The following is a 71,686-nucleotide window of genomic DNA, read 5'->3' on the forward strand; positions in this document are numbered from 1 at the left end:
GGTGCTGAACGTGCGGGGAGGGGGTACGCCTCTCTAATCCAGTTTTACACTTTCCCACGTTTTTGACAAATCTGTTCCTTTCAATTCCCAAATGCTAACTGACGGGAGCCTTTGGACCTCGGTTTTTGGATGGGGTCAGCGGCCTGCAGAGCGAAGCAGGGGATGGGAGCGAGGGTTTGAAAAATAAGTGGGCAGGTATAAAAAATATGGGGGAAGAAATCGTACAAAGTAGTGGAGCTTTATGAAATGGGCCTGTGGTGCAGCACAGGGGGAAGGTCACTGACTTTTATCTTTCAACAGTGGCCCTTAGTCTTTCATTTACTTTCTTTGATGTTGGGAGTCCTGCTCGTGATTCCCAGAGAGGGGAACATCATGTTGAGAAGCAGATGATAGGTTAGAGTGTTCTCTATTGCTTACTGAGAGATAGTGGACTACTCGGGTTTTATGCTTGATGTCTTGTTGAACTTCAGTTAGTTCCACACGTGGAACTGGGGAATAATCTGGTAATACGTTAATTAAGGAACACGCTGAACTGTTTTTAGCTTGAATGCACTGGCCCGAAAATGTATGCAGGAATGAGAACTTCGTTAAAGCTGGATTTCCTGCAAACTTATCACACTTTTTCTCCCTTTCTTCAGTCTCCGTCAGCCTCAGGGGCTGTTTCTATTACTGTCTCATGGTTGGGCAGAGACAAATGCCAGAGAAAAGTTAAAAGATTATTTAATATCATCCCCTTAAAGCAGCCTTTTTTTTCTCTACCCCGCTCTATCTCCCAGCAGTCATCTTAGCCCCTCGGGATTGTTCAGACTACAATGTGTTGGAGGTGAGGAAGAACGGTGTGCATCGGGTGACCCCTGATCCACGCAACGGCACATTTGATGTCTTCTGTGACATGGAGTCTTTTGGAGGTGGATGGACCGTGATACAGCAACGGCTCGATGGGTCTGTCAGCTTCAACCGCACCTGGGCCGAGTATAAGAAAGGCTTCGGGAACCCAAGGTAATGCACTTGTGTATCATTCCTAGGCTCATCTCAAAAGGTATCTTAAGATGGGGGGGGAAACATTTGCTAGAAACTTAAGTCTGTAAATTCTAAGATGTTGCTTTGAGGCTTGAAAAGACAACCAGTTATAGTCAACTGGTAATTTTAGGTCTTATTTTTTATGAAATATTGAGAAGGTGGTTGTAAGAATTTGACAAACTTTATTGGGAAAAGCTAAAGCTTAATTTCATGCTATTTGTATGCACGATAGGATGCTCAAATACCACAGTAGGTAGGAGATGGTGGAGTTCAAATATGACCACAAAAATATTATATTGCAGGGTAATTGATGTTGTGCTGAACTGGAAAACTTTAAGTTTGAGAAAATGTGATGGTCATGTTTTGTCATGTTCTAAGTCTCCCAAAAGTATGGAAGTGAAATACAAAAATCACCTGATTTCCCCTTTGACAAAAAAAAAGAAACCCATGGCATACCACAAACCCCCAAAACAACTTTAAAGTAAAGAAAATCCAACAACTAAAAGCCAAAACTTCACAGCATGCTGCCACCCACTCCCCCACCACTGTGGACCAGAAACTGGTCTTTTATCAACTTCTCAGCCTCACCTAACTGGAACATACCATCTGCTCAGGACGCCATGGGGGTGCACAAGACAGAGACAAATATTTTAAACGATACACAAAGAATTAATTTAAGATTAGAGACATGCATAATACATATGAAGGACCCATGCACCATCACCAGTGCACCGACTTTAACATAATGTAATTTGTTACAAAATAGTTTAACCCTTCCTCCCACAACTTGAGAGTGTCCAGTCACTCAGAGCTGTGAGGACCTAACTGCACACACCTGATCCCTCTATCACTGATTGTTCACCATCTTTTCTCACAAGCTGTGATTGTTGACCGCCTGTTTTCACTATCACTGATTATCACATGTAAAACAACTAAATACATACATTACTACCTTAGAGTTTTTAACAAATAATAAACTTGTTGAATAAAATTCATGATTTAAGTGAAAAAAAATGAACAAAACAATGTTGAAAAACCTTAAGAGAAAATGGAAGGAAGCAACTTAATCACATTGACTATATTTCTTTTTACTGCAGTGCCTCTACGAAAACTGGATTTAAATGTCAGCAAATGTTCTCCTATTCTCCTCTCTACTCCTGTGGGAATTAACCAATTGTTACCTCTTGATAACCATACACTTCAGATCTAGTATAACCTCCAACTGAAAGAATTATGTTTCCTTGCATCCTTCATTTTCTGACACACCACCCCCCCCTTGCATCTCCTCCTTTTCCTCCCCTCCCCTCGGGGATAAATTAATTCAGATGGAGTAACTGTAACCACTTTCTCATCAAGTATACAAGCATGTGAGCTTGTTAGTAGTCTCTCATTTGACTTTGTCCTATCCCGTCCTTCCTCTCCCATTCCCTCTGCTGTAGAACTGAGTTCTGGCTGGGCAATGATCATATCCACTTGATGACAAAAGCCAAAGACATGGTCCTACGCATCGAGCTGGAGGACTTTGAGGGTGTTCGGGAGTACGCAAAGTACGACCAGTTCTATGTGGCCAATGAATTCCTTCGCTACCGGCTGTCTATCAGTGGATACAGGTACAATATAAGATTGTGTGTGTGTGAACGCGTGTGTGATCAAATTTTCAGAAGTAGCACTACATTTTTTATATATATATATATCCATGTGTCATTGTAGTGGGACAGCAGGGAACGCCATAAGTTTCAACAAACACTTCAACCATGACCAGAAGTTTTTCTCCACGCCCGACCGCGACAACGACATGTATCCCTCCGGAAACTGCGGCGCCTACTACAGCTCAGGCTGGTGGTTCGACGCCTGCATGTCCGCCAACCTCAACGGGAAGTACTACCACAAGAGGTACAAGGGAGTCAGGAACGGGATCTTCTGGGGAACTTGGCACAACATGTCGACAGAGTACTACCCTACTAACTACAGGCAGGCCTTCAAAACTGTCAAGATGATGATGCGGCCCAAGAACTATTCTCCTTAAGAGGACAGGTAAATATTGATACAGTCAGACGAACAGATAGATGGACGAATACAAATAAAGACAGTGAGAAAATGGATGAACAAGTAGACCCAGAAATTCCTACACATGAGCATAGTCATGCATTTGCACACATTTACACATGCATACGTGTACACCGAAAAAAAGACTTTAAGCCCTATAGACAGTTTGAATGCAGAAACAACAAAAACAATTGTGAAAAAATGTAACTTTGCTATTACTTTCTCCCCACTGCAGTGAGTGTGGCCTTCAAAATGATGGATTCAAATGATTATACTAAAGGACAATGGACTATGAATGATGATGGACTAATAAAAAAAACTAAAAAAAACACATGCAGTGTTAAGGCCAGCCTCCTGCAGGGGCCATAATATTATACGGAGGGTTACCATGAGCGATTTTTTTACTGTTTCTCTGTCATTTCTCCACTTTCTGTCCTGCTGCCACCTGCTATAAACCCAGCTGGGACACAGTACAGCACACAGTAGGAGTAAAAACTAATGAGCTATCATTTTCTACGCTCTAAATGGTTTCATAATTAACAGCGGCCACTCAAGTGAGGGATATGAGAGCTGATGGTACAGTTTTGACTGGCTCTGAAATTCATGTAAACGACTTCATGCTCATGGGTCAGAGTCAAACCGTTCAGAAAATAACTACAGGAAGTGATATACTACACACTTTGGGCAGCAGTGCCCGAGTAATAACTTCTGTGTCGTTTGTTTAATTACACTGGGACACTTTGCTAATGCACTGTCATCCTCTACAATATAAAACATCCCAGAATGAATATGCAGCCTAAAATACATTTCTATTGGATCATTCCTGAGTACATTCTGCATTATTGATGCTCTAGTAAAGTCTTCTTGACAGCAGCCGCGGAGCAGGACACTGCTGCAAGAAAAACTGCTCCAATTGTATTTCCACCATTAAATCTGGGTGCACTGAACTACTGCACATCTCTGGATGTCATAAACCAGTTTTCACATGTAGAAAAAAAATAATAATAATCATCCCTGAATCACCACTTGTACGATACTGCCACCTAGCGTTAGAAAACTGTATAGCATCATGTAATCCATTCTATACACACTGTGAATGAGAAGGATGGGGAAAGAAATGTTTCACTTTAAGGACGTGTACAGTATTTATTTTATTTTGTGAGGTATGATAGCTTTTATATAATAAATCGGTCATAAGGTTCAAGGTCTAACTTGTTGATATTTGAGCAATGATAAAGACGGTGCATTATTGTGACCATTCATAGTAATGATGTGTGTATTTGGAGCTTCGTGTGTGTACAATATTGATCTTTTCTATCATTCATATTCAACTGTCATGCCAAAAGATATTCACTTTTTATATCAAAGAATTAATAAAGTTCTAACTACATGGCTGTGTACATTGCAGTGTTTGATACATTGAAATCATATTGATGCCCCGTTCATCTTTATACAACGACTTAATGAATGTATACAAAAATGTATACACATTTAGCATGATTATTTATGAGAAGAAATTCCAGACTCTGAAGGCTATTTGACACCTGTAAAAATTGAGGTGCGAAGTGCTGCATAATAGATGGGTTAATGAGGTGCTGACTCAATAAAATGACTCAATAAAAGAATGAGTTCATGTCAACTTAACAGAAGATGAATTTCCAAACTGTTTTGGCCCGTGACTTTTATTGTCTGTTTACTGTATGTGACGATCAAGTTAATAAAGAAGTATTGTGCTCATCCACATGATGATTTCAAGTTCCAAGTATTCACTTTTGTTTAAACATTAAGCTTTAAGGTTAACATTGTAAGGCACACAAATCCATGTTCAGTACCAAGTGATATTCTACGCATCAATTTACCTGGAAAATAAAATGATTGGGGATTTTTTTTGTTAGCTAGAGTAAAAACTACCACTGCAACTGGCAAACGTGGTGTCCATTTCTATTAAACCGTCATTTATCAACATGTATGAGTCTTACTTCATCCAGGCACTGGAGGGCCGGGCTAGCAGTAACTTCAGTACTAGCAGAGGGCTGCTCCTCTGGGAGTGCTGCATCAGGTGCAAGGGCCACTAGAGGGTTGTCCTCCATTCCCCTTTCCTCCTCCTGTTGTTCTTCCACCTCCACTTCTCCTCTAGTGTGATTCCTGCTATCCTGCTGCTCATCATATAGACTCACTAATGCAAAATGTGGAGAAAGATACCGTCAGATACAGACAGATAGAACCAATCTTCTATCTATGAACACATAGAGGACAAGATGATTGGAGAACGAAGGTGATTAAGTGGAAAAAGAGCAATACAATTGTGGAAGGTTACTAAACAAACATCAGCAATAGTAATGCAGCTGTAATTTCCTCAGAGGCGAGTAAGCTCCTCAAAGAAATCAGTAGAAAGGTCACAAGGTAATTTGGTGCAAATGGTGCTGCCACTCAAATGCCTGGAAATACAAGGACACACTGGTGCATTAGAGTATAGGTACATTTAAAGTCCCTTTTGGGGATTGCAGTCTTTTTTCCCAAAATGCTACATAAGAAATAATCATAATGATGTGACCATAAGGTACAGGCAGAATAAACAGGGGTATCACTTAAATAAGTAAATATGATCAAATTTGGGCTTTTATTCTGAAGGATTCGACTTGGATACCTGTTTAAATTAAATTCAGGACCCCTTTTCTGTTTTTGTGATTATTAACAAACCAATTTAATATTAATAATAATAATAATAATAATAATAATAATAATAATAATAATAATAATAAGATAAGATAAAATAAGATAATCCTAAAATAGATAATCCTAATTTACAGGATTACAGCAGCATAGAGGATAGTGCAAAACAAGAGACATAGTAAAAGAAAAACAAGATAAAATAAAATGAAATAAAAAACAAGTATTATAAATAAGCAATAAAAACAGTAAAAAAATCCACAATAACTGAAATATTATATGTACAGACAGAAAAACTATTACAGCTATAAATTGCACAGTGTATTTTGTATTTCATTGCACATGTGTCACGTGGTAATAATAATAATAATAATAATAATAATAATAATAATAATAATATTAATAAATAAATAAAAATTGCTGGCGTCTATTTGTAGGTAGTTAAACTTGAATTAAAAAGCACGTTGGCTTAGGCCTAATTAACGCAAAGCAATGCCATTCTTAGACAATAACCACGTTTGAAATGTGTGCGACGACTTAGGTCTGTGTTTGTGTCGGCGTTCGTCTGCTAAACAAAATAAATAAAGATTTGTGCAAAAAGTCTTACTTTCGAGGATCTCGTCTCCTGGAGAAAAAAACAACTCAATCACAGACTTCTCTCTGGCTGAACGGCTTGTTGTGGTTACCTTAGCAACAACGTACCTCCCTTATAAATAATAATCCCTTTAGACAATTATTTTCACTTATTTATAAATAAGCAATATTTAGCTTTTATTACTTAAACGTTCTAGTTTGTAATATAGAAATATGTAAAAGTTTAAAACAACTCAAAAAAAAAAAAGTTATGCACTTGCAGTGACTGTCCAGCAGATGGCGTGAAATGGTAATTAACTGTGGTCCTACTGCAAATCATCAACATGTGTCCTGCATTGGGGCAACAGAGAGCAGCATCAAAGGTCAGCTGACTGTGAACACTCTGAATGGAAGCACTGAAATGACACTGGACTCATCTGACCTGGATCCAAGGTGAAAGGGTTGGTGATGATGTAATACTGCTGTTCTCCTGTTAGATTCTTTCCCACAGTGCACGCTGGGAGCTGGCACGACCCATTACTCACTCCCTGCAACAGCTGCAGGGATGTGTTATCACAGCAACATATGTGTGCGCATCCCAAAAATGTGTGTGTACTGTGCATGCGATATTTATGAAAGAGATTGAAATCCCTTTAGGTTTTTCCAGTCAACATTAATGAGTAAAAGCGGACATGGACAAACTCTAATGAAGGCTGGGTGCCGCCAAGCAATAAGCACCTTCTCCTTAGTATTATTGTCAGCCTTGAATCTCGGTTGTTGATGAAATATGGTAGACTGTTTTAGAATGTGTTTCCTGATAGTATGTTCCTGATACACCTTGGGTTTCCCACCCTCCTCGTACATTTAAGAATTACTTTAAAAACACTTTTATTAAACCAGTTAAATATGTAGACCTATTATTACCATCCCTTGTGAAAGCCGAACTAATCACACAGGCCTTTGGGTTGAATATTTTTTGCAGTGGTTTCCAAAATAAACATTGAATCCTCTCCAAAAGTCTGGATACACTAACTTCTAAATCCTGGCAGACTCTTGTTTACCTTGTGTTGAAAATGTGCCCCTTTCTGTGCCACTAGTATTACCACTTTTGGCTAAATAAAGCATAAAACCCATTTTTATAGCTATTTTGTGTGAGAACAATTTAGATTTGCAAAGGTTTGTGGGATAATAGAAGGACCCTGGAAGTTTAAAAGTTTTTGCGTCACGTTACTGTTTGTTGCTAAGTCAGTCTATGATTGTACGTAAACTGTACCATTCTAGTCCTTACATATATCTATTTTCGGATGTTGATTTACCTTTTTCACCTCAGTCAAACTGATTAAATCTGCTGACTGTATGTTTTATAAAACTTTGTTTCACCATGTCAACAAAAAATGCTAACTTGAGATTCATCAGTTTGCAGTAACTGCTCTGAAGTTTAATGATCTACAGCAGATGTTGATGAAGCATGTTGAATCATTACAGTCATTCACCAGGGGCAGCTAGCAGGGTTGAAGACTTGGATAATACAGCATGTTGAACAGATGGGTAGGTGGCTGTGTGTGTGTGTGCATGTAGTGGCATGACTTTAGGGAGCTCAATTCAGGTCTGTTCGGTATTCATGCCCCCCTTATGATGAATTGTAATAACTAAGGTGATTCTTATCCTTCTCATCTAGCTCCACCTTTACATCAAATATCCAATTTTTCCAATCCTGGGATTTATAAGAAAATACCTGCAAAACTAAGGACATTACCTTCAGCCTCAGCTGTACTTTGTGTTTCGTGCAACATGCTACAAGCCCGACAAAGATGGTAAACATTAAAGCTCCTAAACATCAGCACAAACCAGGCTTTTGGAAAAGTTTACTACTGTACTGTAGTCATCACAAATGCAAATGGGGTGATTGGGGATAATTTGGCAATCCCCCCACCGCCTCCAGGACCCTCACTTTCATGTGTGGTTGGTTGCTGGAACTCTCCACCCACACCACCACCAGCCCACACACACCAGACAATGTGCGGTGTTCTTTTTCCATGCACAAAATCTGCTGCTACAACGTCTCTTGTCAAAGACTTTGTCCTTCAGACAAGACGTCTGGAGAGGTTTTATAAACAGATGTTTAAAGTCTCTTAAAAGCTTTAAGCCAGCTTTTTAATTGAATCCCGGTTTTGTGCACTTCTAGAATACTGTATGTCTTTGAGATAAGCTTTCCCTTATTATTCGAAGGTACAATAGAAAAAAAGAGATGATATGGTATGAGATGTTATGATTACCGTTAAGTCATTTCACCAGAGGGATGGAAACATGAAACTTAAAACCACTCCTCATTGTTGGATCAAACTGCAAGCTGCTGAGTTAACATTCTGTGTCCATATTTTGCACCATCAAGTCTGTATTTAGTGCACTACCTAAAACATAAATTACTGAGAAATTGAGAAGTGCTTTTGGCAAACCGTGAGTGTGATGTCATTCTTCAGACCTCTGTGGAGACTCCAGCACATTGTTCCTCAGTGTGTTATTAGGCAGGCCAGAGGCATCAGAGCCCTCCAGCTTGGACTCCTCTGACTCAACACTGTCCATGGTTCTCCTAAACCAAAGAAAATAATCAAAAGGTACACGACAGCTGTGTCTGTGTTTTCAGTATCCTTTTGTTCAATAATTATCAACTAAAGCCATATATGAGAGCCAGCAACATCTGATCCCATTTTCTAAAGAATAGCTTGACTCATTTGGAACAAATCCTGATCTTTGAAGAGTGTTTAAATCTTCCATTACTTCAAGCTTGAACACAATGAATAATGTGATTACAATGAATGGGTAGACTGTGTTGTATTGCAATGTATCAGATTTGAAGGTAGTAAATAATTCTTTACTTTTGTTTTGCATATTCTAAAGATAACACAGCATGTTGGACCATTTTGCATCATATCATGTCACCTTTCGCCATATCATGTTGGACTTGAGTATTAACTCATTGTTTATCCTCATATCAAACAGATACACAATAATCATTTGCACTATATAATACCTGATTATGTGAAACAATATACTGTGCATGATATACTGGATCCTAAAAGTGATTTGTTTGTTAACTACATTTGTTTGTTTTGATCGGAGGGTATTCCCGTCAGCACTACTGGAGCAACACCTGGTCTGGATATGTTGTGTGTGTGTGTGCATGTGTGATGGTGAACATTTGTGTATGCGGGGGCAAATTCTTTAACCCTTTGATTGTTGAGATTTGCCAGAGCAAGCCTCTTGGATTGAGTCATGTTTTCATACTTTTCCTTGTTCGGGGAAGTCAGGAAGAAAATATGTTAATTTTAGGGCATTTTATGGCCATTTTTGATGGTATTCCTGGCAGTCCCAAAAGAAGGAGAAGGTTTAATGGAAAATGAAGGTCATGAAGTACACATTCCTGATGTAGTTTTGATACTGATAAAAGTTGTATTGAAACAAAATGTTCTTGCTGTCACTGCTCACAGACTGATCTCCATGTTATCAGTTTTAGTTGGTATATTTGCCCCAATATGAGAACCGAACCATTTAAAAGGCCTCTTCTCCTCCTTCTACCAAAATGGTCTTTCTTTTTGTTTCACAGAGCTGGACTCTATTCCTCACAAGGCCTGATACACTTCTAATGGAAGTATACATGCCGTGCTGCTCATGTAACAAGTAACTAATCATCTGGGGTTTAGTCCATACATGTGCAAGGCTGATGCCCAATAAAATGAAACAAATTGCCAACTGCTGCAAATATACTTCAACTATATAAGCTGAGAGGAAGTGGAGGCTCACTTCTGTTTTTTGAGCTACAAATAGTTTTTATTAAGCACTTTCAGCCTAAGAGCCACTTACTGATACACGTCACAGAAATAGATTGTTCTTATTATCTGCAGATTGTTTTTTATGATAAGTATTATTGTGTTTTGGGTCCCACTGTGTCTCCAAAATCAGTGCTTTTGCTTCAAACAAATTTGAGTTTATCCTGACTTTTGACACTTGAAACAAGGACTTTATATAGTCAGAGAACATAATTACCAATTCCTGGAGACAAGCTATGGAAAACAACCTGTAAAAGATAATTGTAAAATAATTTGGGAAGTCTAGCTCCATTCTCGATAAAAATCTGAATTAATTTGACCTAATGCTTTTCACCTTTAATGCCCAGTCAAATTATAGTTTCCTGGAACTGACTGAATCCCTGTCTTTGTTCACATGGATGGATTTGGATTGTGACCAGTCCAACAAAGTAGAGCCATGAGTGGCAAAGAAAGAGACTACTGTCGCAAACACTACAACAAGAGAGAAACATACTTTTAATAGATTAAATTACTGTCAGATAAGCCCCAGCTAGTATCTTTAAAGTCTGACAACTCATGGTAAAGCTTGTACTGGTAGTGCAGACGGTTAATTAATTCCAGGTATGTGACCCTCCAGGACCTTTGAGGTGGAATTAATCCAAGGACACCCTCCAAATGTCCAGGGGGATGAGAGTAAAATTACCACCACCTTCTTGTTTCCACTGAGCAAAGAGTAGAGTCCTGTATCTATTTTTACTGTGCTCCACAAACCTGTATGGATTTCATTGTCAAGGATTTGGGGCACAAATTGGAGTACCTGAAAAGGGTTACACAGGTCACACTGAAGGAAGTTTAAATGGTGAATGGAAATAAACATAGCGGGTCAGGTTGTCTTACTGCACCGCAGCAACACCAAATCAATCTGTCACAGGTGATGACTCACTTTGACTTGATTCTCACGGTGATGCACTCAAGTTACATAAACATCTTTTTGTTTGGTTTAGACTTAAAGTTGATCCAGGTGGCACTATGGCTATTTCTGCAGCTGTGCCAAGGCTGGTTTCCTTCTAAATCGTTATCTATACAAGGAGGATTTACTTCCTGGATGCAAGTTCTCCATTCCTTCAAACAAGCATCCCACCAGACTATTGCTGATCCAATCATGGGCGGATTATATACGAGACAAAGGGCCCCTTGGCACAGACATGCAAAATGTCCCATGACCTCTATAACATAGGAGCAATGCACACAGACGTTATAGTTGTATAACCTCTTTTTGTCGTTGTTATGTGTCTGTTCGTTGTCGTTATGCATCTTTTTATGGTTATGTCTCTTATTTGGTCGTTTTGTGTCTCTTCCTGGATGTTTTGCTAATTTTCGCAGATATTTTGTGTGTTTTTGCAGTTGTTTTATGTCTCTTTGTGGTCATTTTGTGTCTCATTGTGGTTGTGTTGCCCCTTTTTGCAGTTATCATGCGACTCTTTGTAGTCGTTTTATGTCACTTTTGGAGATATTGAGTTTCTTCGAATGATATTTTGCAGGTGAAGGCTAGGGGGGTTCTCTGACACTTAAAGCCCCGATTCTAGATGAACATAAAAACAACAATAGAAAGTTTTAAAGAACAAAAAAAATGTATGTGTCAGTGCAAAAGGGGCACTCTTTTCACTTATCTGTACAGTATAATATAAGACATAAAGGAAAACACAACAGATAGAACAAAAAGCTATTGTAAAAGTGAGACATGCATGCATGTTACATCAAGTCAGAGGAGATTTAATCACCTGTAGCCTAACTATCCTTGAGGGTATTCACCTCTTTTATGGCTAACTCTGGAATGTCTGAGAGGAGAAAGAAATAAAAGCTCTATGATGCATGTCTGTGTAATGTAGGTTGATTTCTCTGAGCGTTGGACATAGCCTGCTGAGAGGTATGGAAACAATTAAGTCCATCTGTTCACCAGATCTAGAGGATCTCATTTACATACATGCAGCATGTGTGTGTGTGTGTGTGTGTGTGTGTGTGTGTGTGTGTGTGTGTGTGTGTGTGTGTTTGTGTGTGCATGTTCCCAACAGATCCAGGGAGAACTCCTTCAGGGCCGCCTGGCTTCCTTCCCTTTCATCCCGACCACAGCCACTTCCTTGGAAACGCAGCCCTCAGATGGAACATCTAAGAATCAAATCATCTCCCACTTTCTCTGTTTCTTTCTATATTTTGGTTTGTTTCTACCAAATGCTCTGTCTTTTTCTGATGTTTTATCTTCCATTTCTCTCTTTTACTATTTCTTATGTGTTTTTGAACACATTCTGTTTTCTCATCATGAATCACTTGCCCTCTTTTTCACTTGCAAACACACACACATGCACACCACATCGCCAACTCGTCACCACTATTAAATAATAACAGACATTTCATATTCTTGGAGTAGCTATTAGGCTCATATCAAAACCCGTATTGGCTAAGGTTTCCCGAATGGAAAAACTACTGTTTAGTGTTATAGAAATATGTATTTGTGTCTTCAGCACAGTGGCCACACAGTCATGTAATACCTCTTATTAAATAAAATCATACGGTATACTATGAGGTTTTTCAGTAGAGCGGCATTAAATAGCCCTCAGACTTTTACTGGACCAATAACATCAAGGACTAATTTTAAAAAAAATTGAAAGCAGCAATAACAGAATTTTGGCAACTTGGGAAGAGCGGAAACAAACCTGTGAACATCACATTAACATATTATCTTCTTTAAGGTTGGTATAGCAATATTTTTTAGCAAACAGTTGCCTATGTACACATTTAGCAGACAAGCAACACCTTAGCATTCATTTTGAGCTGTGTTTTGGCCACTAGAAAAATATAATTTCAAAACTTGCTTTTATTGTTATTTTTTTAACTCAGATTTGGACTCCACCAGGCCTGTGAGACTGAGCCAAAAAAGTAAATTTGTGGGTCAGAAAACCCCCCAAAAACAATGAACTCAATGAGGCTAGAAAGCTGTGTCGATCTTTACTAAATGTACAAACCACAGAGACAGACTGTAATTTTCCATGGATTTTGGTGGCATCTTGAAGAAGGCACAGTTCATTTTTATTGCATGATATGCTATATCCACAACTGAGTTTTGTGTGTGTTTTTCCCCCCTCTGTGGTCAGAGACAGTTTCTATGTAGCACGGAGTGTTTTCTGTTTAGTCCTCAGGAAGAAGCCTACACCCCAAAACCAAAATTACAGAGTAGAGAGCTGAGGCGGTGGGGGAGGGAGACGGGCAGCTACAATGATGCAAACGTCTGACCTCCAAATGACAATTAAACTAATTTAAACATCTAAAGTTCATAAAATGAATCTGGCACTGTTAAAAACAGTCCCCATTTAGTCTTACATATTTCGGATCAGAGTTCAGGTCATGACTCACTCTGTCTCGCTGTCTGCTGGGTCTCAGTAAAACCATTACATCTTAGACCTCGAAACCCCCTCCCATAGCTACCCAGTCCTCATTTAGTTGCACACATTCTCAAATCCTCCCGACTCCACTTTTAATGGCCAGTTAGTGGTGTCTTTAAACCATGCCAAAGTGAAATTAAGTAAAAACAGGGAAACAATAACAGGGTGCAAAGGCCCTGCACTGGACCAGATGACTCAAACCGGTGAGTGTTAAGGCAGTGAAAATGAAAAATGGACCTTAACATTTAAAAAAAAAAGCCTGAAAAGCTGTTATTGACACATTAATTTCATGAGCAAGTTACATTACATTACATTACAGTCATTTAGCAGACGCTTTTATCCAAAGCGACTTACAGGAAGTGTAAGTCAGCAAGTTAACACATGTGCTCAGTTGGTGACTGAAGGAGAGTAAGTATGACCAGATGCCGCAGATCATGGTGAAGATATGCTGCTCCGGGGTCAGCTACAGGCTCTCTCAGTGACCTTTGAACCCTGATTTAGCTGTGTGAGACGTCCGCCAGTGTATGAGCGTCTTTGTGATGGGTGTGCAAATCACCATGCATGCATTCAGACACAAAATGCTAGCCTGTGTGGGTTCATAGATATTTAAATCCTCCTAGATAAAAAAGAAATAAATTTGGATCAGTATTCAATGGAACAGGCATTATGGCAGTCAATGTAATTATGCATTCAGCTGTAATTAGACCAAAAATAAATGCCACACTGCTTTCTCATTGATTTTATCCTAGTTTGTATCTTAGCCCTGCTGTCACAACGCTGTAAAATCAATATCAAAAATGTTAATTATATGTAACATGTAATCATTATTTGAGAGTAATTTTAGTCATACAAATAGAAAATTGCAGTATGCATCCACGAATAATATCCTTGTTTCACTGCTTTACTGTAGCAGATGTAATAGTTTATACTGCTAACTAGTGTTCTCTGTGGCCAGACTTCCAGAGGTTGTAAAGTTTTACTGTGTGCCTTTCTGTGTGCTCACAAACTCAATTGAAGATTTTAATTAAGATGAATACACTGCCTTAACCCGGGAACTCGTAGGACACGATTCTGTAATCTGTGTAAAAGTTGTTTAATTTGTAGTGCTGATCCTCTGTAAAAAGTTTTTATTGAGGTTTCTCCATTCATTTTGCTTTCATGTTCAAATAATGACCTTTATATAATGGGTATTGCTCTCAGATGTTTTGGGTTGCAACCTTAAGAAGCTGTGTACCTGTATAGAATTGCAGACATATGACTTACACATGTTATGATGTTTGTTTAAACACTGCTACACATTTGAACTAACCCTCGTTTTGAAACAGATCCTTTGCCCTCTTTTACTTTATTGAGGTTTGTTCATATATTCTTTTACTCAACGATGCTTGCAAAACAAGACCAAGTGGAGTTTCCATCACTTCGATCCTCTAGGTCTACCTGTCTCCCTCTGTTTCTCTTAGTACTGCTTTCCATCAACAAGCATGGAAACTTGTGTCTTGACATCATTGCAACCTTTGACCAATCAGCTGCTCTCCTGTGGTGTCATTGATGGACCACAAACATGGAGGCATGTACAGTAAGTTACTGTAAAAAAGGATCCCAAGAGCTCTTTCCTGTCTCACTGCTGTTTTGGCTTCCCACCAGGAGCTGAACACAGGGAGAAGTATTGTTACAGTGAATGAAGTCTAGTGGGAGTCAACCTGAGAAAACAGGAGGAATTGGAGACAAAATGCCCCCAAAAAGTTAACCTGTTGAATCTTGAAATGTAATGAATAAAAATCCTTTGGATGACCATAAGCCAATAAGTGGTGCAAATTTGAATAAACATTATGTCCAGTGACTTGGAGATGCCGAGTGGGTGTTTGAGCCATAACATAGAGAACAGAAAAAAAGAGGAATGTTCCTTTAAAGACAAAACAGTCAGGCGAGCTCTGTATACACACATATCATTTTCACACCGTAGCTTGTCTGTGCTGGAAAGCAGATGTTCCAATGAGAAGTTACCCTTCAGGGTAAATCATCTTAGACACACACGCAACATATTTCATTCAGACACACACACACACACACACACACACACACACACACACACACACACTCATGCACTGTACGGTTCATCATAAATCACAAAGACTTGGACCGGGATTTGAAAACAGCACAAAGAGGATGCTTTGTAGTCAATATGAATCAGGGAGTATTGTTTGCGTTACTGTGGAATTATTTAAAGATCAACAACTATCAAGGGCTTGTCAGTTATACATGACTGTGCGTATTTATGTAGGTGTTAGCAGGCATGTTCCTAAATGTCTGGAAGAAGACTTGGAGACAGAAAAAAACAGTTGATGTGAAAAAAAACTATGGCTTTTTTTCTGAGGTCTTGCCAGTAAAGGAAAGAGATTTAAGGAGCTTTTACAAACTAAACCCACACATTCACACATCAAACACAAAGCATCCAAGCTCTAAACCCTAAAAGGAAAGTATTTCTGAAAGAGACCGCTTTCTTTTTTGGGGGGTTCATTTTATGACTCAAATATTGGTGGATTGGGGGATGAACTTCATCAGTTCATCCCCCAGTCACAAATAGCAGTCGCAATCCCAGTGAGTACTGCTTTTTGTGAGCAACATTTTTCTACACTTTAGCCGTTGAAAACTTCCCTCAGGTCCACCATAACCAATGAGAGATTAAGCACTCTGGGTGTACTGAGTCTAAAAAGGCCAAGGCTCGATCAGGCTTCATCAGTTTGCCAAAAAGCACCAAAAAAAAGCAGAATGCAGTTGATGTAATGTGAAATCCTAGAAAGGAAAATACAGACTGGGATGCAGAGACCCTCTAGTGCAGTTGAGCTTGTTATATTATTAAGCCTTTTAAAGAAGTGTTGTAGCAAAAGAATGGGATGTAACTATTTATTGTACAACTTTTTATGATTTCATGTATTATTTTTATGTCAGTGCCAGCAGTTTTAGAGGCAGAGCAATTGTAATTATCCCTGTTAGAAAAAGGCAACACCTTGATTGTTTCTATGAAAAATTTGCTTTCTCATTCTACCAAAGAAGTAGTTCCCTATTGCTTAGCCTTATAGCCTTCTATTGGAAGTTCATTGAGCCTTATAAAGAAGTGTTGCAGCAAAGAAGGTGCTGTTACTTGAGCTGAAGCAGACAAATACCACTCATAGTATTTTATATGGTTTATTTGTGAGCCATTGCTTCATATACTAAACAAAAAAAAAGGTCAGTTATAAACTGTCTTGTCTCTTTTGTCCTGGGTTGAATGTGCCTGTTCAACCCGCTCTCACTCTCAACTCCTCAAATTACGACGGTTGGTCAGTGCCCGACGCATGGAGGGCACCTTTAGCAGCTGTATGCAATGCACAAGGCTTTCAACTAGTGGCTGCAGTTACCCATTAAAAATAAAGTTGTTTCTCAGTAGTATTTACTGCAGTGATGAATGATTTGTAGAGTGTAAAATACCAAATTGCCAAATTTAACATTGATATTGGATTATTACATTGAATAGAAAATATTTTCAATGATCACTCCCAATGGTTTCAAATAATTATTACAACGGTATCCATGCTTGACAACTAAAGTTGTGTAAAGGTATGATTTTAGGTAACTTAAACTATGTACAGGGGAAGTCATTATCAAAAGAAGAAAGCACAAGGTTGTGTGTATGTGTTTTTATGTACTACTATGCGACAGCTGCTATAAACAGCTGGCGACATTAATAAGTGGCCCACAGAGTGGCAAGGCATCAGAGCATTGTGACACACCACCTCTATTTAGCAGCTGAGGTTTATGTTGCTGTCGTCCTCTTAAATCACAGATTACAGCTCTAGAGAGAAAGTTAGAACCTCTATAAAAGACCCAATTAAAGCAACATGCAGTTAAACAGATGTTTCTTTAACATCTGTTTAGCTATTCTGCGGGTCTACACAGAAAGTGTTTCAGCTGTGCTTCTCAGTCGTCCGAAACACGCGTGACTTACACTAAAAACTGTGCCTGAATGTATCCTGTGTAGGCATGAAGGACTAAAGCAGCTGGTCCGCTAACATGCTACGCCTTCAGTATAGATCTATTGTGAGATTGAGGTCTATTTGTAGGTTAAAGCTTCAAGGTAGATTTGTTTTTGTGATAAAAGTTAAAAGTATGTGAGTCAATATGAGTTTTCACTGAAATAAGGTCTCCATTTGTTGCCTTGAGAATACAAAATACGCTAATAGATGGATACAATGACAACTATAGCTGAAATTGAAAGAATCCTACAAACTTCAAGTTAACACAACCCTTTTTCATGCTATATCATTTGTATGATGTTAAGACACTGATGCCTAATCTGATGTTGACCTTTGGCCTGCTTGTGTAAATCTTCATAACCTATTTGCAAACTTTTAAAAATGCAAGAGTCCCCAATGTATAATCATAAATTAATCATGTGGGTCATCAAACAACGCCCTCCCGTGCAAGCTGAAACTATTGGACTTGATTAAGTTTCTAACTGTAATAAGCTTTGAGGTTGCAACTGCACGATTTTTAATATAACATCTGCTCATCCACTACTTAATACATCTGACACAGCTGTGAAAACAGGCTCTTTGCTTTGAGGAAATTATGCTCAAATGAGCATGTTATCATTTCAATGCTGAATATAGTTCCATGGTCTTAGTGTTGCACTTAGCATGGGTATAGACAAAACCTAAATCCTAAAATACTGCTTATACCAAAATTAAGTAACCGTGGAAATAAGAATCATATAAATTGTTCTTTGCTTTTTCTCATCATCTTCCTGTATACAGATTCCTAGTCATGCTTTGTTTCAATAAACAGGCTTTACTAATTTGCAAATTATCAAATTTAGTTATTACTCTAAAATCTATAATGTTAATTATATCACAAATAAACTTGTTAAATAAAGCTTAGTTTGTCTGTGAGTGTGTGTGTGTGGATGTGTGCTACACATGCATTACAGGTCACTGAACTCTGGAAAATATATACCCTGATTTGTGATAATTTCAAGGAATCATTTTGGTTCCCCAGGGCAGTGACATGCCACAAAATATTAGCCAGATAAAGAGAGAGAGAGAGATCTGAGTTTGGTCTGTTATTAGCAGGCCAATGCTTGCGTTGTGTTTGTACGTGATCTGTGATTATGGAGACACCTGGTTGTTCTCATTTTATGTACTCTTTAATTTAAGTCCAGCAGCATGGATGAATCATAACCAACTTGTTGAGGCAACAGAGATGTATCAAAGCTTAGTGCAACCAGCATGGCTTTGAGAAGTGTTTCGGTTTGATTTGGAGTGAAAACAATGGAAAAGTACTGGTAATGGTGACAGTAGATAGCAAGGCCTCCAATTACATTACCTCCAACTGGCAGCTATTTTAAGGAGAACACAGCACGAGTTTCCACAACTTTTTGGCCAAAATATAATAACAGAATATGCCTTAACAGAAAGGCATGAACTAAAGAAATTAACAACTGGGAGAACTAAGTCTGCCATGCAAAACTAAAAGCATGATTGAGACCGAGCAGGGCTCTAAATAATAATAAAGAGGATATAACTTGATTTCAGCAACATACCTCAAATAGAATACTCCTCGACTTGCTTAACATAAGATTGTACAGCGGTTCAGCCAGAACAAACAATGGTTTCTGGATGCACTAGCATGAAAAACATACAATACAGGAACCAACTCATGAGTTTAAGTTCCCCAAAAGAAGCACATAGATTAAGGAACTAAAACAAAAAAAACAATAATGGACCCAGTATTGAACCCTGAGGAACACCATGCAACTACAGTATTTGTCAAACAAAACAGTTCTATACCAAAGAACTGGCCTGTGTATAATATAGGTTGTTGATAGCTTTCACCAATGCCCTTATAATGTGCCCATAAAGGAGGCTTACCATGAACAACCGGAAGCAGAGCAGCAGCAGTAGCTTCTGTCCTCCATCTGTGTCTGCAGGATGTGTTTGGGCACATAATTGAGTGTAGGTTAACTCGGTTTTGGCAGCGTTCAAAGCCCAACACACCCGTCTGTCAATCAATGGCAGTGGGTTTTGAGAAGTCATGTGATGTGGAAAGACCAATTAGCAGCTGTGGTATGCACTGGCAGAAGAACATGTTTGGACAGTGTTGGTCTTCACATTACAGTCACCTTGGTAACAACCACAAGTGCAAGAGGTCTCAATCCTCATCAATCAAACTTTTACACTGGAGTGATTATTTAGTCATGGCTTCAAAAAAGCAAGACAATAAGTCTTTTCATCCAGTATATTTTTTTACTGTTACAAAGATGATGAAATACTTTATCTGTTGGAGTGTGATAGGGTTTCTACTTTCAGTAGACAAACAAAAGTAATAGATGTCCTGAAGTTGAAGTTCCTTCTAGATATCTGAGTTCCTTACCCTGTCCTTGATGGTGAGCCCAGAAAAATTTCGAAATAAGCATATTTCAGCTGTCTGAATCAATATTTTTTTTAACCATTATAGAGCCCATGACCGTGAAGGAGTGTTTGGACATAAATCAAAATGATAAATCACAAGCCATGCTCTCAGCCCAACCCTGTCTCCTACAAAATTACATTCCCATACAACTAAATGGCACTCTGAAAAATGTTTAGACTTTGGACTCAATTGAAATCTATGTTTGATACGTAAAAAGCAAACGGGATCCGGGACAAAATATGTTTCCCTTGATACAAAAATTCACAAAACAGTTAGATTGCATGGGACTTGCTTCTCGTTCACTACAACAACCTAGTAAAATGTAAATCTGCCGGTCACCCAGTGAATTCCATTTAAACTGTGTGACTTTATTATTTTTACAATTTTTACAAGCAGCTGACAACTCCATGTGCCGGAGACTGGCCAATGTTGTTGTAAATGGGGTTAAATAATTATTGTTCATGGAAATCAGAAAACCTTTTTATGATCACCTCCATATCCTGCTACTGGTCACAGGGCGCCTGGAAAAACCAACAAGAGTCAGTTATTGCAGAAAGAAAAATCGAATCCCTCGCTAGCTTCCAACCACTAATACTGCCAGAAGTGTTTGATTGTTTTTAGGATTGAAAATTGCCTAAACAGGCTTTTAGAGGAGTTTTTCTCTCATCCAAACGCAACTGGTTAAGGTTAATTACTTTTCTAATCGGTCACAAGGTTTTTACTTCTTGATCTTCACTGTATTACAATTGATGCCGGCTGTGGCGTAGTGGAGAGCAAGGTAGTTCTCCAATCAGAGGATCGGTGGTTGGATACCCGGGTTCGGCAGTTGATGTGTCCTTGGGCAAGACGCTTAACCCCAAGTTGCTCCCGAAGGCTTGCCATCGGTGTGGACTGGATGTTGCATGAATGTTAGTTAGAGTCTGATGGTGGCACCTTGCATGGTAGACTGTCATCAGTGTGTGAATGGGTGAATGATATGTAATATACTACTGATTGTAAGTCGCTTTGGATAAAAGCGTCTGCTAAATGACTGTAATGTAATGATGTTTTGTCATTAAATTCAATTTAGCCTTTGGACAGGCCAAGCTCAAGATTTCCATTTCATGGCTGATTTCTGTTATGGAAAAGGCCATTACATCAGAAAAAAAGGTTGAAACACTGGACGCAGATATTTAGCACACTGGAGTATTTATTTTGTGTCTTGAGCTGGAGCAAGTTTAGGATCCTTAAGGTGATTGAAACTATTTCAAATTAAATGTTAGACAACTTAGAGCCAGAGAAACACATCTGTATGGATACTCTGTAGCCAGCAGCTCATTAGAGTTCAAGCAAATTTTGCTTAACTCCCTGGACATTAAATACCTTAGCAACACATACCTACAACCTGTAGGCGACAAATACATACATATACAGAAATTAAACACCGAATTGACTCAATATGGTTTGCAGGATAAAAAAAATTGAGGTATTGGAAAGTTTTTTTCAGATCTAATTTAAACCATTCCTGATTTTCTCCAAACAGGCGCCAATACCTAAAGAACACCTCATCCTTCAGCAGTGGAGCAAAGGGGGTAAAGATCTCTCAGTCAAAGCAATTATGCTTGAAAGAAACTGCCAAGATGTTAGTTTCACTCTTTCCAGGATGCTGTCGTGTGGGTTTACTCTTTATGCAGCAATGGAATAAAGTAATACAGGGTGAAAGGACATTAGGGTTCACACATTGTTTGAGACAAAGCTTCAGAAATTACCAGAATGTTGAAATTAATGGATGGAACAATGTAAACCTTTGATAGCTGTGCAAATCAGTAAACTGGCAAACATCAAGTTGGTGTATGATCCAAATGAACTAGTTCAGAGAGGAGAAGCTCAAATTTTCCACTTTCTTCACCACTTGTGGAATTAAATTTATGCATGAGCATGCAAGAGCCTTATAGGTAAAAAAAAAACATGTCTTCAATTTGCGAGTTATGTAAGGGACAGAGGGTCATAGAGACAAAGTAGCAACACGGAACGGGATGTACAAATGTGTTTTTGTTGGATTCATTCGTCTCATAATCGTTCATCATTTATGTTTACTTAGAAATGTTCCATTTTCTAAACTTTTTATTCACACAATGTATTTTCGGTTCTTTTGACACAACACACATAGAAAATCCAAAACATTATAAGTTAATACTATTTTAATATTCATATAAAAGAGCATTTGAATCATTGAATGCTTACACTCCTACTTATTAAAACTGAGAAGTTTTTTTCTGTATTCACATTAAACAACAACATTGACATTTATTTCCATATCTTTCAGCAGTTAAGGAATAGGGATCCGTGGCCATTTTTATTCATAAACATTGATTCATTAAAAAATCCACCTTTTATTGATGGGAAATATTATAAGACAAGGGAACAATAAATAGTATGTTCTTTCAGATGACACATTTGGAAAAACGTTATACATCTTCTGTTTTTTGACAGTGCAAACTGATCACCTTATCCTTGAAATGGTTGCACACCCTGTCCAGCTGCAATCTCCGTCTAGCTGGAGGCTCCAATAAAGTGAAAAGCTTCATCTTATTGGAAGCTCAACACAAAGTCACAGAAGCTGCCAAACTTTCTATGCAAATTAGTTTAACATGAATAGATCTCTATTTTCTTCCAGCCACTGAAAATGTGTTGCTTCCTTGGACTAATGTTTGCTTGGCCGGGGAAATTTCCGGTGCTGGATAACTTGTCTTGGTGACCTCGCTTTGCACTCCCCTCAGGGAGAACAGCTATGTAGCCTCAAAGCTAATGTGACTTTAATTTAGGAGTTTGTCTCGTCCGCTAACGGTTATACATGCATGTGTTTGACCAGTAGGCTGTTGTATCCAGTATGGAGGTCAATTTTGAAAAGCAGGATGAGTGTTATTGTGGTGAGATTATAGGTAATGTTCAGCAACAGTAAATAAGTTTGCAGAGCAGAGTTCCTAAACATTGAATCCTCTTCACCCAAAATACTCCCTAAAGTTGTAGCAAATAAAATTAGCTTGTTCTTGTTCAGCATCATTTTATCACTTTGGTTCTTCAGAGAGAAGAATGTTCCTCCACAAGGAGACAGATAAACGTATCCTCAGCCTTGTTGTCTTATCACAGTAGGGAGAAGAGCTATGCAGTATGCTGATACCATGGAAATGTGATACAGTCACTAAGGAAGAGAGAGCATGGTGATACAATTGTTTGCTTTTGGCAGTTTTAGCCAATAATACACCCATTATTTTCTGTCTGGTGCTGAGTTGCATCAGTCTGATGCAGGGGAGTGAGGGGTTTTATCACTATTTAGTTTGTGTGTACTCCTGCATAGAATATGTAAGAGATGTATTCTTTAATTTGCATAATAAAACAATGTTTGTGTGTTTGTAGATTTAAAGACCAATTTTACACACTCTTGAAAGTTCCCTGTATTTGTCTGGCAAAATAAAACTACAAATTCCAGTTTGTTGCAGAAAATGGACGGAGCACAGTCTGATGGAATTAATTTATCAGTCGTGGCACTCAGGCTCACAAATTATAAATATAACAGTCACCTTTCAACTTAGATTGTTAACCTAGATTAATGACAGTCATTACTTTAAACAGTCACAGTTAAGTATTTTTTTTGGTCATTACAGCACAAATGATATACAAGATACTCGATATGTTATTTTCTTCTTTGACACCTATTTAGATTTATTTAATGTCTCCATCTATTAATTATTTTAACATCAAGCTCTCATTAGTATTTGCACTTCACTGTAGTCAGTTGTTATGATCCTTTAATCCAACATGAAAACAAAAAACAGAATGTAACAGACACCCAAGTTATTATGTGATGCATTAGTGTTCCTGCAGATACAAAGATGGTGTCATGATTAAGTCTTTGTTTATCTCTTTCTCTTCATGCTTTCTTTATTTTTTTCCTACATTTCTTTATTTTTTGCATCCTTTTTTTGTCCATCCACAGAGTATTTGCATTAGTAATACTCTGATTATTCACCGTAACATGACGCTCAACATAAACTTTTATTCCAGACCGCCTATTCGTAGCATCTAGCCATTATTCTGGTTTAAAGAAGCAGAGAAATAAATAAGAAAGAGAGGAAGGGAGTGAATGTTCGAGACGGAAATTATGCAAAACAAATAAATCACCAGAAGGAGCGGGAAGAGGGGGAGGAATGGACACACAGAGCAAGAAGAATTACATGGATAAACAGTGAGGAAATGTTGAGAAATAAAGAAGGGAAAAATAAGATGACATTGAATCCTCATCTAAAGATTGATTAATGCTTGTTGTCTTTGAAGTGAGCAGTTACCTGCCAAATGAGGACTCAATCAGTCCTGCACACTTTAATGGGAGGGATTCATTGCACAGTGCTTTGATTAAATAGGATTTGGGTTTATAGCCACAGCAGATGGAGATATGGGGTCATCTGGTTTGTCTAAATAGTTACATCCTCACTGCTGTGTTTGTGTGTAAAATGCGTTATTGAAATGCATTTCCATTCTGTCATGCATTGTGGCCAGGTAGAGAAGCATGGGAACAGGCTGGGAACAATCCCCCTCATCTGTCTGCTTCTCTTTCTCTCTGTAAAAACAAAGAAAGGCAAGGAAAAAAAAGAAACAAAGAAGACAGAAAGAAGCAGAGTCAATTGTTTAAACATGTATGTCCCAGATCCAATAGTGTCCCATGGCTGCTACAATAAATGAGTTCTCCATCAATTTAGCATTGCACTCCTTTAACATTGTTGGACTCACAGTGGACACACAATAAAAATAAAAATCGATGCAGCAGAACTAGATATATCGGCTTGCAATCTTCCTTGTCAAAACCTGGTGCCTACATATCACAGATCACCTTGATTGCTTTCAGACAATAGCTTCCATTAGTGTTTGGTGCCTCTTGATGAATGTAAGTCTAATATTCACTCCTATTGTTGATTTGACTCTCCATCAACTCCTGAGGAAAATATCTGGCTCTTAAGCAGCTAAAAGCTCCACTGTGTACAACAACTATTCCTTAACTTTGTCTGTCTGCTGTTTAGTGCTGGGCAGCCTTTAATTGTTTTTTAAAGCGTTTGTTTGATAAACACTAGCACACTAGAGACTAAATGAATGAAGACCTGTGCAGCTTTTCCAACAGGATTTTGGGAGATGTTCCTTTATGCTTGGGGCAGGAAAGCACCGCAGCCATCATTCACAACATGTTTTCCCCTTGGCGAAATGAATAGGAGAAAATGCAGCTTCAGCCTAATGAGAGGGCAGTTTCTCATGTCTGGGGTCACCAGATAATTATAACTGACGTTTAGATGGATATCCTACCTCCCAAGAAGCCATGATATATTTGAATGAATGTTTCCATTCATTTAAATATAGCAAATTGTTCAGACTTGAAACTTGCCTCAAATCTGTAAGCTGTTGCTGTTTCTTTGTGTTTTTGATGATATCTAGCATAGGCAGTGTCGTTTAATGGCACAACAGAGGCCTTGAAAGTCTCTTGCCTGACAAAATTAGCCTTGATCACACATTGTGCTTTCATCAAATATTTATTTGGACATTTATATAGTACACAGAGGCTATAAACACGTCTTGTGGGATGCATTGAGTTCAAAAGTCGACCTGGCTCTTTAAAGAATGTGTTTGAAGCATTTTAACAAGGCGCTCGTATTTCATCTACCCACTGGCAAAACAGCTTGCCAGACACACAAACATCATCCCCGGGCATAGACTCATACACAAACACACTCATGCACATGCATGAGGTAAGCTTTGCCAGAGAAAATGCATTGTGCAGCTTGGAAGTTATTCTGTATTCTGTACCTGTCTTGTTGAGTGTCCTGGTATTCATGCATGCTTTTGCAGATGTGTGTGTGTACAGTAGGTGCTTGCATGTTTTTGGGGAGGGGATTACTGTTTGCCGTCCGCCGCTAAACAGACAGGTTGACTGGTTTACAGCCTTTGCAGCAAAAGTCCTCCTAGGTTTCCATCCCAGCTACTCCCTTCTTACTTAAAACAGTTGTTCTGGTGTAAGTGCTCTCAAGCTGTTTGAAGTGTTTTGCAGTAAACAATCCATTTAAGCCAGCGCAGAATGGTGGCCCTAATATGGAGCTGTTTCCCTCAGTGTTGTTGAAGAGACAAGAATAGAGGAGAGGAGAATGATAAAGCAAGCAGCAGTATGTTGATAAGCAGGGATCACTGTCCTGTGGCTCCATACAATTACACAGAATGCCACTTACTAGTAGATGAAACTATTTGTGTGGGAGCTGTTTTGTGTCAGAGAGGCCAACTGGTTCATGTCAGCAACAAGTGGTAGAGATGGGTAGGAGTCTTCAGTGCCTCAAAAATAAATATACAGACGCACTGCAGTGAAAAACAATTACACAGAGTTAACCTCAAACCAGACACCAGGAGCTCAAACATGATTTATCACAGACATGTCAAACAAATCAAACAACACAAGTGTTTGGTCATAAACCAAAGTGAAGAATTGGAACAAGGTAAAATAACCTCTACGGTCACTACAAAACAAAAATGACATGCTGTCACCAAAGTCTCTAAGATTTATCTTCTGGGGACCATGAATTTCTTTTATAAATTTCAGCGAATTATTGAGATGTTTCAGTTGTTTCAGTCCGGACCAAAGTGGTGGACTGACTAAGTCTACCTTGAAATGGTAGGGGTTATGTTTAGGCAACAAAACCACTTAGGTTTAGGGTAAACATAATGCTTGGGCTTGAAATGATACACTATTACACTAATACACTATTGCACTATCATCTCCATTTCATTGTCGTTGTTTTGTTTTATGTTCATATATATACTTTTGTATATATATATTTGTACATAGTAGTTAAATGTTTATGCTTTGTTCTACTTTGTGTCTCCTTGTTTTTGTTTATTTGTCTATTTCTGTGATTGTACGTTGAGAGCAACAGAAAAAATGGATTTAGAGTTCCTTGAATGTATACGCATACATGGCCAATAAAGCTGATTCTGATTCTGAATACGCAAACTAAGTAAGTGTTTAACAAGTGTGTAACACATACTGAAAACTCGTCACTGATGTCACTAATTCTCACATTTTTTATTATGCCCTGGTTGACCAAGTATCAAGGTTACACCAATTCGTTTATATTGCCGTCAGTACAGAGATGGCGTACAAATGACATGCAAATAGCAAGAATTACAGTGCCAGTGTCATTCATATGCCATTTTGTGAGACGGGCTGGGCAAATACTGTGTACCGATCCGATGCCAGTGTTTAATTGATTCTCTGTATACATCACTGTGTGGAAGAGACTGGGATCATTTGTTTATGTGTCAGGTAACATCAGGCCTGACTTAAGCATCGCTTTCCTAACTTTATTAAACAAAATAGAACAAATAAACAGTATAAATCACAAATTACAATTCAAGTGTAAACCTTTTAAATGCAGCAACAGATTGGTCAAAACGTACACAGGAATTCAAATTCCAGTATATAATGGATGAAGTAGTTTAGAGTTTTTGAGAAGTCATTAAGCTCCTTGAAATCTGGAGTTACAGAGTTGAACTTGTCAAAGTAAACGTTCCATATTTCATTGAATGTTTACATTGTAGAAGGAAGCGCATTACTTTCTCATCCTCACCAGTAGAACAGTGGCCGCTTACTCTGTTTTCTTATGGGTGCCATGATTTCTTGCGTCTTCCTATTTTGATTTTCAATTTGTGTGCTTGGTTAGGATCTGTATCTTCTTTCTTTCTCTGACAATAGAGATATATTCTGCCAATTCATCATCTCTTTTCAGGGCCAAATCACAATCTAATCTACCTTTGCTTTTAGTTTTTTTATTTTCAATGTTACAAATACATTTCTTGGTATTGCATAACAATTTGATTTACTCTGATAGCTGTGTTGAACGTCTGTCCCTTTCAGTCCAAAAGGCAGGTCAGCAGCAAATCCAGGAGGAAGCCCACATGTTTAACAGAGGGGAGACCAGTGCGGGGTTGCAGCCCTCCTACACGTGTGTATGAGTGTGTGTTTGGGTGTGTAATGCTAAACCAGACACAGCCTTTGCTAACAGTCTCATTCTCTCTCCCTCTCTCTCTCTCCTCACATTCTCAGTGTGATCCAGCAGAGTGGGTGAAAAGCAAGAGAGAGACAGCTTGCATAAGGCAGTAGTCAATCACTCAGAGCACAGGCAGCCAGAGAGAGAGAGAGAGAGAGAGAGAGAGAGAGAGAGAGAGAGAGAGAGAGAGAGAGAGAGATTGGAGGAGCAGCCAGTCGCTCGTCCCTCTCTCCAGGCTCTAACTTTATAGGCAGCCCGGCAGATTTTCTTGGCTTAGACGCAGCGCTCATGACAGGATTAGGAGCTGGGGACGCGGGACCAACCGGAGATCTGCAGGTCCTAGTGGACGAGCCTGGGCCAGATTATCTCCCTGTACAGGTAGGAATGAAACCTTCATATTGAGACCCAATTGCATTAGATCTGTCTATCTACAAAAAAAAAATATTCAGCTGAAAGGAGCAGCAAATCCCCAATCCTTCCTGACACAAAATCCAATTCGCAAGAGGATATTTTATTTTTTTGGCAAGTATTGTTTGGCACCACAGGTTTAGTTTCCGGTGACAAAATATTGCTGCCTTTAAAAAAAAAAAAAAAAAAAAGGTTTTACAATAAGAGTGACTCACCCTTTCTTTTATTCCTTTGTAGGCATGCACTGATAGTGTATGCACAGAAACACAATGAATACATCTTCCTCATGTTGAGAGCGTACTCATTTTAAGTAATTTAAAGATAAGTTGCAGCAAATTCAGCAACACAACATCAGAACAGTGTTGTCCAGTGTCAGACATTGATTTAATTATCTGCAGCTTAGGTGTTTTTTGCACAAATGATCAAATTGTGAAGATGTGAAGATAAGAATGGACAGAACTCCATCCAAAAAAAAAATCCATCCAAACAAGCCATGCGTTATTGTATTCATTATCCTGAAGGTTTATCTTTTGCAAGCTTAGTACTTGAGTAAACTGCTGAAGTCTCATTTTCTACCACAACAAGTTTGGAGCTGTAGAAGTTGGGCCAAGTTTATAGAAGATCACTGCACCCTGACGTTGATAAATTGCAAATATTATCTTTTACAAAGAACACATTCAATTGCTAATTTTAGATGCTTCTTTTCTGCTTTTCTTATGTAACTGACTGGTGGTCAGACTTGAAAGCCCTCTGCTATGATGAGGCATTCAGTTCCCTGTGTAACTCAACATATAGAGCTAATCACCACTTCTGATGGAGTGATGGGTTAATTTACCCACTTGGACCCTCCTTTTACTGTAAGAAACTCTGGACAGCCATGCCCATCTAATGACTCATGTTCATTGAATACATAGCCAACTCTTTATCCTGTTAAACATGAATTCGAGACTTTGGTGTTAGCTGTGATCCAGGAGATTTGTCACACAGCTCTTTTTGTAATGATTTCCAAAATTTGAGGACAAAAGACTACTAAAGAGGAAGCCAGAAGTTCTGTAGAGCTTCCTGCACAGTTTGCATGTATAATTGCATTTTTTTTACATGCCCTTGTGTAAGCTTCAGGGGTAAAAATCCAGGCTCATGCAGCGCAGGCGGAGCAATGTGTGGTTTCCCTCTGGAATCCTACTCCCCCAAAAAAGGGGGAGTAAAAAAGCTTGACTTGCAAGTTCCCTCTGATTACAAAGAGTGAGAGGCTCTTCTACTGAAATTTCTGCTGTTTCAGCTTGCCGCAGTTAAGTTTAAATATGACACTTTGTAGTGAGAGGAGACAGAGTGGGTGTGTTTTCTGTGCCTGTTGCATGTGTGTGTGTGTGTGTGTGTGTGTGTGTGTGTGTGTGTGTGTGTGTGTGTGTGTGTGTGTGTGTGTGTGTGTGTGTGTGTGTGTGTGTGTGTGTGTGTGTGTGTTTAAGGTGCAGATGTGTCTTGGACAAACACAAAGCGATGAACATAGCCGGTTGGTTGGGGGAGACATTGTGTGTGATTGTGTATGTATGTGAGCTCTGTTTAAGATCTCATGACCGTTTTTTCAACTCAAAATCTTTGATTAGAAAAGAGTAGAAAACTGAAAACACAGTAGAACAATACATAACAGAAAAATGTATGTAATAAATCTAGCTCAGAATTGATAAACCTGAAACATTTCAGCATTACTGCGCTCATACCGTTTAAATAACGGAGCAGAGTGTTTCGTAGTAACTTTAAGAACAGCCAAGAAACAGGGGGAAACCACTCTGATTCCTGCATAACGTCAGCTGAAAGCTGGCCGGTTGTCACACACAAACACACACACACACACGAATTGCATGGACTCGCGTGCGTGCATGGGACGTTGACCTCTTTCGAGGTTTGCAGTTGCTATTCTTATGGTCTGGACTCCAGAGAATAGGAGAAAACTGGGTTCTCATGGCCATTAGGAACAAGCGCAAAGACACAAATTTTGCCTGTTTCAGCCTCAAAGGTTAATTTTCTATCTTAACATGTTTCCTTCATGGACATGTCTGGTTTCAATTAGGCTCAAAGGGATGTGTGAGGGTTCTCTCTGTTGCTTGCTATCGCTCCATTCACAGTATATGTCTGCCACTGTCTCATCCTCTGGCTTAGGCTTCTTCTCTTTACAATCCCAATACTGTCATTCTTTCCTTGTGTTCCTCTCTTTGTTAAAATCTGGATGCTTGATCTGTTGCATGTTAACAAGCTACAGACATTTGGGCACACTCCACACATGAAGGGAATTCAGCCCAGAGGAAAGTGAGGTCAGCTTGCTGGGAGGTTGGCTCGCAGAGGAAAACACGCTCACCTTTAAGCTTGCTACTTGTTGATTTGTCACTGTTTATTTCTGTAATTAACTGTCTGACTGACTTACAGACGGACTTTCTGCCTGCTCCTGTGTTTTCAACTGAATTCTTGACATTTTTCTATTAGTAGCTAAGGAGAAAAGTCTTTGTTTTTGCAGCCTCCCCTGCTTGTTCTCGCTTTCTGTCTTTAACACAGTGGCCCCTTGTGTTTCCGAACGATTTCCCCTGGAGGTCTGAGCTCTTTCCATCCCCAGTTGCCAGTCCAGTGTTATTGGAGCATGGAGAGCCTTTACAGGCAGCCAGTGCAGGTATAGCAACTGTGTTGCCTCAATGTTTTATGGGTGAGAGGTGTGACATTGTGTTTTCAAAGATTTGGTTGAGTTTGATACATTTGTTCTTAATAATGAACATTTTTTGCCACCTGGGGGCAACAGAAAAAGTTTGACCTATTATATTATCATATAAAGTCAATATGGCTAACCAATTTCGTATTAACACATCCAGCCTTGGTTAGGAGTCGAGTTTATGAACAAATAAGTGAAGTCCAATTTTGACTTTACTTTTTGCTCTAGTCTAGTGTCCACCATCTCCTGAGAGAACATCTTAATCTTTACCTGCTAAAGGCTCAGCTGTGTGATAAATTAAGTTTAAGCCAGGGACACATATGTTTTTATGTAATGGTGTAATGTCCCTACAGTGTTGAGAAAGACATAGGAAAGTTCACCAGCAGTTTAGGATTCATGTTTTACCAACCGACCAGTCAGAGGAAAAATCATTTAACAGAGTTAACATAGCAGCTGAGAACAAGACAACAAAGCTGGACAAATAAAGGTATAGAATATAGAATTACGTGCACAAGTGTGTAATCTCAGGTATACTGTATTTTATGCTGTTGGCCTTTTCCTTAGTTAGTTAGAATAAAAAAAAAAAAATAATTCTTGGGTGTCCTTGGCTCAACAGAAGTGCAGCAGTGTAAAATATGAAACCAAACAAATCCCTCTTCTTTCCCTTTACCTGAAATAATCATATTTTATGTCCCATGCACATCGAGCTTCTGACATTAATCTCATTAATCTTTAGGACTTTCCTTCTGTTTTCAGTTTCTCTTTTGGGGGTTCTTTTCATTCTGAAACACTGTAGTTTTCCAATAAGTGTGCGTCCTCCATCTGTATTTCTATTAAGGTCAGGAATTGTCTCACTCTTCCTGATTTTGATGGTTTTAGAGGCCAGCATGTCTGTGTTTCCTCCGGTCTGCTGAGGCCAAATGACCCGTCTGAGCCAACAGACAGTTTTGAATACATACACAGACACAGCATGTGTCAACATTAGTCTATTTTGTGTATATTTGGATGAATATACTGTTATAATATACACTTTTATGTGTTCAGTGTGTGTGGTATGTCGAGGTTTCTCCTGCTTCATTCACACTCGTTTGCGCTTTTACCTTTGGTGATTTGGCAGAGCGGTCTAACTTCCTCTCACCCTGCTGTCACCAGTGAAGTCATGCCAAACCACCAGATTAAATTATACTTTGCACTTCATTATACATGTCTGTAATGTATGTGATGTGCTTCCGTAACTTAAACAGTTAAACAGTTATATCTTAAACTTTAAGCCTTTTGAGGAATGCTCTCATCAAATTACAAAATTGAGTACAAGAGTGCAAGAATCTAAAGAATGAAATGGAGTGAAGTTTCAGATAAAGGTGCACTACAGCTGGTACAGCAGAGAGACACGTGATGTTCAGCTGGAGTTTAGTTCTAAGTCTGCCCTCCCTGCACACTGTCCCCTAAAACAAATTCCACACAGAGAAACACTACAGACATAAGCATTTATTCAGTGGTTTGTTTTGATTGAGAGAACACTTGTGCTGAGAACTTGCTGTCCCTTACTGGTCTAAAAGACTGGTGCATGAATTGTTTTGGTTTTAAAAGCCATTAGAAAGATTTAACAAAAATTCCCAGATGATGATTATTCCATTTCAGACACAATGATGCAGTGTTTGCTCAGTGCACATTGGTAACTAAATCTCTTTCATAACTGATGACATAATCATACTGTTACTGGTAAAAGTACATTTATCTCATCTTACTGGAAGCAATGTCTGATGTGGTCTCCCTGTGAAATCCACATGTGGCTGAAATGTGGGCGTATTGAAAATAGAGCCAGGAATGTTAACAAACCATGACAAGTCGAATAATTAGCACCAAATATAAGAAACAAACAAGTATGCTGCTGTCCGTGGTGCTGAAGCAGCAGACGGATTGGTAGTTCCGCCCTTCTGTTAGTTTAAACCAATCAAAAGGGTTGCTCATGGGGCGGTTCAATTGACTAATAGCGGCTGATTTAAAAAAACAACTATTACTAACAATTTTAACTTAAAATGAACAAATCGCCCATTGCTAGCATTCACATATACACTTACAGGGCAAACAAATCATCCAGCATCTTTTCTTGAAACAAGGCCTCGGATTCTTACCCTCAGGCTCATTTTTCCATTGCCAAAAAATGAGAGACATATTGCTACCACATTCCATGCCCAGATGGCAATGGCAGCAAGAAAAAACGTCTGCATGGTATTTAGAGCAATATCCCTGTGGAAGGGCCTGAAACCCTGAGGGCTTTCTGCTCAATGTTTACAGGCTGACTGACCAGAATGAGCCGGGGTGGGGAATAATACTAGACTGGAAGGGCTAATTTGAGCTGGTATAGGCTAGGGGTGAACCACAGGGATGGGTTTGGCCTGAGTGTGGCTGTTATAGTCCCTGCTGGAATGTGTCTTGGATATCAAAGGCTGACCATGGCTGTAGTTTTTTTTAAGAAAGGCTGGACCTTTCCTGGTGAACAGCTGCGATGTGGAAAAGATCTGAGAAGTACCAGCACTGGTCCGAATGGTTTGGAGATGGTTCATCAATTATAGTGGAAAGGAGAGAAAATATGTTAAAATGCTTTTTTTTTTGATGCAATAAAAGTGAACTGTTTCATCAGCTTGTTTTTAATGTGAAATTCACTTCTTTCATATTTTTGACACCAGTAGACACTTCACTGAGTGTGTGTTCGCTGAGCTAGACTGATGGATCTTGCAAACGAGCTGTTCAAGCTGTATCACAGTGCTGTACATAACAACCATTAAGGGCCCAAATGACTTAGCCTGAAAGCAGTTATACAGAGAGAGAGAGAGAGAGAGAGAGAGAGAGAGAGAGAGAGAGAGAGAGAGAGAGATGATGTGTCTGGGTCCACTCAAGACCCCTCTCCATGCTTTCCACCTCAGTCTAGTCTAGTCTTGTGTTTGGACTGGCACAAGTCATGCCTTGTGTTGAAACATGTTTCCCATCGGCTGCACAATTATGCAACTACAAGCAAAAGAACATGTGCTTGTAGTTGTACCTGTGCACACAAACAGACCCACACATATATCCATCTATAAGGGCATGCTTAAATTTAATTATAGAGAAAGAAGAAAGAGAGACCCAATCAAGCACACACTGACAGATGGTGGCTGAGAAGAAACTATGTAATTCCTTTTAGGTTTGAAGTAACAGCTCACTAGAGGTGTATTATTGCATGCAACGGCTGAGGTGAAGAAAATCGAACTCTCAGTGCTTGCTTCAGTTGAAACGATTGATAGTCGGACAGTTGACGAGCGCTCAATGGACTGGAAAGTCCTCCCCTGGTACATTCTCAGCTGTTTCTGTCTGCAGCTCGCTAACATGCCCAGTCTGTTATTCACAATGGAACCACACCATCTGCATTGACGGGCTTGTTCCACTGTGTGAGAGACTGTAGGACCGTGAGGGGGCTGCGGTTTGGTACAGTTGGACTGAGTCAGTGTGTGTGTGTGTCTGTGTGTGTGTGTGTGTGTGTGTGTGTGTGTGTGTGTGTGTGTGTGTGTGTGTGTGTGTGTGTGTGTGTGTGTGTGTGTGTGTGTGTGTGTGTGTGTGTGTGTGTGTGTGTGTGTGTGTGTGTAGGGTGTCTTGGCTGACGTGTGCTCTTTACCTTTATGCCTTTATCTGATCACACAAGGGACCCATGACTCACTTTTTTGTTTTACCAGAAAATGCACACCCTCACTGGAACACAAGAAGAAAAAAACACACACACATTCACATAGTAAGCAAGCAGGGGGTCCAAATAAACTTACTTACTTATTACTGAGCCATTGATACTGATATCTCAAGTTCTGGAGTTTTCATATTTTTAGCTGATGATAGTTTCACAGTTTGGCAGTACAAATTGTAAAACAACAAGGCTGCAAGGAAGAGAGATAAAACACGAAACCAGAAAAAGTGGTTTCAAAGGAACAATTTGGGATGTGCGCCTATTCCCTTTTCCAACAGAGAGTTTGATGATACGATTGAGATGATACGATTGAGATGATACGATTGAGATGATACGATTGAGATGATACGATTGATAGTACTCTCATATCTGTCTGTTATATATAAAACTAATGCCAGCAGGCAGTTCATTTATCTCAGCATAAAAACTGGAAAGTGGGAAACAGCTGGCCTGGCTCTGATGATTGGTAACAAAATCTGACTACCAGCACCTCTAATTAATCAGCAAGCTGAGGCTCTGGGGCTTCACTCACTGTTTGCAGTCATTATGCTAAACTAAGCTAACTGGCGGTTGGCTCTAGCTTTAATACAAACTAACTCTCAGTCAGAAAGCAAATAAGTGCATTTCCCAAAATTTTTAAACAAACAATCTTTTTTTGTGGGCATTTTGTTGTGAATAATATGTGTCCTCTCTCAGCAGCAAAAAAAAAAGACGCTGTTTAAAACCTTTTTGGAAGAAGATTGGATTTGACTTTGCACAAAGACTAGAAACAGGGGCAAACATTGTATGCGTGCTCTGTGGGACAGTAACAAAATCCACCTCCCAGACCCTCGAAATAACCAATTATCCCCAAATATATTCTTCATTCAATCCATAAAATAATAAGGCCAGCAAAATGTCAAACTATTCCTTTAACCAAGCAAGTTTTGTTCGTTGCTTAAACTTAAATCAGATAAAGCTTGTATTAATCGTTTTAAGTACTGTCAAACTGTATCGACAGGGCCCTGAATTCAGGATAAAGCACATATGGATCTGACACATTGCATTTGTTAAATGCAATAGACATATTTTTTATCAGAGCCGTGACATGAGACACTAAAAGGTAGAGCAAAAGGGCATCATGGTCGGTTTAGATGAAGGTAGAAAACATTAATGGGATATTCCTGAAAGAAAACTGCACTTTACTACGACCACATTTTAATCTGTTTAACATGTTAACAAGTAACAAATGCCTCTGTTTTGCTTTAGACCCCTTTTCCTGTTTCCTCTCGCTCTACCTCTCCACTAATTCTTTCAACATGTGCCATGTTACCATTTAAGTTGCCAGCATGTCTCCACATGCCACTAAGACAAATCCCTGCACATTTTATTGTATTTGTGAATGAAATTATTTCGCTTTTCTTTACCTTTAACTTTTTAAAATATCCTGTCCAGCTTTTTGTTTTCTTCCACATCACCAATCAGATTCATTGTTTGCCCTTATCCTTCATATTAAAATTACACATATGTACATGTTATGTTAAAACATTTACATTTTTCATGATTTCTGTCCCACATTTGTAATTGTATGGTACTTTGTGTATTCAAAGTGATCTGTGAAATGTAAACTGTTGCTTTAACCCCTGTGCTACAACCTGATACTGTAGCAGCTGATAACATTTGTTTTGTAACTTTGCCTCTGTATAAACACTTTCAAGCTAGCTAGTAGCTCCGCTGTGAGAAAACACTTTGTCAATAACAACTATCTCAAAGAATTTACGTGACTTTGTGCCAAACAGCACTTCCCTTTTGTTTGTATTCGTAATCTTGGAGGCAAAAGACATACAAAAAAGGAATTCCAGAAACTATAACCATACAGACATTTATTAAAACTTGGTTAAGAATGCTTTCTGGCTTACCACTGCATCACCTTAACTTTTTTTTTTTTTTTTTGTTGCAAATAACCCAAGTTAAAAATTCTGAACTTGCGACACCTCCTTTTACTTTTTTCATACAGGGCAGTCCAGCAGCTTTGCCTGCTATCCAAAAGTACTTTAGGTGATGACTGACTTGTTCTAATAGGTAATCAAGGTGAACTTTACTTTACTTTATATGGTACTGTGTTCAGTGAGTGTTCAAACTTAGATTTTGTATTTTGTGTTGACAGGTTTGATTCCTGTGTCCCGTCACGCCAATCATCCGACAACAGACGTCCAAGGTTGACCCGATTACTGAGAGGCCTCCCTGTCTCTCCTCTCCTCTCCCATCATGCATCTCCTCGCCACCCTCCTCCTCCTGCTGCTCCTAAGGTCAGCTGAGCCCCGGAGAGGCCCTCGGTCAGGGGCTGTGGAGAGGGGCGCCAGGGGCCGTGTACGAGGCAGAGGCAGGGCCGGAGTGATGAGACGTCAAACTCAGGAGTGTAAGGAATACATGGAGGCAGGGGAAAAATATCTGGACTGTCAGGACAGGCAGCTGACCATGGTGATGCAGGACTGGCCCAAAGATATTCACCACCTGCTGTTGGCAAGAAATAAGATTCAGGTTTGTACAGACTACTAAAGAGGAAAGATATAAATCGACCTCAGCAGATGATGTAAGATCCAACTTACATAATTGGCAGATTCTGAGTGTCCAGCACAGTTTTGTGCAACAAATGCATCACTATTCTGTGCGTAAGCCTCTTACTCTGGCCCTAAACCCTGCCAGCGTGTTGATACCGTGAGCATCTGTGCACCATTTATTTGGCCCAGGATCAAAGACTGACTTTTCTGCGACATATTTGTGTGTAGATGTTTGCGTGAGTGAGTACACAGGATGTGTGTCACAGGTGTTGAGAGAAATAAAACAAAAAGCTTTGCAAGCAAAGTCAAAAATAATGATGAATGACTTACGAAAACACTGATGGAAATGTTGAAACTAGGCATAATTACGCCTTATTTTCTTAATAATGAGTAGTGAGGGAAAGTATGAACAGTGGATTTTTAGCTGGATGTTCGGCCCTGTTGGAAACTACAATTTGATCATCAAAAGCTATTTCTTGCAATTTGTGCTCAAAGTTGCAATTTTATATGGATCAAATTACTTGAAGGTTTTGCTTATAGTGACAAACGCAGAGAGAAATATCCCTTGACTCTGCAGTTTAGTTTTATGAAGCATTTTAACAAACTTCAGCTCAATGTTTTGTCTTACATCTTTACTGTTTTGGGTCATTCTCACTGTACTTCAGAGCCATATCTTCAGGCTCAGTGGGCAGCTGCCCAGCACGGATGAAGTGAGCGAATAGCAGGTGAACTAAGTGGAACATTTAGCAGCTGAATATTATACATCTTCGTCTGTCTGAGTCTGACAAAGCTCTGCTTGAGACAGACATCATTTCAAAAGACCTGGCATATATACACAGAGACCAACAGTTTACATCTCCCTCTTTAGGTTTTGAGGGACAATATGTTCTCCCAGTTCAGCCAGCTGAAGAGCCTGGACCTCCAGCAGAACCACATCTCCATGGTGGAGGACGGGGCATTCAGTGGCCTCTCCCAGCTCACCACCCTGCTCCTCCAGCACAACAGACTGAAAACAGCCACCGAGGACGTCCTGCTCCCCCTGCCCCGTCTCACCTACCTCCGTCTCTATGACAACCCCTGGAGCTGCCGCTGCTCATTAGACAGCCTGGTCAGGACCCTGCAGGTGCCCAGCAACCGCAACCTCGGCAACTATGGCAAGTGCGCCGAGCCCCAGTCGCTGAAGGACCAGAAGCTGAGGAAGCTGAATGTGGACTTGTTGTGTGCAGACACACACAGAAGGCCGGGGAGCGGAGGGGGACGGGACTGAGGCTTCCTGAAATCAAAGTGAAGACGGATGCCACGTCCATGTGCCACACCTACATGTTTCCAAAACCTCTGCTGGACTGCAGCAATAAAGGTGAGACTGTCAAGTTTTCTATCTCTGTAACTTATCTGTGTCATGTCCTGTCTATTATTGTAATAAACTGAATTCAGCTAAAGCAATCATTATGTTGGTTGATCATAAAATAGAAAACATGTGTACTGTGTCCACAGAAAAAGGGTTAACTTGTAAAATATGAATATGAGGAGTGGCACACACTCACGTAAAGAATCATTCTATAAGAAACCGTTCATTTGCAGCCAAACCCAAATCAACCAGTGTCACTAGTAAGCATTTTTTAATGAAAAACTATTTTCCTGGCAAATATATCAATAACAAATAGACTGCCCTGGAAGAGGAGTGCCTTGTATAAAAGGTACATTTGTTAAGTTTGCTCAGCACTCTCATGTGTAGACTCATTCTTGCTTGTTCAGTGAAATAAGGCTTGAGACCTTAATTTGCTGTCTAACGTTTTGGTTACAATAAGGCTGACCTAGCAGAGATGTGTTTGTTTGATCTGGTTTGCCACCTAGGGCGTCTGAACTTCATTGGGAGGGAAGGAGCAGGCTGGTTCTAGTCTGTTCTGTCAAACTAAAAGCTTGCATTTTCAAGCATGGACCCTTTTTTTCCATTTTAATCTTACTTGGCTGATATCAGGCTTCCTGCTGTGACTGTGTTGCATTGTTTAGCCTTTTGGTGAGCTGCAATGTGGAGTGTTTGTGTCCTTGTGAGGCCGGTGTTTTGTGGGGTTCAGCACCATTTATTTCGCATTGTATTATAATTTGAATCATGCATTCATTAACTTTCTCCAGATTTATGTTTGCCACATTTTAGTAGGCAGTAATTGCCACCAGTGTCTTACATTGTTTCTGTGTCCAGTTTTGACACTGAGTCAGCATGTCTAGAAAGCTGCAAAAAATGGAAACTGAAAGGCATCAGTGAAAATAAAGGGGGGAGAGATGGAGCGAAGGGAAAGCGAGGGTTTCTTTCAGCTCTTCCAGTTTTCACATCTGGACTCTATGTGTGTAAAAACGCCACTATGAGTCTGCAACCATAGGCTTTGTAACTTCCCCAGTGTCTCATAAAAACTGTGCAGTGTTGCTTTTCAAAGACACAGATGACAATTTCTGAATTTATGTTTGTAACTTTTTTGCAGGCTCTTTATTCTTGGTTGCTCTCTCATCTTCTCCCTTTTACCTGTTTTCTCTCTATCGTCTTCTTCCGCCAAAATGGCATCCACTGTCAACACAATGAACTGAAAGATTGTCTGTGTCCTTGTTTCAGACCAAGTGAGCTCCCAGATTTAAATGAGCAATACAACGCATCTATAAATGGAGAGCTTATGCTTTTCACAAAAAGAAATCTTTCATAGAGAACGGAGAAGCCAAAACCACACAATGCAACGTCTGTGTTGTGTTACTGCACGCGGAAGAGTTTTTACATATTTTCCTTTTCTTTTTTTTCTACAGTAAAACTTTTGAATCAATTCTTTATGTGGACCACAGATAGGGTTTCTCTGTTTTTCTCACAGGCTGATTATCCCATCCATCTCTGCAGATCTTTTCATCTTTTTGTGTGCTTGATAATAACTCTCTACATCCTGCCTCCTAGACCATGCCCCATCATGAAAGCGATATGTGATGTGTGAATGTTGCTTAATATACTGCAGCTGTTGTGCATGACATTCAATATATGGTCTCTGTTCTTTTGATTCGCAAGGCCACACATAAAATATAGCTATACTTTGAGCTGATGCCAGTTGAGGTTTGGATGCTTTTCATTTTGTTGTTTTCACTGTAATGCCATCCAGCAACAATGTTTTCTAAATCTAATAACAGGTTTATATCATGACACATTGTGTTTTCTCCTCCACCTTTTGTGTGTTCTCCAGTCTTAACACTTAACAGATCCTGGCAGAGTTTGCTATGCTGTGATATATTATAGCAAACTTTGGCTTCACCACTGATATCCAAATACATATTGAATTGCATTATTTCAGTAAACTTTATTGAACATTTCTTGAGACCCTCTGTCTCTCTCAGATTAGTTGCATGACTGTGACATTTTTATGCATTATGCCTCCAAGTTCTCATAATTCTAGGAATAAAAGGTGCCCTCTGAAATATTTTTGGAAACAAACAAAAGTCATGTTTACATTCATTGCATCATACCAAAATACACTGTGTTTGTCCTTCAGGTCCAACAAACTTGCTGAATGCATTTCCTTCCTAATATCTGATTTTTTATACATTTTAATCAACATTGTTTACATTCATATTTACCAGCTTGCATTGGCCTTGCCTGTATTACTAGCATCAACTGTTTTTTTCATTACACTTTATTATTAGGAATATGCATTATGTGGGCACAATATATTTTGCCACAGGCTACAAGTAATGGCCACAAAATCTGTTGATCATTTTTGTTATTTTTTCCTGTTTAGTCCAAAATTGCAGCATTTAATTTAATACGCTGTGGTTAGAATATAACCTACATGAGGAATAAGACAAATATCATTAGAATGGTCAAAAACTAATAATAGGTACCACTTAGGCCTACAATATTAAACATTGATGTAGACATTTGATGTATTGTGCCAGAGTTGGCTTAACGATAATTTCTTCAGGCTTTGGCTAGCTTGAAGCTAATTTACAATGCAGGTAATGTAGGCATAAAAGTAACATTAGCATTAAAAATAACAGACACACCATGTATGAAATTACTGAATAAAGTACATTTTTCTGGATGTTATATTTGTTAGACTGTAAATATGTGCCAGATGAGTTTCATTAGTGCAAACCCAGCTTTTTCTATTGATATCCTTATAGGGCTTTTAGTCATTCTAGGTTGTTTATTCCAAATACATCTCATAGTGTTGCTCAGAAACCTACAGGGTGGTATTGATTGTTTTGGCCTAGTTCTAGACTTTGAATTTAAGACTGTGCTCATGAGGTCAGGAAATCATTGGTTTCAGAAGTAACATAAATCCTCCATATAAACTTCAGGCCACTTGAGTAGGCAGCAGTAAAGTGACTCATATATATATATATGGTTAGTTGGCTGCTTCCCAGTAACACAAACAGCCATGTGCACAATATTTTGTCAGGCTCTCCCTGGACCATCTAAATCACAGACGAGCAGTAAGTCGGCAGAAAAAATTAATCTACCATGGTGTCATTGGATCAGGAGGCATAAAGCATGAATGAGAAAGAGGACAGTATCAAACATCACTCTCTACTAACAGCCAGGTTTAGCTGCAGACTCTGCCAGGCACCAAGAGGCTTTCTTACAATAGTTTGAAGGTCCTGTCGACAAACAACTATGATACATTTGTTCAAGTTTTGACATATAACAGTCAAGAAAAGTAAAAGAGGCTGTAATACATGCTTGTTTAAAGTCTGACACGGAAACCTATTCTGTTCCTTTCTTTTGGCCCTGTGAGTTGAAGCATTAAAGCAATACTTCTTTTAAAAATGTTGCATGACACCCAAAACCATCAGGGAGGACACAGGCACTAATCTGGTTGTTGTAATAGTTATATCTTATAAACAGAGTTGTCAGCATGTTTAGAAACGGCTTCACGTCTGCCTCTATACATTTTGTATGAATGGTGAAAGAGAGTGTGTGTATATATGTGTATTACATGAAGCCAAAACATTTTAGCATGCAAAATCCAGAGCTTAGAAGCACAGGCAGAAATTATAAGGGATGCACATTTAATGTTAAATGTTAATGATGGAAAAAATCCCAACTCAGTTCAGACTTTGCTCCAGCAGTTAAGTAGCTAAAAATAATAATGTAAAAGAACATTCTCACTTCTTAAATATGTCACAAAGGTGAAACATTGAATGTGAACTTATTCAGTGCTACCTAATGCTACCATGCAGCAAATATAATGCCGTTTATTTAATTTTATAGAATGTATGGTAAAGAAAATGATTTAACCCATACCCTCTAGAGCAGGATATGTATATATACAGTGGGGGAAATAATTATTTGATCCCTTGCCAATTTTGTAAGTTTGCCCACTGACAAAGAAATGAACGATCTATAATTGTTATGGTAGGTTTATTTTAACAGTGAGAGACAGAATATAAAAAAAATAATCCAGAAAATCACATTATATAAAAGTTATAAATTGATTTGCATTTGATTGAGTGAAATAAGTATTTGAGCCCCTACCAACCAGCAAGAATTCTGGCTCCCACATACCGGTTAGATTAGTCCTTTCACTTTAAGAAAGTACTCTGAATCTCAACTTGTTACCTGTATGAAAGACATCTGTCTCAATTCATTACCTGTATAAAAGACACCTGTCCACAGAATCAATCGATCAGATTCCAACTTCTCCACCATGGGCAAGACCAAAGAGCTGTCTAAGGACGTCGGGGCAAAGATTGTAGACCTGCACAAGGCTGGAATGGGCTACAAGACCATCGGAAAGCAGCTTGGTGAGAAGGAGACAACTGTTGGTGCGATTATTCGGAAATGGAAGAAACACAAAATGACCATCAATCGCCCTCGGTCTGGGGCTCCACGCAAGATCTCGCCTCGTGGGGTATCGATGATCATGAGAAAGGTGAGGGATCAGCCCAGAACTACACGGGAGGAACTTGTTAATGATCTCAAGACAGCTGGGACCACAGTCACCAAGAAAACCATTGGTAACACACTACACCGTAATGGATTAAAATCCTGCAGCGCCTGCAAGGTCTCCCTGCTCAAGAAGGCACATGTACAGGCCCGTCTGAAGTTTGCCAATGAACAACTGAATGATTCAGAGAATGCTTGGGAGAAGGTAATGTGGTCAGATGAGACAAAAATCGAGCTATTTGGCATCAACTCAACTCGCCGTGTTTGGAGGAAGAGAAATGCTGATTATAACCCCAAGAACACCATCCCCAGGGGACAGGACGACTTCACCGCATCGAGGGGAGGATGGACGGGGCCATGTACCGTGAAATCTTGGGCGACAACCTCCTTACCTCAGCCAGGACACTGAAAATGGGTCGTGGATGGGTCTTCCAGCACGACAATGACCCAAAACATACGGCCAAGGCAACAAAGGAGTGGCTCAAGAAGAAGCACATTACGGTCATGGAGTGGCCTAGCCAGTCTCTGGACCTTAATCCCGTAGAAAATCTGTGGAGGGAGCTGAAGCCTTCAGGATTTGGAGAAGATCTGCAAAGAGGAGTGGACCAAAATCCCTCCTGAGATGTGCGCAAACCTGGTGACCAACTACAAGAAGCGTCTGACCTCTGTGCTTGCCAACAACGGTTTCTCCACCAAGTACTGAGTCATGTTTTGTTTGGGGATCAAATACTTATTTCACTCGATCAAATGCAAATCAATTTATAACTTTTATATAATGTGATTTTCCGGATTTTTTTTTTGATATTCTGTCTCTCAATGTTAAAATAAACCTACCATAACAATTATAGATCGTTCATTTCTTTGTCAGTGGGCAAACTTACAAAATCGGCAAGGGATCAAATAATTATTTCCCCCACTGTACGTCCAGACTAATGTTCTGCACTTTTACTTAATCATCGAAATAGTTTAGCTCTATCTATTCAAACTATGAAAATACTAATGTACATTTACTGCAATACATTATCACTGTGTTATATTAATGCACGGCCCACATAACTAATAATGAAACCTCCATTGGATGTTTTGGCAAATGACCGACTAAATTGCTGAAGAAAGTCATTCAGACCTGGCACTTTAACATAAAGCAGGTGCTATAGTTGGGACTCCATAATGTAAATGACAAATAATAGCCAATTGGCCAATCTAAATGTATAGCAGAGGTGCTATCAGACAAGCAGAGAGTTTCTTAGGTAGTAGCAAAGCACAAAGCCTAGAAGCACAGATGTTCACATGTGCCCTGAAATAATGACTTCAGCAGATTCATAAAAAAAAAAAAATCCAGTCCAATGCCAGTTATGAATAATGACTTTTACATTTCCTGACATGTTCTCTCTCTTTCTCCACCTCTGTGTGTGTTTATTCATTCAGTAGTCTGCAGAGGGACAGATGTTAAAGTAGGAAGCAGTTCCCCCACTAAAAATCATACGTAACCCAATACGCTCCTGATAAAATGTCTAACTTCCTGAAATCATATTTGGCTACAGGAAGTAATGCAAAAACAGCTAAGAATCAAAGATAAAATGGGTCCTACTAGTCACAGACCCAACTTATCCAGCCTAAACCTACTGTTATTACTTAATACACAGTGTGAGAGATTATCTTCATTCTCTGTAAAACACAGAACACCACAGATGTATTCCTCTTGGACAGAGAGGATCTGTTTTGGCTCCAAAGATTGAAGTCTGCTTTCACACAAGGGAGCCTGGGAATTTGAGTCTAAGTGCCAGCATTTTTTCAGCTTTCTCTTATCTGAAAATGCTGCTTTGACGGAGTTGCAGGCATGTTACACAAACAGGGTGGGATTCCCTTTAGACTTCAAGGATTGATAACTTGTGGAAAGTCTGTGCGTGCCTTTTGTAAATGTCTCTGCCTGCTTCACACTCATCAGTCATCACTGCATCACATCACTGAACAATGATAATTACATTTTAGTAGTGCATCGGCTACATCTATGTGCATGCTGTATAAGTGTGTCCTGTGTGTGCGCATGTGTTCATATTTTCTTTGTCAGTTATGATGATATGGCACAATGCCTTCATTGATAACCTACTGCAACATCTGTGGCAATAAAGCATGGGCATAAAGACTGAAACATAAAAAGGGCCAATAAGAATTCTTCTGAGCAGATCAGACAGTCTGTGTAGATAAATATATGCAAAAAACAAAGTCCGAATGCATTGGTATGCATGAATGCTCCACCACACACATATCTTACACACTTTTATTAATTTTTTTATCTACAAAATAAAGCAGTGATTTTTATAATACCAAACATTGTTTGAGTATATCTTAGTCAGTGTTCACCGCTTAAACATAATCATGTTTCCTCTCATCTGCAACCTCTTTGCAAACTGCTTCAAAAACAATCACCCATGTTCATTTTGATGATACAGGTTGCCGGGGCCACCTACTCAGTTTTAAACAAAGCTGCATCATGATTGGCACGGCAGACGTGACCTCCAATTTAGATAATTTGCATATTTTTACAGGTGAAACAAGTGTAATGAATGTCAAACGCAATTCAAAATCCATTGAAATGTCTGGTTTTTTTTTTACTTAAATAGGCTTCTCCCAAATGACAGAACTTGTGCAATTGGGGTCTTGACACAAACCAGGACCTAATTATTGTCTGCAGATAAGCTCCAAAGAGTCTATATATTCAAGGTCCAGCTCTGTTATTTCTAGCTATTTGGGACAAAACGGGTTGACAGTGACAAAACTTTACTCTAACTGTCCCGTCATTGTAGGGAAATGTGTTCCAGTGTGGGATTTAAAACTCCAGAAAGGATCTGTTATCGAAATGGGAATATGTGGGAATCACATGTTTTATACATTAGAGTCCTCAACTACACTCTTACTTGGGGGGGGGGGGGGGTGTATGTGAAGTTGGAAACAATAGAAGAGAGTGGAAACACTCTCTCCTCTGGCACAGAAGTGAAATATTGTTATACATGCTGTCACAGTCGACATCATCTTGAAACTGTTAAATGTTGCACACAACCCACACAACATCTTGAAAATGTATAACGATGCAGACAGGTTTCCTTCTCTGCTGCTGATTCTGGAGCTTTGCACTTTGTATTCTGAGTTCATCGGCCTCAATACGATAAATCTAGCAGCAAGAATACAGGAATTCATCTTCATCGTTGCAAATATGCACTATGGCGTTCTAGCCCCTTTCACAGTTGAAGAAATTATGTTTCTTTTTGTCTTTCCTTCTTTGCAGATTTGAATAACATCCCGTCTGAACTGCCATCGGACATCGTGAAGATGGATCTGTCCAGCAACACCATCAAACATCTCAGGCCCAAACAGTTCCTGCTGTCCAAAGACCTCAAGCTGCTCAATCTGAGCAGCAACAGCCTGCAGTATATAGACACAGGTAAAACAACTGCCACACACACACACACACACACACACACACACACACACACACACACACACACACACACACACACACACACACACACACACACACACACACACACACACACACACACCTGAACACATACATCTGGGCACTTCAGTGCATTATGCCAAGGCCACATAGATACTTGATTGGTTGGCAGGTTTTCATTAAAGTCACATAACAAGATAAAATGACATAGTTCTGTCAAAAGTTAAAATACCTTTTTACCTGAACATTTGTGTCTACTATATTACCAGTTAACTCTTACTGACGAAAGCAACCAAACCATGGGATGAACTAAAGGTTACCAACGTGGTAATCGACAACCTCGCAAGGGGTCGAAAGATAAATCTGACACTCAGAAAAATTAGAAGAACTCTCATATTTTTTTTCTAAAGAATTACTGGATATTTTTAAATCTTCATGCCTCTTAGAATTATTCATATAGAACAAAGTAAAAATCCCTCTTTGGTTGAACCACACACAACATTTTGACATATGCTACTGGTGATGAGGGGTCAAAAGATCAACTTTTCTTTGTCATTAGCCAAATAATTTAGGACTCACTCCATTTAATTACAAATAATCTTCAAACATGGATGAAGACAATGATGAAAACACCGGCACAAACAACAAAATGGCCATTTAAAAACCACAAATAAACAAATATATGACACTTAATGTGAAATAGAGAACAAGGAAAGGTTGCACAAACACAAGATAATGTGCTCAAAAGATACATTTTACTGAAGTATCTGCTCTGAATAGTAATTCTGCCTCACAAGTGGCATTAAAGACTCATTACTCTTTACGGGCTAATGATGTCTGGGCCCAGGTCTTCCTGCCCAGGATGGAAATCCTTTCCAAAACCTTGTAGTTGTATTCATTAGCCTGCAACATATGTAAACAATCTACTGTAGCTCGCCCCAGTGTGTCCAAGACTGTATTGGAAATTGAAAAATAAATGATGTGTAGGCTTGTGACATATGGTAGCAATCATGGTTGCTCCTTCTAAACATGTTCCCATTCGGAGTACAATAAAAAATATTCAGAATTCATTTTAAGAGGTGGTTTGTCATGCCTTTTCATTCATGTTTCTTTCTCACTCTGGTCACACTCTGACTCCGACACACTGGAGTTATTACAAAGAGATGCACAATTATTTGCTTTTTTATTATTGTCTTTCCTGTTGGTTTTGGATGATGTTTATGCCAGATTGCTGGGCTTTTTCCTTGCAAGACTAACCCCCCAAAAAAGACAAACAATAATTTAGACAGTCACAGGAGAGTACAGTATATTTGAAGGTCAATTTAGTGCACTTTCCTATGACTAATAACTTGACATTTTAGAAATTTGTCGCAATGTGAGGGCACCACCCAACTGGAACGCCAAACTCTGCAAAAACAACAACAACGTTGACACTCTTCAAGTCTTTGTAGAAGATCCGTCTAGCCTGCATCTCCTTTGTGTTACTGTAACCGAAGCAACAACGCAGCAGCAGACAATTATGTAATCATGGGACTTTTGCAACAGTGATATCTGTAGTTATGTTGACCAGAGACTTTGAATTTGTTTTTATGTTTTACTGAAAGTTGTTGCCAACATCAGCCCAGAGCAGGGCAAGCCTGGGGGGTAAATCCCTAATGTATCACTCCTGCTGAAGCCAGACGAGGGCGGTGTTTTTGTGCAAAGAACATTAATGCTTGTGCATTGAAGCTGGAAAAATAGATGACAGGCTTTATAGCTTTCTCCTCAGTGGGTGTTACGTGAATGGCTCTGCGGTCCTGGTGGGAGAGCTGATTAAAATACTTAGTGATTAGTGTGTTATGTGGAGCTCTTTGCTTGCACAAAAAGTTGACAGTATTTTTAAAGAATGGTGAGATAAGGGTGCTTTGAAAACAAGAACAGATGGAGAGAACAATCAGTGATGAATTGCGATGTCATAGCAACTAGCATAGGGAAGTATGGTCATTAAAGGAATAGGTTTTCTCATGGCCAGTTGACCTACACTACTCCTGATAAAATAAGATAATAATCCTTTATTAGTCCCGCAGCGGGGAAATTTACTGATGCTCATGTTTGTGTTACTAAAGGGAGCAAAATATGCCTAATGTGGATTATAAGACAAACTGAATATATTTTACTGAGAATGTTGCTTCAGTACATTTTATTTCATGGGAAAATACCAGGAAAGTAGACCACACTGTGATTCCTGTGGCCGTAGTTGTTCAAAAAGCAATTAACAGTAGCCCATTTGGGAGAGTCAAGAGTCTCATGAGTCGAGAGATAAGACAGGGGAAGGGAAGGTTAAATAGGTGCTCCATTCCATCCCTCCTCTTTACTCTCATATCGTTAAATCTATCTGCGTTATCTTTATTGTTGAATGACAAGATTGCAGTTGCAGTAACGTATCTGTTACAATGATTAAAAACGGATTAGCGTCCCCAGCGTCTGTTATCCTTTTTCTGTCATGTCTCTGTCTCAGTGATGTCTTTATCCTCGATATATTTTATATGTTCCACACATTCTCCTCTTCCCCCCTCCTCCCATTTCCTCCCCTCCTCTCTTCCGCTCAGTTAAGATCAAAGCTATAGGCCCAAGGCTAGTGGACAGCATGAAACAGTCTCCACTGTCTCATTTTTTACACAGACACGTAACAATGTCAGAAACCTTCTACGCACGTCAACAGTTACCTTTTTAACTCAAGTTATTCCCATTTATTTTGTTTCTGAAAAGTTTCATCTTGGACATATCCATTTTCCCCATTTTTCATTGGACGGCAACAATGTTGTGTGTCACTTCTGGAGTAACATTTTGTGTTGAATTGTAAAATAAAGTGCATTACCCTGAAAATAACAGATGCCAAATTCTTAAAGCCCTCATATATACGAGCTCTTTTTTATTAGAGGTGGTATGTATGAGATTGGGAGCATTTCTATTGCCTCTTAACCGCTCTCTAAATCGCTACGGCTGAGCTGGTGGCTCGCAGCTAACAGTGCTAATAGTGCTAACGGTGAAAATTATAATGAAAGTGCTGGCAGAGCTAACAGTGTTTCCTGAGGGGGAACCAGAGGGTGGACGCTATGCTGAAATCAACTTAAGTGGAGCATTTAGCAGCTTATGAGTCAGATATTTCCCTTCAGGAGTTGGTGTAGACAAAATAAAGAATAAAAAAAAGAGAGTGAATATTTGGCGTACATTTGCTAGAGGGCCAGGAAGTGAATAGTAATGTTGCACCGTGTCTTGAGGATCGGTAAAAGATTAACATGTCTGCTAAATATCAGGAAGTGTCCAGGGAGACAGGATGACCTTCCAGGCAGCAGTATGAGATGCCAACTTATTTTGCTCAACCTTTTTTTCCCCTCCCCCAGCTGCATTCGCAGGCCTGCTGTACCTCCGTGAGCTTGACCTGTCCAATAACAGCCTCAACTATTTCCAGTATGGCGTACTGGAGGATCTCTACTTCCTACGGACGCTCTCGCTGGAGAACAACCCCTGGATCTGCGACTACAACATCCACTACTTGATCTACTGGCTCAAGCACCACCCCGGCGTTTTCTACACTGGCCTGATCTGCTCTGAGCCACAGGAGTTCAGGGGCTGGCGTGTCGAGGATTACGTCAAGACCTACAACGGTGAATGTCCCATGGACAAACAAACTGGAGGGATGGATACAGGACAGGGAGGGCAAGGGGGGACAGACAACGATGCACAGGAGGTTGTGGGGGAGATGATCGAGATGCCTCAGCCCCTGAGGGAGAATAAACCCAAAAAGTTTGAGATAATTAGGCTGAGTTAGAATGGTGGTGGATCAGCGGACTGGTGTGGCTAAGTATAGAGGTCAAAGGAGTGTTAGATTAAAGTGCAGGTCATGTGGAGAGGCTGACAAATGGATTATTATGGTAGACTAAGTGATTTGATGTTTAGATTAACAGTGTGACCAGTAAAAGTAAAATTTTGCAATAAAATACGTTATCATTTTAATAATTAATATCTTCCATCTTGTGTGGATAAAAGAAAAAAACAGATTTTGGGACATTCATTTTTCTTAAAAGGTTATTCAAGTTTACGTTCAAACAAAGGTTTAGGGGCTTTTGTTTTATTTTTTTTGCGGAGCATTTACAACCCAGTCTGTATCAGATCTATTAACTTCCACAAAGATGTCCCTTTGAATTTCCTACACAATGAACTGCAGGTGCTCGCTTTTTTTCTGTTACTGTTATTTTATTATTGAATGCAGGTTATTCTTTTTTTATTCATAAAAAGCAGTTTTTTATTAATGTACGACATTGTCTACCTGTTTTCTGGAAATAAAATTGGGTTTATTTTTTCTGAAAATATGTTTGGCCAGACATTACATTACAGTCATTTAGCAGATGCTTTTATCCAAAGTGACTTACAATCAGTAGCTCAAAGCTTTATATATATATTATATATATATATATATATATATATATATATATATATATATATATATATATATATATATATATATATATCATATCATTCACCCATTCACACACTAATGACAGGGCTACCATGCAAGGTGCCACCTGCCCAGACTCTAACTAACATTCATACAACATCCAGTCCCAAAGCCTTTGGGAACAACTTGGGGTTAAGTGTCTTGCCCAAGGACACATCGACTGCCGAAGCCGGGTATCGAACCGCCGATCCTCTGAATGGAAAACGACCCTGCGCCACAGCCGCCCCAGACATGATGGAAGGTAAAGTGTACGTAGATGTACCAAACTTGTTGCCCCGCACTGCCATCAGTTCACCAAATAAGATAAGATGCAGATGTATGGTGTCATACAGTAACTCTCTTTTTTCCAGATACACCTCAGGTGTGCCTGATGGCCTGATATCCAATTATAAAAAACCTGGTGATAAAAAACATTCTGCCTCAAGTATCCAAATCATATATTTCCTTTAACTCCCCACAGGTTATACTTCAGCATTTAGAAGGCATGACATGCACCCAAGAAGGGAATTTGGAAGCCCATGGAAGGAAACACAAGTTTCAGTGCGCTGTAGACCAACAAACAACAGCTATATTCATTCTTATTGAAACCATCAACCTACTGATTCTCACTCCTGGTTACAGTTATGTCAGTCTTTTGGCCCCCGAGGCCATTTAAAAGGCTAAAACATGCACCACAATTTAGCTCCAATAAGTAATAATTGACTAAAGATGAATAAACTGATTTTATAGCCATAGAATGACCATTTATGCTTGTCAGATTTGGGGTAAAGGACAAAGCTACGCGACCACAAAAGTTCCACAAAACTAAAATCAATAAAGCAGATTAACTTTGTAATTGTAAGAAAACAATAATCAGTGCAAGTCCTGCTACATGAGTTCCCTGATTGGTGTTTGAATAGGGCCTGCCAACCTGGCATTAGATTATACAGATTATATCCTGGATGTAAACCTCATCAGTTCCTTTAGCTTGACTGTTGTGTTGGCAGGAAGTGGTTTTGGCAAAGTTAAGCCCTAAAGGTGATTTGAAAAGTGCTTTCCTGTTTACCTGGTTGCATGTTGGGTTGCATTCAATTAATCGTTTCTTACTGCAGTCACAGATGTTTTAAATCACCTTTCTATTTATTGTCAAGGGCAGTGAGCACCCAACATGCAACTGTAGGTCATGTATAACAGCACACTGCCCTCTGGTGTTCACAATATAGTAGTAAATAACAGGATTTCAGGAAGACATTCAAAGCTTTATATAGACACATTTATGACAATGTAGGACATTATTATGTAGTAAAACAAATATGTATAATTCACAGTCTTGTGGCTTGCAGCAGGTTCTCCAAGAAGTTGTCATCTAGAGCACAGCAGCAGAGGATCACAGCTCGTCATAGAGGCACTGTAAGAGGTCACTCGGGTGAAAAAGACAACGTCTTATGCGCCATTGTAACATTGAATAGTCTTTCCCAGATTCTCAAAAGATAAACCAGCAGAGTGAAGCATGAAGACAGCTTTTTGGACAAAATTCAACTTGCCTGGCTCAGGCCAGCAGGTGCTCACTTACTTTTGTTAGTGCAAACTTAATAAAAGGAATAGTAACAGTTAAACAGCAAGAGAGAAAAAATGTCCAGTAATAGTGGAAATAAACAAGATTGTTTTACTGTAACGTCACCCAGCGCTGATTACACCCGTCACCACTGTCTCTTTCTCCCCCATCACTAAACATTCCCGGTCCGTGTCATTGTAGCACCAGCTAACAATTCTCTCGGGTCAGTTAAGCTACAAAAGCTTACTGAATTACACTGAATTAATTTTTCAGTACTTTCCAAAAATTGGAAAATTCTTCAATGCAAACAATCTTAAGGCCTTGCTAGGCTTGTTCGGCATCAATGCATCTCTGGATCTTCGTCCATTCCTCTTCTCCAACGTTCATGATGAAATGTGTCCTTCACCCTCTTCTTCTTCCTATTTTCTATCCACATTTGGATCAGCAACATGTCTTCTTCTCTGGTGGTGTGTAGGTATCTACAAAGCCATCGATAGCCCGAGAGCTGGACCGGAGAAGAACTCGAGGTGTGTTGCTGCTATTTAAGTCCCCCTGCTGGATATTAAGGCCGTTACGCAACAGCAGCTCTCTAGCCATCATGATGAAGGCTTCTTCCACATTCTGACTCTCCTTAACACAGAGAAGAAGATAGAGAACTTTAGATTGCTGCCCACTCCATAGTGTTTAACATGCAAAAGTAGGTTCATTACCTTTGCTGATGTTTCTAGAGCAGCTAGTATGTCTTTGTCCTTTGCCAGATTGCAGGACTCCTCAAACGGAACCTGACGTTCCTGCTCCAGGTCACATTTGTTACCTACAGAGGCAATCAGGGAGTTCAGAGATGCAACACAATAACTCAACATTATCTAAAACAACCAGGTTGTCTGCATCGCCAGATTTCTGTTAATATGATTATCCGTGCAACTTATTTACATGCTAGTAATATCTGTGTGGAGATTCACTCGCTTGATGCTGTTTTCATGATTCCATTTAAGTTCATTTAGGGTCAGAAGTAAGATTTCACTCTCTGCTCAAAGTCCTTAAGATAAAATTGGAGGTATGTAATGTGATGCTTAATAAATTTGAAGCATGCAAAGTGGAAAGGTAATTGCTAAAGTTTTAGAGGTCTTAGTCATTGAAGGGCTATTGCACCAAATTACATTATATTTTATATCAAATGTTTCTTTTATTTTGTCCACCTTCTAATACAAGAACTTCCAAAACACAGACACTGCATTCATGCACCTCACATGTTAACATGTCAGATCCACACTCACCTATGAGAACCAGCACTACATTGTTCGCTCCATAGAGCTCCACCTCTTTGATCCAGTGAGCCACTGAGTCAAAGGTCGAGCGTCGTGTGATGTCATAGGCGATGATGGCGCCGTGAGCACTGCGGTAGTAGCTCTGGGTGATTGTGCGAAACCGCTCCTGACCTGCCGTGTCCCACACCTGCATCTGTTACACAAACACAGTGAAGAACAAGGAATCAGCTGTGACAGCTGTATGGATTTAATATACATGAATGGATGTATGGCTGATATGCACATTAACAACAAAATGACAATGACAGCAAAATAAGACTGTCTACCGATACACACCCACACCCACACACACACACACACACACACACACACACACACACACACACACACACACACACACACACACACACACACACACACACACACACACACACACACACACATTATAGTTTATGAGATTCCTTGTGTCTCTCTGCAGGATACTCCCTGGTCATTTGAGCAACGTGGTAACAGCTGTCATGGCAACCAATCCCAACTCCCCAACTCAACCAATATGTTTTCAATACCAGTGTTGCTGGTCTATTTTTTTGAGCTTCTGGAAAAGCTTAACAGCAAAATCAAAGCATTCTTTTTGAGTTTTATTGATAAAAAATAAACGAGACAAACAATAGCTTGTTATTCTTTGGACTTTATTCTGTTACTTTTACAACCTTATGGTGACATTATATTGTGATTAATTGTTTCATAAAAACATGACAAGTCACTTAACTGTGATGTAGATGTTTTGGCTATCTTTTGCTCTTGAATTAAAAAAAAAAAGTAATATTCCCACAGTTATTTACACACCTGGAAGATGTCAACTAAAACCACAGTCTAATCTGTTGGTCACCATACTTAAGAGCCTTGTTCAAGAGCACCTCAGTGGTGGTAATGTACCCAGATTTACCCTGCAGGTACGGGGGATTGAATCAATGACCTTCAAACCTGCTTTTCTAACCTTTAGGCCACCACTGCCCCAACCTGTTGAGTGTTGCTGACGTTTGACATTTGATTCTGCAGTCATCTAACTGGCTTGTCAACAGAACAATACAGTTGGTGTAGGTGTGTATTGATAAACAACTGTTCCTCCCTCCTGGCTAGGACAAAACTACAGATAAACAAGTGACATGAACAGGAGCAGAAAATGGTGATCAATTTTGAAAGATCAATGACTTTATTTGATCACTATGGGCATCAGACTGACTTTAGAAGTATGCAGAAACAATCAATCTCTACCTAAATCATTTAGTTCCTTTTTTTCTTAATGACGGCAGAGAAGTCATACCAGCTGCGTGAAAACTTGAGCAGAGAAACTTGAAGGACTGGTCCTTCATGTGAGAAGCTTGTCTGACTGGTTTGGGACTGAGTCTAACTGACACTCTAAACAAAGGACACCTCTCACTGTGTCGGGTGTCATTTATCCCAAAACCAAGAAAAATCCATCACATCAGAAGAGCTGCAGATTCAGATTTAAACCATACTAATCATTTAATATTACACCAAAAGGCATGTGCCGCTGGTAAGCAGCCTGTCACTGTCAGAGCCAGCTGACTCCACAACACCCATGATGAGGATCGAGGCATTCAGCAGGCATAACTGGGGCATAATCAATCTGCAGGGTTGGCTTTGTTAAATGTAAGACTTTTAAATATAGAAGGCAATTTGATACCAGCTTCTGAGTCATACAGAGAGTAATGATGAAAATATGATAGAAAGAAAACAGTAGGGATGATATGGATTAGAATTATTGATTAATATATCACATTATTGTTAGTACTTCTTAGAAGTACACAACAATACATTATCTTAATGTTATACTGGGACCTGGACTCAGGTTAGCCACATACAATGAATGGATGGAATAACCGACTGAAAATTATCATTTCAAGTGTTTTTCTATCTGCCATTATCATGTTTAACTTATTAATACTTAATAAGGCCTTTTAGGATTATGTCTTTTAAGGTTTTTCAGGAGGCAAGGCTGATCATTTGCGTATCTTAAAGTCATTATTCAACCCTTTCTAATGTCAAACCTTGAATTTAATGTAAAGTCACATGCTGGTAGGCCACAAATTTGACAGCAGCTAAAAGCCTCAGAGACTACAACATGTACTGTTTTTTCAAAATGATATTCTGAATCTATGGCTGGTTGCTCAGAAAGGTCTGCATATGGGTGATTTGATGTTCTATACCTCATATTCTCATCACCATCTCAACACACCGGGCCCCCAAGAGACTCTACATTCATTCATGTCCCTCAATAAACACCACATAGAGTTCTAACCTTAACTCTCCTCCCCTCGATATCCACCGTCCGTACAGTGAAATCCACTCCGATGGTGTTCTGCTGTCTTTCTGAGAAAAACCCTGACTTGAAATTCTGAACCACGCAGGTCTTCCCTACGTTAGAGTCTCCGATCAGGATGATCTTAAACAGGAAATCAAAGGAGTCATCTTGCTCAGGTCCTGGGGTCTGCATGGTGGAGGTACAGTAGTGTCTTCTTGGGATGTGAATGTCTCACAAATGTAGGAAAATGCTCTCCTCTTGATCTGTAGATAACTTGGAATGTTTGGACTTTAAAGGCCAAAGGATGCTGGGTTATCTTTACACTTGAATAAAAGGTGCACTCCACTGTTTCTTCTTTCAGTCAAAGCTAAAGTTGGTCACCATACTAGATTTCCAACAGCAGGTTAAATGTAGCCTGTAAAACCAGTTTAGTGTTTAGAAAGTTTGTTTGTCAAGATGTAAAATGGTGCTATTCAAAGGTTAGAAAGTGGCTGACATCCATTTCCCTCGCCTATAGTTTCATAATAAAATATAAAATGGTCTAAAATTTGAACAATTTAGAGTATAGGCCTACACATTGTGAAGCATTAAGCAGCAATGTGGAATAATCAACAGTGCCTGTTTTCAGGGAATAAAAACTAAAAGGTGCTTTCTTAATAATTCTGCATTATTTCTGTCTTTTGTCTCCATCCAGCTCAATCGGTCTATCCCCTCTTGTGCTCCCTTTTAGTAGAACAAAACTGCCTCAGTCCCTGCTGCTCCTTTCAGCTTCTTCTCAGGAGTTGACCCACTTTGTGGCCCTCGGCAAATGAAAGCATGAGTAAACATCCCATCCTTTTAGTCCACCTGCACAGGTTCTGGTCAGCCGTCCTTCCAAGGAAAAAGGAACTTCCTTGATAATATATCCTAAAAAAAGATCCTTGTCTGTAATCCAGGTTCCTGTCCAATCCACCTGCTCTTCTTTCACACACGTGTCAGGTTTTTTTTCCTCCACCTTCGCTTTCCTTTTTATTTGACTTCCTGTCAGCAGTATTTCCTGTTCTTACTGATTTATAGCCACCTGCGTATCTCTCTCTCTCTACTTCTCCATAGCACCTGTGGAAACAATAGAAACCTGCCCTACCTGTTCTAGGGAAGTAGCCCAGCCCCATTATGGCTGTGGGATCCTGGGAAATGCAGTCATGTTGCCAGTAAAAAGAGTGCAAGGACATTTTCATAGTCAAATTTAGGAGTTATTTTGCTGTTGTTGTGTACTCATGGAGACAAATACTGTCTGTATTACGACTTGTGTCATAAAGTATGAGCAAAATGTTTGTTGTGAATATGACAAAAACAATGCAGAGAGGTTGTGAAAGATTTTTAGCTGAATGGCCCCTCTATAACTAATGTTCAAAATGATAAGTGATGGATGAAAGTAGTGGGCCCCACTAATATATTAGAAACTGCTGAAAATGCAGCATGAAATAAAAAAAATAAAAAATAAAAGACTGCATAAATAATGGCTTCATAGTATGAAATCACTGAGGTCATCTTCTGTATTTTTATTTTATTTACAAATGTAGGAGATATGCAAACCTGAGGGGAGGGTAAATTCTACAGTTAGTGAGTCAAGTAATCTAGTCTAGACTAGTGTAGTAATTTAACTTTTACTTTTATAACTCACAAGACTCTAGGACACCATTTGAAACAGTAAAATCCATTAATAGACTGAATAAATACATTTTAAAAAATCCAAGTGATAAGAAAAAAGTGACTTTAGACAGACAATCTCTCTGGATTGTGGTGGAGATTTTTTTTATGAGGGTGCTAAAGGTTGTAAAGAGTAAATTCAACGGCACCACTTATATCATTCACACCCACCGCACCTTAAATTCCTCAGTGAGTTACTTTAATCACGGCTGAACATCATCCCTCTGCGCTAATTCTCTCGATTCCAATATTTCCGACTGCCCGTGAAGGCGCCACAGACCCCTCACCCAGTACATCACAGTGACGTCCTGTGCGGATAGATAGATAGATGCCCTCACAGTTCTAATCATAGGTCTACAGCCTTCATATTTTCTGTATGTAAAAAGGGCGTCCAAAGCCTGGGAGAGAAGCAGCAGCATGCAGCGGAGTGCAGTGGTCGTGGTGGCGGATAAAACGAGCCTGAAAAGGCCGTTTATTTTTGCAAACGCTGTGCATATGGTAGGTAGCCTTCAATGCATCGCTCCTGAATCCAATTTAAGCCCCGAGGCCTATTTGATCGCATGCTATTGTTTTCTTTCTGTGATTCAATATTTTTTTTATTCCCTTGCTGTTATTATGACGCAAATCATCATTCGCCCTATAATTAAGCCAAATAAGACTATGTGTCTCTCATATAAACATGCTGCAGCGAATCCCACTCTATCAAAAATTATTATGGATGCAATTCCTGCGGTGCGTTTTGTGTTGTATGTAACATGCTTTAAGGTTATATACATAGAAAATGATGGGGAAAATAATCACTGAGCCCATATCAAAAAGAAGCCATAGTGGTGGTTAGAATTTGCATTATCAAAGGATAACCATCCTCATATAATCACTCCACACACTGACCTGTCCCCAGAAAGAATACATTTCATTTCCTTATCATGCTACTGTTTATATTTCTCAGCTGTGAGTTTAGAGTCATGTGCATTTTGAGTCTGGATTCAACAGTCACATAACTGTCCTGTAAAGGTATTATCTTAGCCTAATCCTGTCTAGCTGTGCCACTGCCTACCATCCGTGCTTACTGAACTATAACAGATTTCAAAACATATTAAAACAATGGCTGACAAAATATCATTTGCAGATTGAATACAAAGTCAGAGACACCGGCGTTATACAACTAAAATATGTAATCCTTTCATTTTGTGTACAGTATTCTACACTTTCCATGTCTTCTTCACTTGCAAATTTAACAAATGTTTATTCTCCTCTCTCCAAAGGCACTGTGCTTCTTCATGCTGACAATGACAGTAGCTTGGCATAGAGACCTCATACAAACCGGCAAAGTAAGACTAACTTCAGATGTTTTTACGAGCAGATGATATTCATTTCCTAAGCAGATAATATTATTTATCAGAGGCAGAAATAACTCTTGTCAGGCTTTACAAGAAAAAGAAAATTGTTGCTGGGACATCCAAAGAACAATTTGGGGATTATTAATGCATGGGTTTTCACGGTCTTCCATCAATATTGCCTGAACACATCACAGCAGCGCCTTTTTATATTACTCTGGAAGACCTGAGTTCAAGCTGTCATGTTGGCAAGCATCTGGCAGTTGAGGTGTCCTTGGGCAAGACAGTGAATTATATTCAGATGTTGTAGCTGACCCTGACCTTTGACCTCTTTTGTAGCCGTGCTATCTTGGTAATACATCTGTGACAACAAAGTAATATCATTATCAACATGGTCAGGCCAGTCAATGTTTGCCTTTAAAGCCAATGCTATTTTTCCTCCTCAGCTGGTGTCCAATGTTTCTGTAGTGATAATGTACGTTGTAGAGATCGGCTGCCTGCTGCTCTCAGTGCTCGGTGTGATTGGAGCCTGTACAGGAAAGAGATGGTGTTTGATTCTGGTAAAAAACCTGCTTCATCTCTTCGTACTACCACTATGTTTGTTCTTGTAAGATTGTCTTTTTACCTGTGTAGGACAGATTGCATATGTTCCAAAGTGTTTTCTGCTAATTATGTTTCTCTTTCACTTACTATTGTTGGTTTGTCTGTGTGTGCAGTATGCAACTGGGATGGCGGCAGCCAGTCAAACAATAATTGTTAGAACAGCACTAAGTTACCAAGATGTTTATGAGGTATAGTACTTTAATGCCCTGCTTTTACGAACAATTGATGTAATCCTATGCTATTAAAAAGCCACTTTAAATAGGCTAAAGTATGTCTTGATTTCTCCCTCCTCAGAAACGTGTGGCCCGTGAGGAGTCAAAGTTGCTGTCCATGATGCCACTTAGTGGAACCAGCAAAGCCAACAGGACCCTGCTGTATAGTATTCAACAAGAAGTAAGGAGCTATTATTATACATTTTTAAGCTCAATGTTCATTTGGCTGAGTTTTCAGATGTACAATCCAAGTCATTGTGGAGATTAAAAAAATAAAATGTTAAATAAATAAAACCACTTCCAAAGGTATTTCAGTTCACCACACAATTAAAAGGTGTGTCCCATTTGTTGACCTTTGAAAGCTTATACAGTTTATATCAAATAATGTATGCTATAAGTAATGTATTAGTTCTGCTTATTTTATTCTTTGTGTGCTCCCAGTTTTGTAATTAGATTTCCCATAATGCTTTGGAGCATGTGAGCAATGTTGCCATGGAGTCAATTAGATAGCTGGCTGTGGCCTACAACTTGAGACCGTTTTTTTAAGCCAATTTGTTTACATTTTCAGGAATTGGCACTATTAAAAAGTATGCCGAATTAGCTATCAGCATTCTTTGTTTGTAGTGAACCCCTAAGTACACAGGAAACCATCCCTGGATAACTCTGATACGGAGGAACACCTGAAAACTTGATTATTGTCAGTCAAGTTCTGTTGCGTCTTTTCCCCTCTTATTTTGAGTGGATTTATGCACGTGTATTCGTAAAGTGCAAGTCACACTTTTTAGTAAAAAAAAAATATGCTTATAAAGTCTGTGTGTCAAGATTTGACTGAGTTAATGACTACGAGAACGCCCACCCCTGGTTCTCAGGGCGGACTATCGCAAGGTTTTGGGGCATTTTCTAGATACCAGCTGCTAGAACACCGAAAAGTAGACGGGTATAAGGAAAATGCATCTATAGAGGTTGCTCTACGAGGGCAGGCAGTATATCTGTTGGATTTTATTATATATTGAAAGCCCCAACATGGACAGACACAGGTCACACGCAGCTCTCCGTGTGGCGATCAAACGAATGAGGCCACAGCAGCTGTTTATCTAGTCCGCAGGGCGTGGCCAGGTAAGCAGGTGTGTCTTATCTTAAAGAGGCAAGATGTATTTACTGACCCTGGTATTGGGGCTGATGGGAATGCCAGGATCTGCATTCAAGTATCAAGTTTATGTGCTTGCTAATGCATTTTTATTCTGGTTTATCTGTTTTGCATGTTATTCCTATTTAGCCTGTGTGTGTGTGTGTGTGTGTGTGTGTGTGTGTGTGTGTGTGTGTGTGTGTGTGTGTGTGTGTGTGTGTGTGTGTGTGTGTGTTTCTGTCACCTCCAGTTTGAGTGCTGTGGTCTTATTGAAGGCTATAAAGACTGGGGCTCTTCCATCCCTGCCTCCTGTAACTGTCACTATCCAGGAAAATGCGTGAGTGTCTCCTTTTATATAAGCAAAATATACTGAAGATGACTCATCGGGATTTCTAGTCCTGTGCTGGCACTTGAGGGAACATTTCTAGTTGCTTGGGTCTTGTGGATTAGTTTGACCAGAGAACTGCAATAGAGCTGAGCCATATTCTAATATACAGTACCTATAAATATATATATATAGCTTTCCTCATTAAACCAAATAGACTGGAATGTAATCTGACTTAAACTGACAGTCTGTTATGCATATCCATGTTTCTGTATGCAAGTTAAGCAACTGTCAAACAGGTTTTTAAAAACTCCCTACTTAACTGCGTCAACTGAACAACCTGTTCAGTGGATTAAATCTGAACTTGAAAGAAGCTTTTCAATATCTAATGAATGTTTACAGTGCAGCTGCAGTTCACAGCCACAACATTTGGGATAAAACATGTTATCACCACCGATGGACAAAACTGTATGAATAAGGAAATGCAAAAGCAACTGAATTCTTCTTTAAATTTGAATTTGTTCCCATTTTATTGATGTTGCACCCACCTTTCGCCTATGACGTGTCATATTATGTAATTGGATTTTGTTCTCCTCTTCAGATCCGACTACGAGGCAGCGCCACTCTGGGGGCTCCAAAGAACCAGTATGTTTATCAAGAGGTAAAACAAATCTTAAGATTTATATGAAATAAACTCTTATTTTCTCTCTAAATTCATTTTAAAGTAGAGCAGTGGTTCCCTATTATTTTTGGCTTGTGTCAAAATGGCTTAATAAGCTGCAGTATACCCAGATCAGTTTTTTTTTTTTTTTACATACAAGTTTGCCACCGCAAAGACATGAAGCATACTTTTGCCACCGCCTTAACAATAAACCTGCACTTTCTTTCCACAGCCTTGCCTACCAATTTATGTTTCTGAACTGAAGCTTGCGTTCTCGTTGGCGATGGCCGTGCAATTTGGAAGTGGAGTATTTTGGGTGAGTGTATTTATTTAATTTCTTTACACATTTATATGTTTTATAGGACTTCACACAGCTATTAATGATAAATTGTGTTGAATTATTGCCTTGATGTAATATATGCTAGGTCATTTTCATTCTACAAATACATACAAATAAGTACTTCCTGTCATGAAGTAGACATATGACACAAGAGAGAAAATCATGCGGTAGTCATTACTGAGCACCGCAGCATGCTTGTAACTCCTGTGCTTCCCTCGCCAGGTGGTTCTACTCGTTATGAGCATCAAGCTGATGGGCCAGATCAAAAGAAAACAGGAGTTCATGGCTCTTCTCCTATCAAACAGATATGTTCCTGGTGCCTTCTAGTCACCTCCTATATTTTGATACACGCTTCAAATTATTATCGAGCATACCTGATTTGTATTTGCACATGTAAACACATTATGCTGTATACCATATCCTTGCTCTTTTGTGCTATAGCAACATATGTTTTTTTTTCTGTTAATGCATGTAACTAATATTCAAAGTAAACTACATGCATAGATCAATTTCAAATGACTTTTTTTTTTAACTTACTGCTGTAAAAACATTGCAATTTAATGAAATTAACTGTCTTGTAAAATGTGCTGAATATCAGTATAATCAGCACATTTTCAGATGCTTTTGTTCGAAATGAATATCTTACCAAGTATTAATCAGGCATCTGTTTTCATTGAGTAGCTGGAGCCAATCCCGGCATTTTGTTATTTACAGTAAGTGTTGTCTTATCTGGTTTATATTCCGATATTATTTATCTCCATTTCCTTCATAAACGCATACATCACTGAGTCTTTGGCAAGACAGATATTAATCAAAGTGCATCTACTGTACCTCAATTAATCAATGAATGGGTTTAATTTAACACTTGTCGACTGGACCAACTTCTTTTAAACACGTATATTTAAATATTCATACTTGTCTTAAGCTCACTCATTGAATTTTTCAGCATTAGAGCAACCAATAATCTTTGAACAAGTAATAATATTAATAACCTTTATGTAGCACCTTTCCTAAACAGTGTTTACAAAGTGCTTTGATTAAAATATAATCATTTATTTATTATTGAGCAATGTATGATCTTTGGTAAATAATCAGGTTGGACAACGGAATGAGCCACAGCTCTCATCAGGACAACAGAATGTCTTGATGCCGTGTTATGCACAATGTATATTTGAAACTTCATTACTCCATTAATTTGTTCTTAAAGCACATTTAGTTGGTAAATGATACCCACTACGAGGAGAAGGGATTCTGTTTGGTTGCACATTCAGTAGACATGCAGAAAATCCTCAAATGTTTTGCTTCAAAAAATTTGATTACAAGGTTTGAAGACGTTTTGGCAATGCCACTGCAGACAGGTTGTGAGAGACTCTTGTAGGAAAGCGCGTCACCAGTATTCTTGCAGAGACTGTAATGTCCCAACTGAAGCCACTCTCACCGAAGAAGCCTTTACGCCACATCACTCCTAATATGACTTGCTGCATGAGCTGCCTGCGGTTGAAATGTCTCCTTGACCAATATATTGTCAAAATGAATTTCATCTGAAACAGCAGATCCAATGTCTACCTGTGCACTTTAACCATTAATGCCTAATATACAATATCTTGCTAAATATGGAATTTTTATTTCTGTCATACACTGTTTTTTTATTTATGGAATGAACGTATGTAATATTTTGTAAATAGCAGGAATAAAATATGTGATTCTTGTTCCTTTTTTGTTTGTACTTTGAAATTGTTTCTTAGAGTTGAAAAACGTACATTTACCTAAGTACTGTACAATGTTGTGGTACGTGTACTTAAGTATTTCCATTTTATGCTACATTAGATCTCCAATCCATTTTAGATGGAAATGTTGTACTTTTTACTCCACTCCACTTTTCGTGATGACATATTTTGACATTGAACTTTGTTAATTCTTCCACCATTGTCCGCTCTATGCAAGAGAAAATAACTTTACAGCAGGGATGTAAGCTTGCCAACAAACCATTTTTTGTCACGATGACAGTAAGAAGTTGAAATCTTATTGGAACGTGGGTTGACAAGAATAAGCTTCTGAACTTTCCTGTATGGTCTCCTTTTTTTATGCAGATATCTAGTGAGACAGCTTTACTAAAGAAGAAGAGGCAGGTTTTTCCAAACTTTGGATTTATTAATTTCGCATTCAAAATATGTCAAATACAGTTGCACCTTCCCCATTATCTGTATTTGTTTATCCCCCCTGCCAGAAACCGAAAGTCTCATCCTAGAAATGCTCTCATGCAACACTGATTTGTAGATGGAATAGAAAGTGGCAGCGTGCACTGCTCCACGTCTTGAACAATATTTTTGGTGCACTGTAGCAGCAAGGACCAAAGAAACAAAGCGCTGGCACTTTTACACAGATAAAAAAGTCCACCTGTTTATTGTGTGAAAAAAACATGTTTCAGTAAGAAACAATCAGATGGCTATTGTTCTTTGTTTCTTTCATACCAATATGTACCAATGACATCCTATTATATAAAATTGTACTTTATAGAAGTGCTTTTGTAGCTTCTCAAGTTTACATGAAGTTTGGCAGAATATCAAAGGTTACAGAAAGGTACGCAACCATAAAATACAGAAACTTATTAAAGCTTTAATACATCCAGAATGTTAATATTTGTGCAGTAACTTCTTCATCAGTGCTTTTGTTAAAGCCACATTCTCTTTAATCCATCACTATTTTTATATCTCACAATACGCCTAATTCTGCTGCTCGCAAGTGCTTGCAAACAAATTAGCTAAATGAAGATTCCTCACCTCTCTTGTACAGCAGAGGGGTGTAGGTCTCACATTTTCATCCAACTTGTGAAATATGTTAACATCAAAAAACACTTTGTATCCTTGTACCAATACCAATCAGGCATTCTCTACAGCGTCTGTGAGAGGCGAGTAGTTGCCTGCTTTGGCCTCTGGACTGTAGACCACCACCGGGATGTCTTCTTTCTTATTCAGCCGACACAAGATGAGAATACACAACACCACTGACAACACCTGAAGGACACAGAGACAGAGATGGTCCTTTAATGCCTACAGTATTCATCTTTGGTTGTTTCATCCTATGACGATAGATTGTTTTGAATAGAGCTGCAGCTTTAGAAAGAGACTGAGGGGGCAGAACAGACAAAGCAAACACAGTGACAGATAGGCCTCTTTCACTGAAGACAGGTTGAAGTGTCGCTAGTAATAAAAGCACAGGTGTAAATGATCAAATGAACGATTCAGCTACAGAGTCATCATTATTGTTATTAGTGACACCTGTGCTTTTTTCTACTTATGTGGGGGGGTTATGTGTTCTTTGATTTTGCTAGGATAGTCGGACATTTTCGGATTAGAGAATTTACCCCAGATCTGTTTTTAATTTTGTTTATTTGTGCAGGTATTCCTATTAAGTTTCATATAAAAACTTTACCAAAAAGATAGGGCAAACTGTGAACCACCAATGTTAGATTTAGACAGGAACGTATGGACCGACAATACATACCCAAAATAATGTGACTCCCAGGATTATGCCCATAACATAGTCTATGATCATCATCATATGAGCAGTCATGTATGGAAGGCATGACTGAAACAGGAGAGCACATCAAACAATGTGACTTTACAAGAGTGCATTGCTTCATTTAAAGGGTTCAGAAGCCAACAAAGGTTGGGAAACCAGTTTCAGACAAGAGAAACCGATATTTTGCACAATTCTTAGAATCTATTAGGATTTTAGAAGTATTACCCTCATATAAGGAGGTTTAATAAATACAGCAAACTGCAACAATACAGGAAACAGCACCTCACTAGACCTGAGAGCATGCTTTCCAATTTGACTCAGACACAAAAAATGTTTTTGAAATTCATGAGATTAATCCGTTTTAGGTCCCAGTTGATTTTCTGGTTGATGTCACAACAAAAACTGTAAACTGCAATAAGATATGATTAACATCAGTAGCCTCACATTTATATCATGTCAAAAAGACCAAAGCCCTCTAGGCAAGAAAAAGAAGAAGAGAGGAGGAGGAAAAATCAGTAACAAGACAGAGATTATGTGATGATTGAATAGTTAATCTAGTGCATACTTTTTACAGTTGAAGCAGAGTGCTACCATACTTTAGACAATAGTAACGTTTGCTAATTTAATAAACAGCTATAGTTAACATCAGTCAATCCTACCCCATATTGTTCAGGGTAAGTTGGAAAGACTATTCAGGTGTTTAGGGAATACCCTACATCATAATTTTGTGAAACACAGTTTTTCATTTAAGAGTGTTTTATTTATTTTTTTGATTCTAAAATGAAATAACAACCCAAAGACAAGCTTTTCTTGCATTGTAGTTGTAATGCAGATTTCACAGTGGCAATAATTTGTATACAGTATACAGTTTGCACATCAACCTGTAAACGTAGAAATGAACAATGTTGTTGTTTTTATTACCTCTTTATAAATCATGATGGGCTGGTCATCGACCAGGTGCTCAGACAGGCTGCTGTTTCTGGGAGCTGCCACCTACAAGACACAAACATGAATCAAGGATCCCCAGTTATTACAATTCATCCTTAGGCAAGGCAAGTTTATTTGTGTTGCATATTTCAGCAACAGGGCAATTTAAAGTGCTTTACATAGAACATCAAAAGCATCGAGACAAAGTGCAAAAGAAACACACCACAAGAGGACATTAAACTACGTTTGAAAGCAGCCAAATTTTGATGTGTGCACTAGATGACATGTTAATTCACCCAAAGGTTCTTGAGACATACCACTCTGACCCACAAATGTCAACCTCATAGTGGCCTTGGATGAAAATCAGGGGGTCAACGGGCCTTTTTTTTTCTTGCCATGTGAAACTTTAATTGATCCACAATGATAAACAGTATTCTTTGAGTTTGACCAATGAATACAATATATTAGAGGGTCTTGGTGAACAAGAGTTTGGTGCAGAAATGGAGTAGCTTTCACTCTCACACATGGATTAGTGGGCTCCTTGGTGCACAGGCAGGATTCTGGGATGTTGTAGCCCCAATCCAGGTAGCCCTGATCCAGTCCACAGCACTGAAACTGAGAAGATGGTAGGATGGCGAATTACTGCAATGCACTAGAATTTCAGCCTTTCTTGTTCAACTGCAAGACGTTTTTCAAGTGGAAGTTGCTTAGGGTCATTTTATTAGGAGAGCATATGCTTCTGTGTTTGATCCTCCACATCCATACTATTGGTGAACATCTCATGCTTTCCGTATAACAAAAACCTAATCAATGTATATCAATCCATTTTATGCTGTTAGTGGTGTGTATGTGTGCTGTCTGTCCGTGTTTTAAGTTGGTTTATCACCTTCTAAACCACTAGGAAATGCTTCTATATAAATAAAGATGACCCAAAAACATTCTTGAATTTAAATCACACACCTTCACAAGGTTACCTACTTCAATCTGTGCAGCCTTCAAGCTGTCAGTAGCAACCTCACTAGCATTATTCAGTGGCAGCATTTGTAGGTATTCCTTATTCAGATCTTCAATCACCTGCACAACAAAGCGAAGTAATATAAAAAAAATCAGACAACGAGCAATTTGAAAATGTTACTGTATGTTATGTTATGTTATTTGGTTGAAAAGTAGTTTTATATCAGATCTTATTTTGTGTCAGAAAGCTTAGCAACCAGAACTAGGCATGGCTGGCATGTCAAGCTCTAGATTCCCCCATTTGCCGAAACAGTATCTACCGGTGGAGTGCTACTTTTTTCATTTTTTTTAAACCCAAAAGCAATAGTCAAATGAATGGATTAAACAGTGTTCCTATAGTAACCCAAGAGAGGACAAACCAAACACTGGATCTAGCATTTTACTCATCAGCGAAATGTAGCTCTCCTTCACGCTTGGCACGCAGGAGAGAAGTTTCCTTTGGTTGCAATCTGCAACTTCCCCACCAGATGACGCCAAAGCAACACACTGGTCCTCTAATGTATATATATATATATATATATATATATATATATATATATATATATATATATATATATATATAATAATGCTATCCTCTTTTGGTAATAGTTTCATCAGGAATGCAGTTTTGATGCAGCCAGCTACTCTTAGTGTGTATATAGTCATGGGTGTAAAAGAAATGTCACAAAAGGACAATGCATGTCAGAGTCAGCTTTGTAATACCTTTGGTCGCTCAGCCAGTCCTTGAATTTCACATGTGATCCAAAATAGACTGCCGAGGATCATTCCAACTGCAAACTGAGAAACACACATATATCTAGTACTCTCTATCTATTACTGTTTAAATGTATGTTTTCTTTCTTTACCCACCATTATAAGTGCCCACTTCTTCTCTTTGCAAGCACCATACAGACCAATGATGGTCAGGATCAGACTTATGATGGAAAGAACATACATTACATGAAGACCTGGGAGCATCGACTCGATCTGTGGAGAGAACAGCAAGCTTGGTGAGCAGTGAATCATTATTCCAGCACTATTGCTGTACACAATGAGTTCAGTATGAAGATCAAACATTATTTACTTGTAGACATTTGGAAACGAGCACAATCACCACTATTAGGTTTTCCATGTGTATACAAGTCACATTCGGTGAGGAAATTTTGCAAAAGATTTCATCGGTAACATGGAATTATAACATTCAGAGAGCTGGGAGCTTAAAAAGGCAACCACAAAGTCTGTATATGAGACATTTGTCAGCTAAGGGATGACTGGAACCACATAAGAAATACATCAAATGAAAACAAATAGTAACATAAAAATACAGTAAATATACAGTACAAATACAGTAACATTGTTTGCAAAATGGTTGATGCTGGTTTACTTTGATGAGGAGAATACATTTTGGAAGGCTCTGCGAAACCACTGATATTACCCCTTTAGTTGTATGAGAACTGTGTTGAATATGAGTTACCTCATCTTCTTCGTGTAAGAGTCCATGGCTAAACAGAGTGAATGCCAACATCAGGGCACCCAGTATCTGCAACAGCAGAAACACACTTCATTATTCTTTATACTTTTGGTATAAAGTTAGCAGAAAAGCCACCCCTTAAGACGAATTAACAGGTTGGAATGCATGAAACCCCATTACTGTGGTAAAGATGACCATGGAACGCATTTATCTTCAGCTGGAGTGGACAGGTGTTATTAACATGTTGCTCACACAACATGTAAAGAAAATCAAATTGTGTCATGAATCTGTCATATAACCGGGAGGCAGCTACCAGCAGTTGGTCTAATTTACCCGTGGGAACACACAAACAAGCAAAACCACATGTTGCACAATCCAGTTCCAATGAAGAGCAAATCAAAATGATGAGGAGGACAAGAAGAAACAGAGAGAAGATTAAAAACATACACTAATAGGTTTTTTAATAAATCCATGTGTCCATTCAGATTGTTTGTGTTTCTTATATTGTTTAATTTTTACTTTTGTCGATATACATTCCAAGAATATCTTTAAGATTTGTGCTACAAACACAACAAAACAAATTGACCAAAAAAGACCAAACAATGAATCAATTAATTAAGAAATCAGCAGATTAATCAATAATAATAAAACATTTTGTAGCATGTTTTCTGTGAGCACACATTGTCCCTGTTCCGCCATATGATCAAAATATATCAAAAGGAGGTTATGGTATGACAAAAATGCTGAAGCATTAGTTATAATTACAATGTTGCTTATCATGTCCTGGAGACATTTGTTTTATTTACAGTACCATTATGTCCATTTTCCTTTCATCCACTGGGGGTTCCCTTTCTCCCCTAAATGGTTAATCCAAAAAGTTTGGATTTTTCGAAATAAGCATTTTCATAAACATTTCCTCTCGTTTCCAATAGACTTAAGCTGAAGTGACAAAGCCAACATTAAGGCGAAATAATCGAATGCAGATTCAAGCATCTGATCCAACAGCTGGTTCATGTCAACACTTCGAGTCTCTGGTTTTATGTGACGATGATTTTTTTCTGTAATTTGCAGCAGAAAAAATAAAAACACTCACCGCAATCAAACTTATCACGATAATGTAACTCCGTTTCAAGCAGACGTTCACTTTCCCCATGGTGATGCGCTTTAATATGTAGGTCTGACACAGTTGAAAGTTTTCCCAAAGTAAAAATCGAAATGCTATACAGAGGGGTAACGCTGATGTTATTAAAGATCACTTCTTGTTACGCAATGCACCCTGTTTTGTTTTTTTGCTTGGGCGTCGAGGAGGAGACAGCCCCCATTTTTGGCTGGTCAAAGGCCCTCCCCATCTGCATGAGTATGTCTCTGTGTGGGTGGGGTTGGAGAGGTAAAGGGATTCATTTATACAAGTTAATAAGACACAAGTGTTTTACTTAATTTACTGTGCTGGCTTCATTTTGTGAGTCCAGGTGGGGACACAGAGAGAAAAGAGAAAGATTGTTAGTGTATCTGTAGGTACAGTGAACAGATGAGTGATCACAGGTTTACAAGACCTGATAATGTTACCAGTGAAAGACCAGAGATAGAAAGAGACAGATCTGAAGACAGATCATGAAGAAAACAGGGCTGAGAGAAAGTCAAAACAGGAAGTGGCATCAAATTCTTATTTTGCCTATTTGTGTGTTTTTTTGTGAGTGAATTTGCCTTCAGAATCAATCCCCCATAAAGTACTTTTTGTCTGCTGTTGTCTCAGATACAAACAAAAGAACTACTGTTGTTAAAGGCTGCATCACATGATCTCCCATCAGAGACCCACACACACACACACACACATACCAACCAACACAAACACCATCCATCCAACCATCCGACCATCCATCCATCTATCTGCAACATTATTTTTCCCTGGAGTTCCTCAAGAAGAATTCCAATTGTTTAAGCAGATCCAGAGTGGATCTTGACTTCACTGCTGCACCCATCTTTCCCTGTGCGAATGATAAAGTCATAAATATAGTGAGCGTGGAACATTAATTTATATGTAACACTTTTTTTGTCACAAAGCTAACTGA

General features: G+C 39.1%; 6 protein-coding genes across 8 annotated transcripts in view; 3 read left to right on the top strand and 3 right to left on the bottom strand.

Moving 5' to 3' along the window:
* Nucleotides 1-4,809, top strand: part of fgl2a (fibrinogen-like 2a) — a 10,612-nt gene extending 5,803 nt beyond the window's left edge. Inside the window, exons 3-6 of one of the 2 annotated variants that reach the window (XM_054624423.1) lie at nt 780-999; nt 2,460-2,630; nt 2,731-3,054; nt 3,302-4,809. In XM_054624423.1, coding sequence (XP_054480398.1) covers nt 780-999; nt 2,460-2,630; nt 2,731-3,046 — 707 coding nt within the window. In that variant the 3' untranslated portion in view covers nt 3,047-3,054; nt 3,302-4,809. Of the gene's footprint in view, nt 1-779; nt 1,000-2,459; nt 2,631-2,730 lie in introns of both variants that reach the window. The other variant, XM_054624422.1, reaches the window with a different exon arrangement.
* The window catches only part of ccdc146 (coiled-coil domain containing 146), a 48,118-nt gene extending 39,226 nt beyond the window's left edge, over nt 1-8,892 (bottom strand). The window contains exons 1-3 of the mRNA XM_054625075.1: nt 8,812-8,892; nt 6,752-6,866; nt 5,046-5,242 (exon numbers count right to left, since the gene is read on the bottom strand). Coding sequence (XP_054481050.1) covers nt 5,046-5,242; nt 6,752-6,866; nt 8,812-8,892 — 393 coding nt within the window. The remainder of the gene's footprint in view (nt 1-5,045; nt 5,243-6,751; nt 6,867-8,811) is intronic.
* A 19,229-nt stretch (nt 8,893-28,121) lies between these two features.
* On the top strand, nt 28,122-51,110 carry lrrc17 (leucine rich repeat containing 17). Its single transcript, XM_054624722.1, is given in 6 exon segments — nt 28,122-28,434; nt 37,021-37,394; nt 38,283-38,637; nt 38,640-38,771; nt 46,615-46,770; nt 50,169-51,110. Coding segments are annotated over 5 exon segments (1,344 nt in total). The 5' UTR covers nt 28,122-28,434; nt 37,021-37,121; the 3' UTR covers nt 50,597-51,110.
* Nucleotides 51,111-53,258: 2,148 nt separating this feature from the next.
* LOC129112592 (ras-related protein Rab-19-like) lies at nt 53,259-56,603 on the bottom strand. Its single transcript, XM_054624755.1, has 4 exons — nt 56,409-56,603; nt 54,095-54,278; nt 53,528-53,631; nt 53,259-53,447 (listed from the first exon to the last, which is right to left on the bottom strand). Exons 1-4 carry the CDS (start codon nt 56,601-56,603, stop codon nt 53,259-53,261), a joined length of 672 nt encoding a protein of 223 aa, XP_054480730.1.
* A 1,870-nt stretch (nt 56,604-58,473) lies between these two features.
* On the top strand, nt 58,474-63,031 carry LOC129112772 (tetraspanin-8-like). The gene is made up of 9 exons (XM_054624988.1): nt 58,474-58,598; nt 59,366-59,431; nt 59,884-59,997; nt 60,154-60,228; nt 60,335-60,433; nt 61,629-61,715; nt 62,305-62,364; nt 62,597-62,680; nt 62,927-63,031. Exons 1-9 carry the CDS (start codon nt 58,518-58,520, stop codon nt 63,029-63,031), a joined length of 771 nt encoding a protein of 256 aa, XP_054480963.1. The 5' UTR covers nt 58,474-58,517.
* A 1,813-nt stretch (nt 63,032-64,844) lies between these two features.
* On the bottom strand, nt 64,845-70,950 carry LOC129112608 (tetraspanin-8-like). Of its 2 annotated transcripts, XM_054624778.1 has the most exons (9): nt 70,711-70,950; nt 69,621-69,686; nt 69,017-69,133; nt 68,870-68,944; nt 68,132-68,227; nt 67,676-67,768; nt 67,148-67,219; nt 66,209-66,292; nt 64,845-65,718 (listed from the first exon to the last, which is right to left on the bottom strand). In XM_054624778.1, the coding sequence occupies exons 1-9, from the start codon at nt 70,768-70,770 to the stop codon at nt 65,584-65,586; spliced, it is 798 nt and encodes a 265-aa protein (XP_054480753.1). In that variant the 5' UTR covers nt 70,771-70,950; the 3' UTR covers nt 64,845-65,583. The 2 variants fall into 2 exon arrangements, with proteins under 2 accessions (XP_054480753.1, XP_054480754.1); XM_054624779.1 differs by lacking the exon at nt 66,209-66,292.
* Nucleotides 70,951-71,686: the final 736 nt, after the last annotated feature.

This window comes from Anoplopoma fimbria, chromosome 23 (assembly GCF_027596085.1).
Source record: "Anoplopoma fimbria isolate UVic2021 breed Golden Eagle Sablefish chromosome 23, Afim_UVic_2022, whole genome shotgun sequence".
Classification (NCBI taxonomy): Eukaryota; Metazoa; Chordata; class Actinopteri; order Perciformes; family Anoplopomatidae; genus Anoplopoma; species Anoplopoma fimbria.

What these genes read in the sequence shown, in the direction of transcription:
- LOC129112608 (XM_054624778.1), bottom strand. Translation starts at nt 70,770, where the DNA reads ATGGGGAAAGTGAACGTCTGCTTGAAACGGAGTTACATTATCGTGATA. An exon ending in TCGTGATAAGTTTGATTGCG is followed by an intron (nt 69,687 to 70,710) that starts GTGAGTGTTTTT and finishes CTGCTGTTGCAG; the next exon opens with ATACTGGGTGCCCTGATGTT. An exon ending in GACTGGCTGAGCGACCAAAG is followed by an intron (nt 68,228 to 68,869) that starts GTATTACAAAGC and finishes TTTGTTGTGCAG; the next exon opens with GTGATTGAAGATCTGAATAA.
- LOC129112772 (XM_054624988.1), top strand. Translation starts at nt 58,518, where the DNA reads ATGCAGCGGAGTGCAGTGGTCGTGGTGGCGGATAAAACGAGCCTGAAA. An exon ending in GTTACCAAGATGTTTATGAG is followed by an intron (nt 60,229 to 60,334) that starts GTATAGTACTTT and finishes CTCCCTCCTCAG; the next exon opens with AAACGTGTGGCCCGTGAGGA. An exon ending in ACCAGTATGTTTATCAAGAG is followed by an intron (nt 62,365 to 62,596) that starts GTAAAACAAATC and finishes TTCTTTCCACAG; the next exon opens with CCTTGCCTACCAATTTATGT.
- LOC129112592 (XM_054624755.1), bottom strand. Translation starts at nt 56,603, where the DNA reads ATGCAGACCCCAGGACCTGAGCAAGATGACTCCTTTGATTTCCTGTTT. An exon ending in TGTAGTGCTGGTTCTCATAG is followed by an intron (nt 53,632 to 54,094) that starts GTGAGTGTGGAT and finishes TTGCCTCTGTAG; the next exon opens with GTAACAAATGTGACCTGGAG. An exon ending in CTCTAGAAACATCAGCAAAG is followed by an intron (nt 53,448 to 53,527) that starts GTAATGAACCTA and finishes CTCTGTGTTAAG; the next exon opens with GAGAGTCAGAATGTGGAAGA.